A 72089-nucleotide genomic window follows, 5' to 3' on the forward strand; every position below is an offset into this window, starting at 1 on the left:
AATTCTCAGCTGGCTTTGGAGATGGAATTGGCTCACTCCTTCTCTAAACCAAAGCACATTGTTAAAAGAAAAGGTTAAGAGATTCTTGTGTCCCAAATCAGAAGAGCCCTCTGGTGTGGGACAGAGAAAAAACACTATTTTATTTAAAACAGGTTGATTATAAATGCAATCTCTTTCTAAAGAAGAAAGGGGGATATGATATAGATATAATAGGATGAAAGGGTACATTAGGGAACTTACTTCTAAAGAGCAACAACTTGTTTAAAATGTTTTACATTGGTTTAGATTTTAGTCTATTGATACAAACTTAGTTAATTTTGTTATATTGTGTGTATATTTCTAATCGTGTTTAAGGTATTATGTTCATATAGCTCATTTAAAATTGTAATGGATAATTAAAAATAGATTAATAACTGGTCATCTATGATAATCATACTCATAGCCATGTTAGTTAAGTCTTCTAGGTATACACAGAGATATTTCAGATAGACAGGTAATCTTCAAACACTTCAAAGGTCTACAGAATATGGCATTTAAAATATTTTTAAAATTTAGACTTTCTGGACAGTGAGACATGTCTGCTCCTGGCAACACCGATTTACTTCAGAAAGGAGAATGGGCATTGAAAACACTTCATATCTTATCTTCACCTTGGCAAAAACAGCCATTTGGGCAAGAAACTGTTCTTGCCTGGACTGCTTGATCAACTGGACATGCAGGACCCATAGAAAGGTGACCACTAAACTTTGTTTGACAAAATGGTCCTTCAGGTTCCTGCTTCACAGAGGAAACTGCCAGACATTCTACAGGACACTTAGAGAAGTGACCAAGAGACTCTAGCCCTGTGGGCTGAAGACAAATGCCCCAACTTTACAAAGGAACATTAGGTGACTGTTCAGGCTGCCAGCTGTCTCTGTCTACTCTTGCAAGACTCCTGAAAAATGTTTACATCCTTCTCCCGGTTCTCAGGTAATATTATATCCTTCTGAGGTCTTTGATGTGGTTGAAGACTAGATAGTTATAATTTCCTCAGTTATGACACAAGATAAGTTAGATATAAAACCTTAGACTCACAAATATAAGATAGATAGGATATCTTTTTTAATATTGTAACTGTAATTCTTGCTAGATAATTGTTTTGTTATATGTAATTGTACTATGTTAAAGTTAAAACCTTCCTTTAAAAAAAAAGAAAAGGGGAAGTGCTGTGGATATCGCTCTGTGTAAATAAAGTTCTGATTGGCCAGTGGCCAGGCAGGAAGTATAGGCGGGACAAGAGAGAAGAGAATTCTGGGAAGTAGAAGGTTGGAGAGAGACACTGCCGCCCGCCGCCATGAAAAGCAACATGTAAAGACACTGGTAACCCACAAGCCATGTGGCAAAGTATAGACTAACAGAAATGGGTTAATTTAAGATAGAAAAGGTAGATAACAAGCAGCCTGCCACAGCCATACAGTTTATAAGCAATATAAGTTTCTGTGTACTTTCTTGGTTGGGTCTGAACGACTGTGGGACTGGCAGGTAAGAGAGATTTGTCCTGACTGGGCCAGGCAGGAAAACTCTAACTACAGTTTTTCTTTTATTTTTTAGATTGTAATTACATAATTTCTCTCTCTTCTTTTCTCACTACAAACCCTCCTATATACCCCTTCTTACCGTCTTTCAAATTCATGGTCTCTTTTTCCATTAAATGTTGTTACGTTCATGTGTGTGCGTGTGTGCATGTGTGCATGTGTGCAGGTGTTGGGAATTTGGGGAATTGAGTATAGGTCTTCACAAAGTGTTATGCAAGCAAACTACCACTTTTATGTTCACCAACTTTGTGCACCTACAGATGACATCAGAAAAACATATAAGAAAAGAATATAGAAAAACAGACACAATCTATAAATAGAAGCCCACCATGTTGAACAATTTCCTAATTATATCTGTGTATATGTTTATACATGTTTAATTATGCTTTGAGTAAGAGAACATTTTTACTTTCATTTCATTTTTTTTCTTAACTTTTTTTCCCCTCTGAGACAAGGTTTTTCAAGACAGGATTTCTCTGTGTTGCCCAGGCTGTTTGGAACTCACTCTGTAGACCAGGCTGGCTCGAACTCACAGAGATCTTTCAGGCTCTACCTCCTGATTGTCGTGATTAAAGACAGGCACCACCACTGTCCAGCTACTTTTTATATTTGAAAATATATTCTCCTCTCATACAATACATTCCAACCACAGCCCTTTCCCCAACTCCTCCTAGATACGTGCCCTCCCAAGATACATTTCCTCTCCAGAAAAGAGCTGGTCTCCACGTGATGACAGCAAGACTGAACCAAACAAGATACAATAAGACAAAGCAAAAGCTCTCAAGGCAACCTTTGAAGAAGAGTCTCAAGAGCAGGTAAAAAAAAATAAGAGATACACCTACCCCACTGTTAGGAGTCTACCAAGAACACCAAGCTGACAGCTACAACACATACATAGAGGACCTTGTGCAGACACTTGCAGGGCCTGTGCTTGCTGCTTCAGTCTCTGTGAGCTCATGTGAGTCCTGCTTAGTTGATTTGGTGGGCCATATTCTCCTGGTGTCCTCCATCCTCTCTGACTCCTATAATCTTTTCTCTTCCTCTTCTGTGGAGTTCCCTGATCTCTGAGAGAACATGATGGAGACCTCCAAATTAGACCCTCTCTTCATATAATGTCTGGCTGTGGGTCTCTGCACCTGCTCTCATCTGCTACCAGAGGAAGTCTCTCTGGTGATCACTGGACAAGGCACCAATCTATGAATATAGTAGAATATCATTAGGAATCATTTCATTGGTTGGATGATTGATTGATTTCTTCCTTCCTTTCTCTCTCTCTCTCTCTCTCTCTCTCTCTCTCTCTCTCTCTCTTTCCCCCCTCTTTCTTTTTTGCCAGTCATGTTTGGTTCTACCCTAAGTCTTTGTACTATCTAGTCTGTGGTTTCTGTCCATCTAAGCAGTATCAGGTACTGACCTCAATTTAAACCAAAGAGTGGTTGGCCACTCCCACATGTTCAATTTCTTCACCACCTAATTTTCCATCTCCCAGGACCTTCAAGCTTCTCCCATGGATTGGATTGCTTTTTTCACCTCCTTAAGAGCAAATTAATTACCTCTCTCTCTCTCTCTCTCTCTCTCTCTCTCTCTCTCTCTCTCTCTCTCTCTTTTCAGACCTGCTCCAAAATGAGGTAGAAATCACATTTTCAAATCATACTTCCTTATGTGATAGTTATAACTACCACATGATATAATCAATAGTAAATAGTGATTGTTTTAGTCTAAAAGTAATTTTATAATTCATAAGGACAGGGAGATGCCTGACATTTTTTCAATATTTTATTTCTAAGTGAAGACTATAAATAGGATTCATTTCACAAACATTGACTTAAAATCTAAGTTAATACTTATACTTTCATGCTGTGGAATAACTCTTTTGTGTACTGTGAAGATGTGTTTCTCTCATTGGCTTAATAAAGAGCCCAATGGCCAATAGTTAGGCAGGAAGAGGTTAGGTGGGAGAGCCAGACTGAGGCAATGCTGGCAAGAAGAAGGGTGGAGTTGCTAAAATATACAGAAAAGCAGGAGATGAACTTGCTATGCTTAAAAAGGTACCGAGCCATGTGGTAGTACATAAATAAAAGCATGGGTTAATTTAAGTTGTAAGAGCTAGTTAATAGCAAGCCTAAGCTATTGGTCAAGCATCTATAGTTAATAAGTCTCCATGTTGTTTAATGCAGAGCTGGTAGTCCTGAAGAAAAATTCTGTCTACAGTTTTATGCTTTGCAGTATTTTGACATTTTTCCTTTTTGCTATAACTTGGAAAGTAAACATATTTTTATTCATAAGTTTTATAACAAGTGAAACAACAGAATGTATCTATATTAATTTGTTAACTGTACTTGAATAATATGTTTATGCAGAGAATATATGTTTATTCTTAAACATATTTTATTATTTTTTCAAGTGTCCATAGGTGGGTCTGTGATGTGTGCACACATATACATATTCAAATTCATACACCCATGCATATACTTGCACATGTATATGCATGCCCATGTGCACACAATTTCATGTGAGTTCACACTCACGTAAATATACATGCATTCATGTGCAGACAGATTCATACACCCAGCTTTTTGTGTACATGCATACATAGAATCCAGATCTCTCCAGTCTTCATATGGTGGAGACATTGTATATTAACATACAATTGGATTGTCATATTGTTGGTACATAATAAAATAGGTTCATGCTTCTTTGCTCTGAAGTTACTTAGAGATTCCCCTACTTGAGTTAGTTTTGTTTCAATGCTTGATAGTTTGAGGAATGATGCAGAACTATTTATTTAAAATGTGAAGCCTCTACTTCTGATGCCCATCTGATTGCTACAAGGCAAAAGTCCAGGAGTCACATGTGAACCAAAGCCTCCTTTCTATGAAGGTCATAAATTATTAACAATTGTTATTAGAATAAAACAAAAACTTCTCAGCATAGCTGCATGTGGTCTGATCCCTACTGGACTCTTCTGCTTAGGTTTGCCAGGAGCAAATGTTATCACCTCCATCTCAGTTGGTTAACCATAAGACATGTTTATTTTATTCAGAAGATTTCTCTAACAGGTATGATATTTTCCTATCAAACTAGGGTCAACAGAGTTCAATAAAGCAGGTTGCCATTTCTCTCAGTCCAACTTTTCAACAGTAATATTTTCTCCATGGTTGTGCTGTAGAGGGGACCTATAAATCCAATCTTCATACAAGAGGTTGCAAAACAGCTTTCTCCTCCCCCATTAATTTTATACTTTTTAAAAATCAGAATCTGATTTCAAAATGATCTTTTTTGCCTCCCTCTTGTGAACCTTAGAGTATTCTTGAAGTCTCTTAATTTGGCAAGCATCTTAGTCAACTGTTCTATTGCTGTGAAGAGACATCATGACCCCAAGTGACATACTTCCTCTTACAAGGCCATACCTCTTAATCCTTTCAAATAGTGCTACTCCCTGGTGACCAATTATTCAAATCTATTATTATTATTCAAATAGGGGAGCCATTTCTATTCAAACCATCATGGCAAAAAAAAAAAAAAAAAAGGAAAGAGTGATGCTATCTAGGAATGGGGTTCTAGGGAGCTTAGGAAGCTTGAGTTTGGTTCCTATATATTTCAAGGGTACTTAATGTCACCATTTGCAACTCAGTCTAGAAACATTTCAGTGTGTGTGTGTGTGTGTGTGTGTGTGTGTGTGTGTGTGTATGCATATATGCACACTCACTTGCTCTGAGTACAGCTGTGTAGGTGCAGAGGGCAAAGGAGGACAACTTCTGTCCTCCTCTATCATTCAATTTATTCCCCTGAGTCAGAATCTCTCACTGAACATGGGCCAAGGCTACTCAACCAGTTTGACATTACATTCTAGCAGAAATATTGATATTTATAGCTTTTCTATTAAATCACATTGTAATTTAATTTCACTGTTGCTGATTCCATCTCTTTAATATCATTACACATTATTGTTTACTCCCTGTTGTTATCACATCCTCAGCTCAGATAAAGTGGTGCAATGTTGGATTTTAGCAGCTTTTGTCATACAATTGTAAAATTGCTTCTTTACAGTGAAAGTAAAGGGTTGCTTGGATAATATTTAATGTTTTTGTCGAATGTTTACTAATTCCAGAATTATTCATAATATATCAGGACTATTCAGAAAAAAATAACAGAAGACTTACTGACAAATAGCAACCTGAATAATTGTGTTTTGTGGCTTCTAGTTAAATAATGGTTCAGAAGAAGGAAGGCTGGTTCTTCTGTTGAATGAGGTCATAAATGGCATGCCTTCATTTTCTTACCTCTCTTCATTTTTAGAGGCTAGCATAGCTTCAAGACAAAATTAGAGTATTTTCCCATGAAATAAAATGGCTCAAGAGAAGTGGTCCAGGGATACTGAATTTCTCAGGACTGCTGAGAAGTCACAATCCAAAGTAAAACAATGAATAAAGTCAGTGTGTACATGAAGAACCCTCTAATACATTACTTGTAGAAATAAATACATTTCAATGATAGCAAAAAATCTACAGTTATGAGAAAAATGAAGATGAAAGAGGAAGGTGACAGATTTTAGCAGCTATATGAGATCCTGTTAATATTTTTACTTGTGTATTGATAATACATTTATGTGCATCTATTACATATTTTCCATTGAAAAACCTGTTTAGGAAGAAACAAAATTTGAAAGCAGGAAGCAGGAGGAAGCTGAGCACCAGTGCACTTCTGCTTCTATGCTGCTAGCACAGTGTTAGATGACCTCACTAACCAGGCAGTAAGGTTGTAGGGGACAAATGTCCATTCCATATTCTGGGCTGAAGACGGAAGAGACGCAGAGAGGGACATGAGTCCAGTGATGCTGGCATTGGTGTCACCTGAGAAGGAAGTTGCTATGTGGTGCTGTCTGTGCCTTGCAGTCTGAGACATTTCCCTGGGGACTTTCCCTCTGGTGAACCCTGGCTTTTGACTGAGTCCCAGACAAGAATTTCAGTACAAGTGTAAAGAATGAAAAATGAGAGTTTAATAGGTAAAGAAAAGTATCCATTCAGAGATTCTGGTGTGAATATTCACAAGAATACACACGTAGTTGTTTTATGATAGTTACATGCCTGTTACCATTTTTTTAAACATAAAGTTAAACTTGTTAATAGAAATAATTTATAGCCAGATTCAAATGTCAAGGAGTGCTTAAAAATTAAGTTTAAAGAAAATTTGGATTATTTTCTTGCCTTAAAGTATTTCTTTTTGTACATGAGCTTATATAGTGGCTTATGAGGCACATGTTACAGTTTACAGATAGATTAGAATGCTGTAAGACTATATAAGTATTAAGGTGTGTGTGTGTGTGTGTGTGTGTGTGTGTGTCTGTGTGTCTGTGTTAGTTGTGCTATTGCTCTTGAGATAACTCTCAGGAAACACGAGAGTCAGTGTGCACACAGTCGTTATAGTATTTGGGGCAGTTCTGTCAAAATCCTTGATTCTCAGTCTTCAAGCAAAACAATCCATATCCTAGGGAACAGGACTCTTTCCTGTCTCATTTCCCTCTTCCTTGTCCTATCTCACTAGAAACTGCCACCAGGACCCAGATAATTCATCGCAAGTCTTTTCATCTCAGGTTTGAAGTCTGCACACATTGGTGTGTGCACACACACAAGCACACACACACACAGGGAGGGGGGGAGAAATCAGAATGATTAAAAACTCCCAAATCCCAGCCAATTTCACACCAGACTGTTTCCATCCTAATTATGTTCTCTTTACTTAGATTTTCTGGCATTCTAACAATTATCTTAGATAATCAACTTAGGAGGAAGAAAGACTTGTTTGGTTCACAATTTTAGAGAGTTCAGCATGTGGTTGGTCCTGTGTTTCTGCTGCGGTGAAGAGGAAGCACACTGTGCTGGGTGCCAACACATTCACATCATAGTAAGAATAGAAGAAAGAAAAGGAGACGTTGTTTGGGCTACTCCTGTCCCATTAAGGAAGGGCTCTTTTCCCCAATGAGCAGATGGCCATCACTAGGTCTCACCTTGAACATTTCTCCTACTTGCAATAGCACCAAGCAGGGATGGAGTGCATGGGACTTTGGGAGACATTTAAGATGCAAAGGATAGTAGGTAACCTTCATAGCTGTCTCTACCTGTGGAAAATGGGAGTTTTCAAGCCTAGCTGAACCTTCAAGCTATCCACAAACCCTTCCAAATTTTTCCTATTGTTAAAGGACTGAATTTTTTTTTTTTTTTTTTTTTTTTTTTTTTTTTTTTGCCAGATCTGATTTCTGAACCCAGGGCCTCGAGCTTGCTAAGCAAGCACTCTACCACTGAGCTAAACCCCCAACCCCAAGGACTGAATTTTTATTCTGCCTTTTATTCATTATCATGGCAATTTTTAGGAGTGCCTCTTAGAATGTTTCATGTTCTAATACATTTTAAGGTGGTTTTCTACATTAATATAAATTTTACTAGATTTTGAGAGCTCTAAAGAACATGCGATTTTCTGCTCATCTCTTCTGAAGCAAGTTGCAATGTGCTTGGTGCACATTGAATTCCTTTTACTATTGCTTAATTTGTTTCTTTCAAAAATTCAATTAAATAGGATGAATCTTGTGAAAATTTAATATATATTTGAGGAACATTGTTTTGGAAGGAAATGGAAATAGTAAAAATGTGTTTTATTATGTGGAGCACCTCAGTGAACAGCCAGGTTAGATATTTCCATTGAAATACTTTTTGTTTGCATGTTTTTCCTTTAAAACTCTGGCAGGATTCCATGCACTCTGGTTACCAAGGAGGATCTTCAAGAGTGGATGATTCACAGAGGACATGTCACTGTGATTCATCCTTTGCTGGGTCTCCGGGTAGCCATGCTCTGTCAGGTTGGTACCTGCAGAACAGAATTCCATGAAGTTCTCCCCTGACTTAGAAGTCAGTGACATTATGTAGTAACTCCATCTATAGATGATAAATAATGCCAGATGCCATGCTGCCTTCCTGTGTCTTTTCTGAACAGACTAACCTTTATGACTATCAGTTACAATTTCCTACTGTCTCCTTAGCAGCTAACAATAGAAAGGGTCCCCTGTGTTCAGCTGAGCTAACCAAAACTCTAAAGTTCAGAGAAAATAGATGGGCTTTCCTGCTTTAGTGCTACCTTTGACTGCCCTGCTTTTCTTCTCTTTAAATCTCCTCCATGTTACATCTTAGAGCTCAGGGGCTGGTTCCACAGTGCTGAGCAGTCAGTGCTCAGGTTAAGGTAAACACAATCCTTTATAATCTTTTCCCAATCCTGTCTGGTTAAATCCTGTTCCAGGAGTCTGCCAAAGTGAGAGCAGAGGCCCGGAGAGCAGCTGCAGCTTAATTGTTGTTGGCATTCTTTTTCACTCTGGGCCTGGATAGGATGTTTCTCTTGGTCTTTTTTTTTTTTTTTTTTTCCCACTCTGGGCCTGGATAGGATGTTTCTCTTGGTTTTTTTTTTTTTTTTTTTTTTTTTTTTTTTTTTTTTCCCACTCTGGGCCTGGATAGGATGTTTTTCTTGGTCTTTTTTTTTTTTTTAACTGACTTGATTTACTGTAGGAATGTGTCCTTTAGTTTGAAAATCCATACCCCAGACACACTGACACACACTTAAAGGGAAATGAGAATCAGGAGTCAGTATTGGGTATTCAGCATTATCATTATGGTTTTTAAATATTGCATGATGCATCTGAGGAAAGAAGAGAAAAAAAGTAATCATTTTAATGATATAGAGATGGCCTATAGGAGAAAGCAAATGTTTAATATTTGAACTTAAATGTCAAGATTTCATTTGGTTTGTTTTATAACTTTGTATCTACTAGTATAATTTCTTTGTTAGCTTAAAGAAAATGCCTTCAGGAAAATACTGACAGAGACTTTAACCAAGTAAAACCCATGCATGTCACAAGAAGGAAGAATAAAACCGCCTCAGGCTTGGCAGAGACTAAAACCCTGCCGTACTGCCTTGTTGCTTTTGTTGTTGTTGTGGCAGGATATCACACTCTCTGTGTAGCTGAGGAGGCCTTTGACCTCCTAATCTGGCAGCTTCCACCTCCCTAGTGCAGGACGCAGGCCATGTACAACCATGCCTCATTCAAAATCAAACTATCTATGTCATACAGCTCATTCGGTTCTGCTCAACTCATCCTCAGTCTGCTCATTGGTCGGGATTTATGACCTTTCAAGGCAAGTGTGAAGACTTGCTGCTCTGCTCAACTGTAAATTGCCTAACTTCATAAAAATATGAGATCATTGCCTAGATATTCTAACACTTTCATCTCATCAGCTTTCTTGCAGTCTATGTATTAATGCTTTTGAAATTTTTAAACACCTACTCCTTTTAGAGGTGCAGTTTGACTCTTGAAATATTTAATTAACCAGTGACAGATACCAGACAGCAACTGTGTGCAATATTGCCTTGCACAATCAAGATCATCTACCTGTTGAACTGCTAAGGGACAACTTATATTGATATCTTCTAGTTAGGAGTCTCTATTACCAGAATACTTCAAAAATTGTGTTGTAAATTATTTTCCAACAAATATAGTTTACCTTTCAAATTCACACACACACACACACACACACACACACACACACTATAGTAATTGTGTAACTAAAGTTTTAGCCCTACTTAGATTTCTATTTATTCAAGAGGTTAATGGTTATATCATATTTTAAAACAATTATCCCTATAAATGGTCAGCATACTTCTTTTTCACTGGCCTGTCAAAACACACTGAGCAATATTTTGTTCAAGCCTCAAACTCAATATCTTCATCAACATAAGTTCATGTGGAACTCTGCTTTTTTTAATTTTTTATATTTATTTATTTATTTATTTGTTTGTTTGTTTGTTTTAACTCTTATCAGTTACCACTCATCCTATGCTCCAGTGTTGGCAGTAATACCAGGCAAAGAATTCAGATTCAGCCGTTTCCAGAGATCATGATCATTTTGTTTTGTTCTGGAATTCAGAAAAATCCATTTAACCTGACAGCCAGAAAGGCATCAGTATTTAGTGATAGAACATTTAATCTCTTTGTAAAAATCTAATCAACATCAAATCAACAACACACTGAAGAGTGCATATACACTTTGCCATGTCACAAAGACAAAACCTCATTCTTTTCACTCTCAACTCCCAGAGTTTATAATTCCCAGCAGCTAGATTAACTTTCCTTTTTAAGTTCCATCAAAAAATACTGATTTATTTTCTGTTTTGTTTTTGTTGACAACATACAGCTTGGGAAGGACCTAAAAATGCTTGATGCTGCAGTGAAACCCCTAAAATTCAAAGGCTGTTCAACATTTCCTCCTGAGGCAATGACAAAGAAAAATGTTTTCATTCAAGCTTTGACCTTGAGATTTATTTTTTCAGAATATCAGACCAGCCAGAATTCAACTAGTTCTGGGTATGACATTGTAATTATCAGGATACACTCAAATAGTGTTGTAATATAGACACTTACCTTTATAAAAGATATTTTATCCTGTACTTTAAATAGTACACTATGAATTATCTTTTCTCTTTGAATGATAATGCAGAGATTTCCTAAATATTACAAAGATTGCTTGAAAAAGTCAAAAGCTCAGTTGATTTGGCAGTGTCATTAGCAAACTGTAACTCCTTAAGTTCAAAGGTTAAGTTGAAAATACAAGTAAATATGATGGATGAGTGTCTTTGGGTCACATTGTCAAATAAGATTATTGATAGAATTACCTTGGTGTTTTTGACTCTTGCTATGTTTTAACATTCTACCTATAAGCGTGTTTTTGTTTTTGCCACATTAATTTAAGCTAAAATTGTAACATATTGAGTAGCAATTTATTTTGGAAAATTTACAATTTACCTCACCATCAGGAAAACTAATCTCTTTTGGTTATTGTTGTTATTGCTGGTGTGTGTGTGTGTGTGTGTGTGTGTGTGTGTGTGTGTGTGTGTGTGATTCACACCTCACAAATCCTAGTTAAGTTATCACACAGAAGTGACTTATAATTTTGCTTTTAAGCCATTGAAAATTTCAAGAATTGAAAGTACACAATACTTTTAACTATTTAGAATATTTTTCTTTCACTTACTAGCTGTTAAAAGTTTAATGAATTTACCTCATCAATGTCACACACCCTACCCCTCTTTATTACTAAATCTTCCTCTTATATATGTTATTGTTTTGCATTATTAAGAAGAGAGACTGGAGGAATAGGGTAAACTCTAGAGAGAGAAATGGAGGAGTTAGAACATGAAAGAGAGTGACATTCATTCTATGTGTTCTAGTGTATGTATTTGGTAAGAATAAGAATATGCCTTTGTATGATTACTGTAGGGATATACAAATGATCTGTTAAAGTTTTCCCAATCTGTCACAGTTAACTTCAGCTCTCAACATCCAGAAGAGGGATCCTCAACTAAAGAACTGCCCAGGTAAGATTAACCTCTGGCCCTGTTTGTGAGATGTTTTCTTATATGCAAATTGATGTAAGAGATGTACTTCACCTTGGGCTGTTCCTTCCCAAGGCAGGTGGACCTTGTTTACATAAGAACGGTAGAGAAAGTCAGAGGAAGCAAGGCAGTACACCACATTCTTCCTGGTCTTTACTTCAACTCATAACCTGCTAAGTCCTGCTCTGACTACCCTCAAAGATGGACTGTAACACGAACTAAACTTTTTCCTTTTCCAAGTTGGTTTTGGTCAACATTTTATAACACCAACAGAAAGTAAACTAGGACACAGATATTTTAATAATGCATTTCATCGACAAATAATAATTTTATTTCAGTGTAGAATCATGAAGTTTATTTCCCTGTCCTTCCTCTCAAGAATTTTCTAATTTGAAACAGGTAAGTCAATTTATAGAGTATTGAGTAATTTGAGTGTTTCTGTTGTTTCTCACTATTTGATTAATGACATTCTGTTTTAGTGAGAAACACCAACAAAATAATACAATGTCTCTCTTATACTTTGTAGCAGATGGCACATGATATGTAGTTTGATTTCTGCTTACGTAAATTTTGATTAGTCAAGGTGATTACAAAGCTTCTTTTGTAGACCTATTTGTTTACAAACTTTTTTATTTATATGTGTTTTTAATGATATTTTAAAAGTTGGTCTTTGAAATGGTCTCAATGCTTAAACATAACCAGATAAAACATTAAAGAGTTAAAAATCTCATTATTATAATTTTATGAAGATACACTATGTAACTCTTAATGAGCTATTTGTTAGGCAAAACAGCTCCTCCTAAATTATGTAATGTTATGAAGATAAGCTTGATAATTTAAATTTAGGTATAGGGTTATTTTATGGAATATAGCTTTCATCGAGTTGCTTATATCTGTCCAAAATTATCAAGTTGCTCGTATTTATCTATAATTCTAATTTTTATCACCATATACTGACAAGCACAAGCAGGAGGATAACAATACAAGCCAGTTTGTTGCTCGTGGCTTAACTTTTAGTATCTTTCTATTCTTTTGTATTTACTCCATGCAACCAGACTATCAGTCTCTATTTTAAACTATCATGGTAGCCCTTTGATAAAAATTAGAGTTTCACCCAAGGTTTTCTCTAGTTAATGTTAGACAGCACAACAGAAGTGTCTGTAATTATTTTTTTCAAATTTTATTTATTTATTTTATACAGATATTTCTGTTTCACTTTTACATATGAGCCATGGGTTCCCCTGTCCTCCCCCCTCCCGCCTTCTTACCCCCAGCCCCTCCCCCACTTTCCCATCTCCTCCAGGGCAAAGACTCCCCTTGGGATTCAGCTCAACCTGTTAGATTCAGTACAGGCAAGACCAGTCCCCTCCTTCCAGGCTGAGCAAAGTGTCCCCACATAAGCCCCAGGTTCCAAACAGCCAGCTCATGCACTAAGGACAGGTCCAGGTCCCACTGCCTGGGTGCCTCCCAAAGAGTTCAAGCTAATCAATTGTCTCACTTATCCAGAAGGCCTATTCCAGTTGGGGGCTCCACAGCTTTTGGTTCATAATACATGTGTTTCCACTAGTTTGGCTATTTGTCCCTGTGCTTTTTCCAATCTTGGTCTCAACAATTCTCACTCATATAATCCCTCCTCTGTCTCCACAACTGGACTCCTGGAGCTCCATCTGGGGCCTGGCCGAGGATCTCTGCCTCCACTTCCATCAGTTATTGGGTGAGAGTTCTAGCATGACAGTTAGGGTATTTGGCCATCCGATCACCAGACTATGTTGACATCATGAGGTTTGCAGGCAAATGGATGGATCTAGAAAAAAATCATCCTGAGTGAGGTAACCCAGACTCAAAGAGACAAACATGGTATGTACTCACTCATAGTAGGATACTAGATGTAAAACATAGATGACTAGACTGCTACTCACAATTCCAGGGAGGCTACCTAGAAAACAAGACCCTAAGAAAGACACAGGGATCACCCAATGACAGAGAAATGGATGAGATCTACATGAACAACCTGGACGTGAGTGGGGGTAATGAAGGGCAATGTTCAGTTGAAAGAGAGCTTAGGGGAACAGGAGATCTCAGCTGGATCAAGAACAGAAAGGGAGAAAAAGGAATAGCAGACCATGATAAATTAAGACCACATGAGAATAGGAAGAAGCAAATATTAGAGAGGCCCCCAGAAATGCACAATGATACCTCCACTGTAGACTACTGGCAATGGTTGAGAGGAAGCATCTATAATTATTTTAAGTGACATAATTATCACATTATGAAGATGATCAACCTCTGGTCCTGTGGCAGTACTCAGCACTATGGCAATGAGTTTAAGTGAGTGTTTATTCTCAAGGTCTTTCTCTTGGAATATCTCAACTAGAAATGGGAGCTGGTATCACTTCTATCACTTCTCCAGCAGAAGATTGACTTTGAGTGTTCTTTACTGCTAACTAGAGTGTTTAAATTTGCTGAACTTATATATTAGCTAGAGTTGGGATCCAGGTTTAAACAAGCTGTTGAGAGACCGAAAGAGGAAATCTTTGTTACTCAAGGGATATTTTGGTAGTAGCTGGCATCTGTATTTTCTGTTAGACAATGTCATTATTATATTAGACATTGGTGTGCAGAGATACCTTTGGAAACACCCATTATTGATGGTTTCCACTTGTACTTTATCATTTTAGCCACAGCTAATTCACATTTCTCCCCATATTTTCTAATATCTGTGTAATGAGAGCCTGGTCCTATTTCTTGGAAACATTTCATTCATCTTTATTTTCTGTGAGCCATTTGATTTTTGACAGTAGAAATGAAGATATTTTTAAATTACCACACAGCATGCATTTTGTTCTAGGGGGACTTTACTTTGGGTATCTGAGTTGGTCTAACAAAGAGTTGATCAACTGATAGTGGACTTATTTACAAACTGTAAACAACTAACACTTGATTCTTAAGAAAGATAGCATAATCCTATACATTTAACTTTCTGCATAATTCTTCCAAATGCAATATCCTTGATCATGAGAAGCCATCAAGTGATGAACAGTACCATATGAGTAATTAAAAGAACAAATTGTGAATATACAGAAGGATAACATAACATTTAAAAATACTCTCAAACTCACTTTGTTCACAAATGTAAAAGATAATCTGGATTTGAACACAGAATGGTTGACAGAAGGAGAACAATATTGGGGAGAAGAGATATTAAAATAAATGGGAAAGAATTTCTAAAAATAACTCAAATAAAATGTAAAACATTCTTTTCAGAGAAGACAGCTAGAGCCCTCAGTTTCTAATATTCTCCGATACAAGCAACCACATTACTTCCCCAGAAACATCTATTCTTGGAGTGTGGATAGAGAGATGCAGGATGAATCTGGACTACTGTGTAGTTCCAGAAAATGATGAAGTATAAAAACAAGCAAGCAACATGATGCAGGATATATCAAAACCACAAAAGAACCACTTGACATAGTACCAATAGCAAACCTGGAGAAATCTGAAAAATAAAAACAGTATCAAACTCATTTTAAAGAACAAATGCAAATTGTGTATTATATTGAAAATTAAATTCTGACTTTCTTGCTAAGAGAGCTCTTGCTTTTCTCCTACACTGGTTCTGTCTATATTTTAATTGTAACTACTTATCTTGATTTGAGTTATTAATAATTATTTAGTTACACAAGTGTGTTTTGTTGACCTACTACAGCGACATCTCTATGAATTTGGAAATCTTTGTTCACTATATATATGCAACACTTTTGTATTTTGTTTGCCTATTTTATCAGATTTACTCTTTTATGCCTAGCTACAATCAATTATTTAATCATTATTCAACTTGTACTTTATAGAAAGTATTTGTAGAATCCAATGATGAATTCAGGCAGCTATAATTTCAAATGTATCCTTTTTCCGAAAATTTTCTAAATGCAACATTTTAGTTGTTTTGCTTAAATGTGAAGGGAAATAGACTTAGAAAATTGTTACCAATATTAAATGGATTAAGTATGATGCACATATATATGTTCATAATATAACATATATATGTATGGATGCACATATACATGTGTCCATACATATAACATATATATGTGTGTATATATGCATTCGTATATGTATGCATATATATAAAACAAATAAAGAAAAATTGACCACAAATTTGAGAGAGAACAATGGGGGCATGAGAGGGGTTGAAGAGAGGAAAGAGAAGTGACAAATGATGGAATTATATTTTCAGAAATTAAAAAATCATAAAATTTTTAGGTCTTTGAGAATTTCATATTTTTTTGAATCATAGTAACCCTATTCCCCAACTCCTCTCAAATAAACTTAGTTTGGACATAGTACCTATGCTTGAAATTAAGCAGAGGGCAATTCACTGAAATAAATTAACAACTATGTTGAAATAGACACTAGATACATACACATATGTATATTTTTATGCAGAGAGACAGAGAGAGAAAGAAAAAAATAGTTTGATTTTAATTTTTGTGTTAAAGGTATGCCACTACTTGATAGGTATAACAAGTAGACTCAAGAAAGATAAAAAATTTAAATCCAAGCAGAAAAAAATCCATGTTCTGAAATTTAATGATATATATATATATATATATATATATATATATATATATATAATAAATAATATAATTTTTCTTTTTTATGTTTAGGTATGTACTTTCATAGGGAGTATGAAAGCTAAGTAAATGGACATGAGCCGCAGAAACAGATCTGCGTGTATACTTGTGTGTTCAGGTGACTATTTCCAATAAATTGGAAAAGTTTGAGTAATTGAGAGAAGTCACTTCATAGTAAAAACAATATATATTATTAAATATAATTATGCCAACTTAAAAATCTCTTTGTTCTTTAAATATTCTGCCTAGAGAGGATCTGGGATCTCGTCTCAGCTTCAACAATAGCTATACAGTACTGGTAACGGCTGTCTGTGTACCCACCCATAGGTAAGAAACTGTCAAAAGCATCAAACCTTGAAACTCTTTACTCCTACTCATCCTATTATTCTGGTTAATCTTTTGTTTTAGCTATTTTTATTCTTAAAAGAGTAATAAATGCACACAGTTTAAAAAGTCAACTAGTACTACAAGGCTATAATAAAGCACTCAGACACTATTATCTCAGCCATTGTCACCTGACTTCCCATGGACAATGTGTCGCCTTTACAAAGAGGCTTTGTTCTATGGATTTTCATATTTAAAACTTGTATCTTTAATGGCTATTTCTTGAGTTATAAACTTGTTTTGGGCTTCATGGAAAACAATGAATTATCACTTAAATATGAGTCTTGTTTCTTTCATATTTCTAAAGTAATTTTTAAATTAATACTATTTGTCCTAAAAGACATTTTGTTTTATTATGATATATTAATGAGTTTCTTATAGATTACCTGTGTTTCTGTTTTTCCTATTGATAAGGGTTGGAGGTAGAGTGATTTCCTAGAATGCTTAAGGAAGAGTAATTCTGAATGTGTCTATCAGATAATTAAGGGTGTGAATGCTTTCTATGATGTTATTTACCACATGATCAAATATTAGACGGAATGAATTAGTCACATTTATTCAAGTTCTCTCTGTTGGGTCCTGCTGTCTTCTTTCTTACTTCAGTTGGGTAGGTGGGTCCTGTTGTCTTCTTACTTCAGTGTGTAGGCAGATCTGCAAGATAGCTCTTGAACCAGAGTAACTGAGGCTTCCCTTCCCCCATACTGGATTTCTTTTCTGTCTTTTCTTTTTTCTTTTCTTTTCTTTAAAGCACACTGGATTTCTTAATAACCCTGTAGTAAATATACTGTTTGCTTAACATTGTGTCTTTTCTCTGTTTTAAATTTAATTTTCATACTTAGAAAACATGCTTCCTTGACTCTTGAGATAAAAATTGACAAGTAAATATTTTCATCCTCACTACTATTTTGAAAATAACTTTATTCTGTGCAGATGTTTTAGGTTTAATTTTTCCATATAATTGTGATTAATTAACTTCCAAGGGTAAAGAATTTATACACTGATATTTGTGGATAAAACTTGCTCCTATATTTAATTTGAACAAATTTAAGAATGTTTTTGTTCACTGGTTTCTCAAATTGCATTAAAATGTATCCTACATGTACTTGGTTCTTTTCAGTTCTTTTTCTAGGTGACTAGTGAATTATTCCACTGCATTTCTGAAAACATTTTTCTGTATTTGTAGGCTATCAAATTGACAACCAAAGCTGCTATCCCATTTCTTACTCCTACTAGAATAAATGAGAATTCTGACTGTTTCACACCCCCACCAGCACAGGATACAGTCAATGCTCTCTATTAGCCATTGGTCTATATTATAATTCTCTCACAATATCTGAGGAACAGTAGTCTCCTTTTGAGCACAGCGTTGCCCTCTGCATGACTTTGGGAATAAGCCTTCTTCCTGCTCCTTAGTGGAAACATTAATTTTTCTGATGTTGAGTTTTGAGAGTTTATATTTTGGATGCCATCACTTTCTGAGATATGTCTGTTATAAATGTTATCTTTCTGTCTGTGACTGTCTTCAGTTGCTTTGATGTGGCCTTTTGCAGTACAGTTTCACCCACTTTTCATCATCCAAAAAGGTGTTGACATTTTTCATTTTCTTTGTCACTGTGATGTAGGTATATAGATATAAAGCTATGATCTAATGCACAGAACATGCAACATCATATACTAAAAGTATACTTTTAAATTTATACATATATATGATTTAATATATTTATCTTATTGAATTTTTATACAAATAACCTATTCTACAATATGTTGATTCCTATTTCTTTTTTGTTTCCTCATGATTTATGCAATACAATATTTCTTGGTCTGTTTTCTTCAATATACTTAATACCATATGAGTCACCTTGTTACATATCAAGTCCCACAAAAGCAGGGAATTTGCCTTCCTAGCCTATGTAAGAGTAACTGTCACAGTGAATTTTTCAATCTTTATCTATCAGATTAATGAGTATAGAAACAGTTCTAAAGTCATTTATGGTTTGTAATTATTCTTTTTAGTTTATTATCTGAAATTGTTATTCATCATTTCATTTTCATTCAAATGTAAATAAATATCAGAAATTAATAAGTTTTGTGTACCTGGCATAGAAAATATCTCACAGACATTTACAGATTTGCCTCCAAAGTGATTCTAGATTTTGTGAAGTGGACAATGAACAAAACCATCACACATTTAGTCAATACATGTATATTATTCAAGGAAGTAAACTCATGGTTTAGCCAGAAAATATTTAAAGTAATGAGATAAGACAAGATGTAGCTTTTCTAAGTAAAAAACTACATGTAATTCTTATTTGCTAAATTCCACTGATATGTGTCTGCTACACAAAACATTGCACTTAACAATTCTGTGTTTCAATGTTTTAAATTTGTGTATAAATTTTACAAGTAGGCCCAGATTGATATAAGTGACTTGATTTTTTAATAATGTCTCTGCTATCATTTAGCATTTATATTAAGGAATATTAAAACCTGTTCCCAGAATGTTCATGTTACTTACACATGAATATTTCAAAATGAGCACATTTCTATGAGTTCATGTGTCCTGAATAAGAATATAATAGGAAGTTATTCAAAGCAACTTCTGTGAAGAAATGGTGTTCATTATAGAATAAGTGAAAACATGATGATTTGAAACATATATATGTTTATTTCAAATATATGTGTATATATATGTTTTCATATATATATGTATATATTTGAATATCAACTATAACTTTTATAATCATTTAGAAGCTAGATATACCATGACTTTTCACATAGATGACTTACTTCTGATATTATTTACAATTTCATGAGAAGGAGATAATAATTAGCCTGTTGATTACTACAGGGTTTGATTTTTATTTAATAACTTCCTATTTTCAACCTAACTTTCCTCCTCACCTCTATTTACTTCATCAAGAGAGATCTTTCTCCTGCATGGATCCTTGGGTGGTGAACAAGGAAATGATGGAACAATCACGGCCTGGAAACCTGGGAAATGGGGATGGAAACTGTGCTGCACAAACCGGAAACTCTGCTCCGGTGACAGATCACTCTTCATTTGCCTGGTTGCACAAATCCGCATGCAACACCACTACTGATTGGTGAGTTATCCCATTTTCGGCTAGCATAAATGGTTTCCTGAATCTGTGAGAACGACCGTTGACCATCCGGCACCTCACTGGTTATTCTTGAAACCGGGGGTAGCCCCCGGCCATGGTCTTCACTGGCTATGGTCGGCCCCTACCGCAGGCCCAAATTTCCAGCCACCTCCCATGTCTGCAGCATGAGATATTTTTCACTGTAGGACCACCACTGTCAGGTGCATCCTGGGGCTGTGTGAAGCCGGCACGTTCTTCACGCCCAACGGGGCGGCTGAGCATTAAGGGCTCCCAGGGAGTGATTGCCTCACATAGCGGTGGGCCCCCGCTTATCAGCTGATGAGCTGATAAGGCGGTTTGTGCCCAAGATCCATCTTTGATCTCTGGGGACGCCTGGGGTCTTAGCTCCAAATCATGTTTATTTTTTTTTTTAAGTTTTTATTTTTTTTTGCCTCTGTGCTGCAGACATGGGAAATAAGGCTTCCAACTCAATCAGTCCTAACTCTCCCTTAAGCTGCCTTCTTGAGGCTTTAAAACCTCTTACCTTAATGCCTTACTGAAAGATTCCTAAGCTTATCTGTCTCTGTACTGAGAGATGGCCCTAGTATGCTTTAAAAACATAACAAAAAATCCCAATCTTTTACGGGAGTTATCTAATTCTGGCCAGCAAACAGGCAAATGGAAAGAGTTGCTCTTTATCTTAGCTTTCTCTTTCTCAATAAAGCTCTAGAAATGTAACCATGGCTTGTAATTCTTCCACCAACAAGCACGCACCTCCAGCTGGCCGCCGCGGGTGGTGGCCAGCCATGAGAAGTGTGGCTTTCCACTATTGATACTGCCATGATTTTTCACAGTGAGTCTTCTGTTCTAATGGCTGAAATCTGAGCTATATGTTTGCGGCGGACAATCCCGGGGATTGTCCTTAGGCTGTGCTGGCAATGGCAGGCACATTTTTGCTCCCGATGAGAAGGAGCAAAAATGGCGTCTGGTGTCTACTGGGTGGACCAACGGCAGCACAGTTGCAGCTCTTCCCATCCCTTGACATGATCTTTGCTTTGTCCCTAATTAAAAAAAAATAAGTTCTCTTCCACTCTCAAGCTCCAGAGGAAACCAGGATCCACTGCCTTGTCACCAATTCCAGAGGAATAGGGTATCACCCCATTCCCAACTAGGGCCACACAGGGTCAGAGGCAAAAGGGACCATAAAAATATCCAGGTGGTAAGGATATAACAGTTTATCACTATTCAATACTCAGAAACTAATCACATGTATAAATGCTAGACTAACAAAACAAACAGGTGCCTTAAATAAACCACCTGGAATAATGCTTGTCTCAGGTAAAAATTAAGCAGCATACTAAAACATCACAGCCACCTTTTTAACATGTCTCCATCCAGACAGGCCAGATCTACCTCAGATAAATGTCAACTCCAAAACAAAATAATAATGAGTCTTTTCTCTAAGCGTTTTATGTCACCAGTGTCCTGTCAGACAGAAGGTTCCCAGGCACACCATGAAGGATGGACAGCTGCAGGACAAGGCATGACAGAACTTCATCCCAGGACCAGCCACACTATGAAGGATGGACACAGCTGCAGGACTTCATCTCAGGACTTCAGGAGCCAGTTTCCCCATTTCCCCCCAACTGATGCCCGCCATTCAGCCTGAAGCAGTCTTTGAGAGAAATGGCGCCCCATACCCATCCATCTACATTTTTTTCTTTTTTTAAGAACAAATGAGTCGGGAATGATAGAAAATTACAACATGTCCTCATGGTTGGGCTTGCCTGGCAGACTGCCTAATTATTTCTGGTTCAAAATAGCCTTTTCCAGGTCAGAACATCTTGCATGGCTAGGACTCCATGGCTTTACATGGTTGGGTAAAGTATGTGCATGCATGGAGTAGCCACATGCGGTCCTGTATGCATGCACGGCCCACTCTTTAAAAAGCCGGTCTCTCTCTCTTCTCTTCTCTCCTCTCCTCACTCACGTGTGTGCTTCACATAGGCCTGTCACCTCTATCCTCTATCCTCTTTTAATAAAAACTCTTCTGTGGTCTTATCTTGTTCAGGATGTGTTCCTCGTGGGTAAGAGTGCCGTCTAAATAACTAACACTTTTCACATAGATGACTTACTTCTGATATTATTTATAATTTCATGAGAAGGTGATAATAATTAGCCTGTTGATTACTACAGGGTTTGATTTTTATTTAATAACTTCCTATTTTCAACCTAACTTTCCTCCTCACCTCTATTTACTTCATCAAGAGAGATCTTTCTCCTGCATGGATCCTTGGGTGGTGAACAAGGAAATGATTGAACAATCATGGAAATATTTTAAGAACAATAAATCTAATATGTAGATAGTAAGGAATGAAACAAGGTAGTTCCAACACTCAAGGAGAGGTAATGAAACCTTAAAAACAGGCCAATATAAAATAAATGATTGTAAAGTTTGCTTCTTTTAGAAACTGGGACTGGGACAAAATAGAAAAAAGAAAATTTAACCTAAGGTTACTGCAGGTGTGGGCAGAGAGGAATTATCCACAGGAATAGATAAAACAACTGCAATTTTGATTAAAGGAATGTGTGGTTAGTATCAGGAAAAAGAGAAACAGTACATTAAAAAATCTATATATGTGCATTCTTGCTTGTCTGTCTGTCTGATTATATATATGTGTGTGTGTGTGTGTGTGTGTGTGTGTGCTCATAGAGGACAGAAGATGGTGCTAAAACCTTTGGTGTTACAGGTGGTTGTGAGCCATCAACATGGGTGCCAGGAACTGAATTCGGGTCTCTGGGAGAACAGCAAGAGCTTGTGTCCACTGAGCCATCTCTTCAGCTTGCCATATGTCATTTTATACAGCATTGCCTCCTTCTCTGTAGAGAAATGATTGACTGATGAGGCAGAAATGATTATTTTTGTATATGTAGATCCCAACAGACTGTGCTGTATTTCTTATAACACTTTTAAAATAAAACAGAAAGCTGGAACCAGGCTACTTCTCCTTTGAACTAATTTTTAATATGAAAAATAATTTCTTGCTGAATAAAACTATAATTTTGTTAAAAAACTGACAAGGAAATATTAGTATATTCATATTTTATTCTACATTTGAATATGATTTTTAAAACTAAATAGACTTAATGAATAACTTACAAAAACATAATATTTTCTGGTGTAAATTCATATATTTAATTGAGGAATAAAATATACAAATTTAGAGAGAAGTCCAAGCTTATTCAAATTCTCTAATGGGTTAACATTTTTTTTTTTTTTTTTTGAGCTGAGGATCGAACCCAGGGCCTTGTGCTTGCTAGACAAACGCTCCACCACTGATCTAAATCCCCAACCCCCTAACATTTTTTAAATATATGGGCTATTTCATAGTTAATCTTGATGGTCAACTTGGTTGGACCAGGAATCAACTAAGAGAATTACCTCTGGGCATATCTGAGAGGGTATTCGTAAAGAACTGACTGAGGAGAATAGATCGTTCAGCAGATGGCCACTGGCCTCTTGCAGTAGATCATATGCTATGAGGACTGAGGGAAAGCAATGGTACTTGCATGCCTGCCAGACACTTCCTGTTGGCTAGTTTTATGTCAACTTGAAATAAGCTTGGGTCAGTGGAGAGGAAGGAGCTTCAACTGAGAAAATGACTCCATAAGATTGGGATCTAGGCAAGCCTTTAGGACATTTCTTAATTAGTGATATATGATTGAATGCCCAGCCTATCATAGGTGGAGCCACTGCAGGCAGGTGGTCTTGGATATTATATGACAGCAGGCTGAGCAAGCTATGGGACATAAGCCAGTAAGCAGCATCCCTCTGTGGCCTTTGAATCAGCCCCTGCCTCTAAGTTCCTGCCCTGTTTGAATTTCTGCCCTGATTTCCTTTGAAGATCATCAGAGTTTTGAAAGTGTAATTCAAACAAATCCTTTCCTCCCCAAGTTGCTTTTGGTAATGGCATCTCATCACAGCAACAGTAATCCTAAGCCATTCTGCCTCTTTTTGGTATGTATGTATAGTTGATTCTACTGCACCTACTCTCCACTGACATAAGCACCTTGTTCCTTTGAACACTAGCACCAAATTGAGACTATTCAGACATCAGGACTTACGGACTAACCAGCTCCTTGGTTCTCAGTCTCCTTAGAGTATAGATAATAATTGTTGGAGTGTCACACTCCTGTTAGGTAATCTCCCCTTACATTATATATTCATCTTATTAATTCTATTCCTCTGGAGAACTCTGCTTCATACAGTATAGTGGAAATCAAGCTTAGACAATATGTGTGAAGATTAGTGTTATATCTGAAGCTCAAAATGAAGTGAGTCATGACAAAATGGGTAAGAAATAAATGTGGATATTTTGATTCTTCTCCCCTAATGACATACTCTAAGGTAAGAATTTTTTGGTTTATGTGTTTGATCAATAATGGTGTAATCACCATGGCTAAGAGAATTGATTCCTTACCAATGCATGAGCTTGTTCATGCCTCCTGTGAATTTCAGTGACTCCAGAGAACATTAGCTTTGGTTGTTATTTATATTATCATTGGTCACTTAGAAGTTGCTCAGCCTGAGTAGACAAACCAGTGACCTGTAATTTCCTTCAGTTCAAGCTTCTGTTGATCCACAGTGGCACCATTGTAGCATTCTATGTCTGCCACTGGGCTGACTGCTATCACTGGCAGATTTCAATCTCAGTAACTGTTACCTTCCGTTCAAAACTAATATATGTGGATTCAATATGTTTTCTTAAAACTTTCATGTGTAAAAATCATATTTTAGGTACATATCTTTTCTGTGAATTACTGAGTAAAAGTGTTTTATAATATGCAGATAGAATACAATGAATCCCACCCAAAGTGATATTGTGCATGTGTGTGTATGCATTTGAAAGGAAAAATAGAGAACACTGTAATTTCAGATTGACAGTGACATGAATAAGGGTTGATATCGGAATTCAGAAAGACAGTAAACAATCGGTGAGCTGGAATATGCAGCATTCAAGAAGTGAAAAACCTTTTATATTTTTAATCTAACTTTTAGGGAATATTAAAAACAAATTCAGGATTACTTCTTTGTCATTTTTAAACTTTTAAACAAAATGCTTCTATTCAGAGGTGGATATCCATATTGCTACTCCATTATACTATTTCACAATTTATTATCTGTTTCATACTTTTAAATTTTGATGACATCTTATTGTTTATTCAGATATACCAGTCATGTCAAATTTAATGTTTCTAAAAGAAACCCAAATTTTATACACTATAAATCTACTGCCATAAATTTCAGTTCCATGTTCAAACTATGTAATATTATCAATAGCCAGGTTTAGTAAACAGGATTTATTGGACAGCATCATGTTCACTTTCTCATAATTTTAATTGAAAGTTTCCTCCAAACATACTTTATATAAGTTCTGCCTTCTCTATATCTAGGGGCAGTACTGTTGTTTAATGACTGTAAGTTCTATGCCTTTGACTTAAATATGATTACCCTTAGTCTTCCTTTAAGGTTCGTACCCAAAAGATCCCCCAATATTATAAATCTAATGTCACACTCATACTCACACCTGGCCTAAAAACATTGTGATGAATATTATTAATTCCAACTGCCTAACATAAAGAGCTCTAGGATTGGGAACTGGGATATAACTTGTGACCTATGTCTTATCCATATTTCTATGGACTGTATTGTCTATGTAAGGCAAAAAATTGTTTCTGTGAGACAGTGTATTCTATTGCATTTTGTTGTGTTACTGGGCAATTCTTTTTGACTCACTGTGTTGATTTCATCTTGATTAACTATCAAACTATTCTGATGACAGAAGAATCAGTCCTTGAGCCCATCAGTCTTAATACTCCATTCAGAAATCCCCTTTGGTTGTCCCTTTTTGTGCTAGATGAATGGTGATATACAGAATTAAGTCCTGGAGTATTTAAGATAATAGATTCATAGCAGTTGCTTCCCAAAACTTATATAACACACCTTAGTTTCTGGGGTACAACAAGACCTCATTTACAGTTTTCATTCACATATGAACAAATAGTCCTATTCAGTCTCTACTTTATTATTTAAGTAAGCAAGCAAAACTCATTAGCCTTTAAGGTTTAGTTAGGATGATTTTCTTTTCTTTTCTTTTTTTCTTTCCTTGAGCTGAGGATTGAACCCAGGACCTTGCACTTGCTGTGCAAGTACTCTACCACTGAGCTAAATCCCCAACCCATAGGACAATTTTCTATGTGGTGAAAGCATGGGGTGATATCAGAAAAAGAAGCTAGCTATAGAACACAATAATTTTCTTGAAAGAGACAAAAAGGTGGTAGAGAGACTGATGAGAAATTAAACAGTCGTAAATGCCACAAAATTTTGGTGCCATGTTCTAAGTATATGACATTAAAATTATTAAAAAGGTAAACCATCACAGTACATACATACACATAAACATACATTTATACATACAAAATATATACTTGTTCACAAGACACTCAGTTGTACACACGTCTTTTAACAGTACTTTACAATGAATTATTCTGTATAAAACTCTTGTTTCTGTTCAAATTTATTTCAGCTGCTTCCATTGACTAGAGAAAATAGACTGTTAAATAAGGGGTATGTGGGGAAGAGGGAGGTAACAATATTTTCATAGTTGTGATTCAGTGATTGAGCCAGCTGATACTCAGTGATTTAGCAAGAGAACAACTCTTGAAGAGGGTTGTGAATTAGTCTGGCTGAAACTCAACAATTTTTAGGGGAAAACTACATTTATCCAAGAGGAAGTAAAGGATTGAGCACTGTTAAAGATTTAATTAAACAGATGGCCCATTGTTGTGCAATGGAACCACTACAATCAAGTCTGTTTTTAACCCATTTTAAAGACTTGCATATATTGATGTTTCAAAAAGTAGACACAGATCCTAGACAATCTATCCAGCAGTAGTATTTTTGTCTTCAACGGCTGAATGATAGTTTTGAACTTTTTTTTTTAAAGAATAGTATTATAAAGGATTCTGTATTTAAAAGAAAATAGCCAGGAATATTTATTTTCCATCATGCAGAAACTTCTTGATGAAAATAAGGGGAATAGTGGAGTGGGAAAATAGAACTAATCAGTGGCCACTAATTTCCATGTTGATAAAACCAAAATAACCACAAATTATAATATACTTAACAAATGAGAATAGGCAAAGCTATTCAGTGATGCTTGAATTCATTTTTTTATAACTCAACAATCATATAGAAAACAGCGAATGAGCAAATGTAGTGTGGCTAGACCAAATTCTCTTCTCAGTGAAGGAGTGTATTTATTTATTTAAAAATCAGGCCATTTGTTTGCAACAATTAGAAATATATTCAAATGCTACACTTGATCTGGGGTATTCAGTTATTAAACTGTCTTTGCACCCATCTTTCAATATTATTTTGGGAGAAAGGTAAGTAATTTTGTTGCTGGTCTTGACAATGTAATAAAGAATGTTTGAGAAAATCTGAGAGCCAAAGACCTCATCCCATCTGGGAAAATCCAGTCTGCTGAGTCAGTAAAATCAAAACTGAATTTATGATAAAAGCTTAATACTTAAGTTGCCTATAGTTGTAATTAAAATTGTATTAATTCACTAACTTATTCACTCGAGCATTTTTTTAAAATCTGATTTCTGAAATGAGTGGTAGCCAAGCTCCCCTTTTAAATTTTTTCCTTGAAGGGACATCACAAAGTTCTCTACCAAGGTATTTCTACAAAAGATCATTCAAATGTCACCTTTAACTACAAGAAACAGTGTCTTCAGGAAGAATGAGAGATACATTATATTCAACACAAATCAATTCTATAGTCACTACACCATCTTTATTCCCCTTTTCAGTATTTTCTAGAAATACTATTCTTTGCTTATTAGTCAGTTCTGTATCAGTTATTATCATGTTCTGTAGTTTACTCTGAACTGTACTCATTCTCTTTTTCTTAGTCCCTCTATTTACTTAATTGCCAGCAACAAACATCTCTTTTGAAGAGCCATAGTGTTTGAAAGCTCACCTTTTCTTTATCTCCCTGGATTTGTATTATAGTTTAATGATTCCATATGAAATGAATTAAGAACAGAACTTGGTATCACGGAAGTGGGGTCATTGCTGTAATGAACATGACCATGTGGATTTTGAACATTTTAAACCAGTTTTGTGAGACAAAGCATAGAAGAGCTTGAAAGTTTGGATTAGAAAAGCCATTGAGTGCTTTGGGCAGAAGTGATGGTCTATTCTTGAGGGAGAATGAAAGATGAGAATGTTGGGAAATATGAGACCAGTGAAGTCTCATGTCACCAGATTTCAGAGGGGAACAATGACTCAATCAAGAACAATGATGAGCACTATTTTTGTGATACCTTTGTTAAGAATCTGTCTTCACTTAGTCCTGAGAATTTTAGTGTTCACATTAAAGATGATGGGTTTGTTTGGTAAGGTAAATCTCAGTATTGAATGTTATTAAGGTTGGTGCTGAGGGAGTAACAATAATCAACACTGAAATCAACACTAATATTGAAGTTACTGCAATGTAGTGGGACAACAGGGAAGTAGTTCCTCCAGGCCAGCAGACAGAAGCTAATACCAATAGGACCAGGCTATGTTTGGCATTGGCAGCAGAAATTGACAATTTATGTGTCATATACAGAGTATTATTTTTAAAAGCATAAATTATATAAGGTTTGGGAGGTATTGGAGTTTAGCTAAGGCTAGGGACTGTGTAGTAGGGTGGCAGTTCATGTGCAGCCCTGAGAAGTTAATGTGTGGATCTGTGAAGGTGAAGCTTGAGTGTCAGAGGAGACTGCAGAATATTGGAAATGTTAGGACCATGAGACAACCACCAAAGAGAGCTACAGGTGTGGCGCAGATCTGATTTAAGCCAAAGGAACTGATGTACTGGAGTAGCTATGGTTTCCCAGTTTCTTTGGAACACAAAAGGCTATATCAAACCTCAGATGCTAGACACTGGAGTTACAAGATTTAGTTTCATGCCTGCTGGGTTTTGTTTTTGCTTTGGTGTGGTTGTTAATTTGCTGTGCTCCTATGCTTTCATTTAGGAATAAGAATGCTTACTGTTTCATTATTTGATGAAAGCACTTAACTCAGTTTTTATTTTATAGGAATTCACAGTTAGGAGACTTTGGCTTTTGAGAGTCTTTGAACTTTTAAAGATTATAAGGACTTTAAGATTGTATTTATTTGTTTTTTTTTTTTTTTTCAGTTTTTTTGAGACAGGGTTTCTCTGTAGCTTTAGAGCCTGTCCTGTAACTCACTCTGTAGCCTAGGCTGGCCTTGAACTCACAGAGATCTGCCTGCCTCTGCCTTCCAAGTGCTGCAATTAAATGTGTGCCACTACCACCTGGCAAGATTGTATTATTTTATTAAGTAAGAAGTGGGACTTTGGGTACAAGAGGTGAAGGGTTATGCTTTAGAGTGATGTCTTTGTGTGTCATGTTGATGAGGGATAGAGTTGTGATGGTGATTTTTAATTATCAACTGTCTGTTTTGAGCTTTGAACTGTGTGGAATTGCCTTCATTTACTTCCTTCTCAACTATTCTCAAGTTTTAGGTTTTTGACTGTATCAAAGCCAGTTGGAAACTAACCATGTATACATTTGTTTCTCTCTATTTTTGATTGTAGGTTTCATGTAAAAAGCTTCAAATCCCTGCTGTTATGACTTCCCTGCAATGATAGAATATACCCTTGAATTGTAGGTTAAAATAAACCATTCCCCCATTCCCCAGATTTATTTTTGTCAACTTTTATTTATTTATTTATTTATTTATATTATTATTATTTTTTATACAGGGTTTCTCTGTGTAGTTTTGTGCTTTTCCTGGAACTTGCTTTGTAGACCAGGATGGCCTCGAACTCACAGAGATCTGCCTGGCTCTGCCTCCTGAGTGCTGGGATTAAAGGTATGTGCCACCACCGCCTGGCATTTTGTCCAAGTTTTTAATCACAGCAGCAGAAATGAAACTATAGCACTATGTATCTACTGCCAATTTCGATTCTCATGAGAAATCTAATTCAATCAATATTGCCACATAGATCATGTGCCAGTGTTACTTACATAGAAAATCTTTTTGAGTTTAATGATTGTTCATTCTTAATACTTCCTGCTGAAACTTTTTATTTGTATACATAATCAACTTTATTCCCTAGTTCTCTTCCCACACATTTCATTGATTCATATCTATTAATAATTTAATACCTGTGGTAGATTTTTAAATGCTTGAGTCTCAGTCCTCTTTTCTTTCTAGTTTGACACATGCTAGGAATTTAATTTTATTACATTATTGAAATGCTAAATTATAGAGATTATTCCACAATCTGTTATATTAGCTTTAATTTCTCTTCCTTGTTTCTGCTTATTATTTATACCAATTGTATTCCCTTCTCAAATTTATCCAAAGTTATTACTCGAGTCTATTTTTTGAATCTGAGTTAACATCATAACAGCCAACTTTCATGTATTATTGCCTCACAAACTCATGGTCTTGTTAGTCTCACTCTAATGGGAATAAATTTTGGTTGATTTGAGTCTACAATGTACTCAACTACAACTGGGCATTTTTGCCACAACTGTCCCTGTTCCAAGTTCAGGGACTATCATGGTAGAGGTGGCAAGAATATTATAAATGCCAGTCATTGGGGAGCACAAGAGTAAAACAATGTCTTCTAAAAACAGTGGGATTGTTCTGTGAATTAATGAACTCAGAGCAACTGTGATTTCTTCCATAAGACCTGCACAAGAGTAAGCCAGTAATATTCTAACATGGAGGTGGAAAGGACTTATGTGTCTCCATGTCTAGCTGCAATGTAGTGCTATGGACAGTTAATTGTTTCTGGTGGAGGTGGAATCAGTTCATTTTAAGGCTATGACTTCTGGAAGGTTGCCCATGCTCCAGAGGATGGCCCCACACCAATCAATACATTGAGTATCACAAGTTAGACTTGATGGATTTTTATAAAAACAAAAAGGAATACAAAAAATTGGGAAGAGATGAAATGATGGTGGACCAGGGAGAACTAAGGGAAGAGGCTGGAAGGAATATGCTCAAAATCCATTGTATGAAATTCTCAAAGAATTAATAGAAACATTGGACTATTAAAAAACCTTACCATCAATACTTTAATCTAAGAGACACAGATTTTATTCTACTTTCTTCACTATCACATTTCTAATACTTAGTATAATAGCTAATACAATACTTAGTATAATAGCTAATACACAAGAAAGCACTTAGTAAATATTTGTTGAGCAAGTGATTGATTGACTAAATTCTATACAAACAATGTTAAAAGTTGGGAAAGAGAAAAAAGCAAAGGGAATATTTTGTGAATTCATGTTCAAGTACAGATGTTATTCTTTATACAACATCTGTAAGGTCACCTGCCATTAAAATACGTGGTTCCTTAACCAGATAACAATAAATAAAATGCAAAATACCTTTGTATTTTCCCATTGAAAGATCCATTAAACATTTATTTTGGGTGGGTTGAATATGTAAATTTCTGAATCTTGGTAATATATACACAAATACGATTAATTTATTCATTTGTTTATATATATATATATATAATATGCAGTGGTATGTTCATTTTAAATATTATTTTACTTCTCTCATGATATATGAATTCTTTGTATTGGCTAGTCATATTCCTCATCAATATTAAGTTAATTAAATACAATAACCTAGCTACTATTTCTTTTATAGAAATGAGTCATATATGATGTAAGAGACTAGAACTAAAACCGCCAGTTTCTACAGTACTGAAGTTACGAGAATAACTTCTCTTCCTTATAAAATTTTTTTTCTTAAAATTGTCTCGAAAGTGATTCATATCTATAGTCTAATACTTTACAATATAGAATAAAATAGACCCTTGAAAAGTTACCTTCATTCTTTATTTCTCAATATCAAAAAATATCAGTTCCCTAGGGGTAATAAAAAAATCATGATTTTTCTTTTGTTTTTTTCTCATCTGTCAGGTCACCTCTGTAAGTATCTTGAGCTAAACATTCCATTTATTCAAATGTATAGTTTATCCATATTAAAACATGTACTGTAAATAAAATGTTAAAAGATGTCACAAAGTGCCCATATTTATAAGGATTAATTAAAAAACCTTATATAATAGTTGAAGATCATAATAATTTAATTTAATAATCATATAATCTGAATTAGCTGTTATGGATCCCATATATAAAAAGGTAGAGATGGTAGATTACTTCTGTGCTAAAGTAGTACCTAGAGATACTTTTTAAAAAAATATTTTCATTTCATGTGTATGCATGCTTACCTAAACATAGGTCTTTGCATCACATGTCTGCTGTGTCCAAAAGTCCAAAAGAGGAGGTGGATCTTCTAGAACTGGAGTTACATATAATTGTGAGCTGCCATGTTATGCTGGGAATGAAAACTTGGTTTTCTGGAAGAGCAGCTAGTGTTCTTAAGCACTGAGCTATTTCTTCAGCCCCTGGAGATACTTTATATGTCAAAGAATGTTGAAGACTAGTTGCAGATATGATATACAGCAATCAAATAATGGATTGGGTTATTCTAGGTGGAATTATCACTCATCTAATACTGTGTCCTTAAAAACAGGTACAAAGTGAAAAACTTCAGTACTTCTTCGCTCTCTTACTTCTTGTTTGGCCAGTAAACTGAAAGTGGGATTATAATTTGTTGAAATACTAGACTTTCTTAGTAAGAAAAGTGGTGCTTATTTTGTAAGTAGTGATTAGTACAATGTGCTAAGCATTATGGGAGTACTATGTGTTCCTGTTGATTGTCAACACAGTGTATCACTGAGTTGTTATAATAATTCTTACATATTAGCACTATGGAGTAAACCAGTGTCAATGAATAAAGTAACATTTTCAAGTCACTGTGAGACAAACCTGATAGAGTCCATGTTTTACATATTAGATGATTTTTTAAAATATTTTTCAGAAATAAAACACTGTGCAAAATGCTGTGCATAAGGAAAGATTCAGAGAACAGGAGGGGCAGTTGGGAAGGTAATGAGTGGATCTTGACTTAATGGAGGGGTAGTTTTGGTAAAATACATGGACAGAGAAGCATTTTGAATTTGTGATTATCAGAGCTGAAATTGTGTGCTGTCAATTTTATTATGAAATACACAATTTTGTGACAAGATATTCTTTAAAACTGGCAAAAATGTATAAATTAACTGTATTTGAGGTTTCTAAATGAGCATTGTGGGAGTTTGAATAAGAATGGCCTTTATAGCCGCATAGATTCGAAAGCTTGGTCTTCAGGAAGTGGTATTACTTGACAGAGATTAGGAGGTGTGTGTGGCTTTGTTGGAGGGAATGTGTCACTAGAGGTGGACTTTGAGGTTTCAAATGCCCCAGCCAGGCCCAGCATCTTACTCTGCCTGCTTCCTGTGGATCTGGATGTAGAACTCTCAGCTCCTTCTCTACATACTGCCATGCTTCTCATCATGATGATAATGGACTAAACATCAGTCCCTTTAAATGTTTTCCTTATAAGAGTTGCCATGGTCATGGTGCCTCTTCACAGCAATGGAACATTGATTAAGACAAGCATGGTATTTCTTTTAGTCACATACAAGCAATTTCAGATTGATTAAATTACAAAGCATGGTATAATTACATATAAATAAACAATACTTATCAGTGGTTTCTTTTATATTATATTCATGCTTAGAACTGTATTACCTGTTTTCATGTGAATAATATTCTCAGATGTGTTTTCTTATTATTATCCATTTAATAGCACTGATTAGCAGTTTGCTTGAAAAGCTCCTTTTATCCAAAGAGCTCTTATCATTTGAGCATTAATTACATCTAAAAGTTCCCCCAGGGTTAGATTCATTTATATAAGCTTCTTTGATAAAAGATATTATCAGTGACTGTGCTAAAAAAAAATACCTACTAACCACATACTTTTAAGTAGAAGATTTTCTTTTCTTTTCTGTTATTCCTTTTCTTTTGAAAAGAAATTTCATCATGTAGCCTATTCTGCCTTCAAGTTTGCAATAGACCTCAAGGCAGCCTTGAGCTGTTGATATTTCTGTCTGAGCCTCCAGAGAGTTAGGATTACAAACATGTAACCCTATTTGTAAACACAGGATTAGCACAACCTCAGCAGGTTGAGGGGCTGGGAGGGATAATTATTTATTTATTTATTTATTTATTTATTTATTTATTTATTTATTATTTATTTATCTATCTATCTATCATCTATCTATAGGTATCTATTTTTCCTTATTCATATCTTTACCACCTTGTATTTAGTGTTAAAATAAGGCTCTCAAGTGGTAGAAAATAAAATAAAAATAAAATGGTTTAGATTCCCATTTGAGCTTCCTTCAGGGATGCGGTATTTTGATCCCTGTGTTTGAAGGGGAGGGTTCCCAGACCATGCACTATGGTGAGATGATGAATTGGTGGAGACTTTTGGAGGTGGGGCCTAGTAGAAGGATGTCAGATAATTGGAGAAGTGTTCTTAAAGAGGAAATATGAACACTAACCCCTTTCTGTTTCACCCTTTCAGTCCCATAGACTATGAGGTGGCTCCTCTCTGATCTCCCTGTTAGACATTCTGTCTCCTCACAGGCCCCAAAGCAGGAAACCCAAACCTTAGCTGAAAATATTAAAGACATGAGGCAACAGACAACATAAACACTTCCACTTCTTAAGCTGATCAGTTTATATAACCGAACACTCACTAATGCAGTGGCCCTAGGAACTGTTCTGGAAATATGTATTCCCTTCGGCTGACAGCATAACTCATGTGTGCTGTACTGGGAAAGTCTGTTAATATGAGTTTCATCTCAAGGACCCATGCAGATGTGGAAGGAGGGGACAGATTCCTCCAAGTTGTCTTCTGACCTCTATGCATATGCAGTGGAATGCACCTTCACACATAGATATCATGCATATACTCACATTCATAAGCACACACACACACACACACACACACACACACACACACACATGACTAACATCTAAGACAATATTGTGGGTTTTACCTAACAACTACATGTGTACTAATTAGCTATTTCTAACCTGATACAAACTTAGAAGAATAAAATGAATCAAATTTATTAAAAATTGAAGTCTGTGGAGGAAAATTGAGTAATACTAGACAGATGATAATCTTGTAAACATGCACATAATAAATGAGAATTGTGTAGAGATCTGAAACCTTACTGCCCAGCCCATAAGCCCTGCTAAACAGACAATGATATTTTAAATCTCATCTTAAAAATCATCAGACCAAGGATCAATAATCAATAATCAGTTCTGTCAAAGAGCTAGAACAGTTTATATCCAATGTACCAAATGAGTTGATAATTAAAACCAGGAGACACAGAAATGACAAACAATCCATGGGAAGTGAAGAAGGGGTGAGACACTTAAATATTTGTTCAGTGGAAATTTCTTTAGGGGTACTTGCTATCTGTTGTAGTTGTATCCTATATTGGCTAAACCCTAGGTTTGATCCTGAGCATAGGAATAAAATGATATAGAGAAGGAGGGAGAGACAAATTTGAGAAACAGAGAGAGAGAGAGAGAGAGAGAGAGAGAGAGAGAGAGAGAGAGAGAGAGAGAGAATTTGTGGTGATTGAACACTTCTAATAATTTAAATTTAATTAATCATATAGTGACTTCCTTAGTAGGTTGCAAAGACCCACAAGCTCAAGATGGAACTTGGGAGTTGGGATTAGTAGTTCTGCTGGATTATATATGCAAGAAAAAAGGTATAAGCAGTGGGAGAATACAGCTGATGCATAGACCAAAATTAGAGAAGAGAGAGATCATGTGCTTCTAGAGAGGAAGAGACAATTTTTGTTTACTTAGATTTTTCCTTGTCCAGATTGCATATACCTCTGTTCTGTTTTGCCTTTTTAAAAGCTTGAGAAGAAATTCATTCTTTCCAAATAAGCCCCAGGATGCTTTGCATTAATTCATGTGGATTACTTTGCAAGGAAGGAAGGAACAAAGGGAGAAGAGAGAAAACCACATCTGACCAATGACACAATGTCTTCAGCATCTCAAGAAAATTATGGAAACAAGACCAGCCAAGTATCTCCTGCATCGATCCTTCCAATCACTTGTCTACTGTCAGGAACATGGAGTAGATGAAATTGAAATTAGTCTGATGTACAGACCTGGGCTAGCATCTTAGCTCATCAGTAAATGGGGTAAGTGCGGAAAAATTATGTTTTCTCACTTTACTATCAACATCAGCAAACAGTAACAGCAACTTCACATGGGCGTAAGTGTTTGGAGCCTGTCCACAGAGATGTATTTGTGAGAGAGGCTGGTACATTACAGCTAGTCTTTATCTTTCCTCTCACCACTGCACATGCTCAGAGCCTGCTGTGCTTGGTTAAATTATTGTCACAATTCATTTCACACACAATCACACACAATGCTTGCCTTATAAGGAAAACATGGAAGGGATGGAATAACTTAATCTTTGTGCTGTAGAGAGGTAACTAAAGTTTGGAAGTCTATGAAAACTCCACACAGACAATGTTTTGATGCCTGATTAATAGTGAAAGACAACATCAATGAAACATTGTGAAAATAATTATATTTTGAATTAACTGTAAGGTTCCATGCAATCACAAAGTATGTTTGTTTCTTATGTATTTCAATTTCCTTACCTAAACTTTAATGAAACAAAATAAATAAATTCATGAAAAAGAAATATCCATGAGAAGGAACATATCTTCCTTGGGCAAGATACAATCTTTCTGGAAATGAAAAGAATCACATTAGAAATTATAATGTGTCCCATTTGTTCCAGTAGTAAACATGTTTGAAACAGCCACAGAATTTCCAATTTCTGCAAAAATGTTCTCCAGGCTATCATTTGCATACAATTGCAATATATATGTGATATGTATAGGAAGTAAACATTTGGCTCTCAAGACTGTAGATAAAAAGTAAATATATTATTTTATTACTACATATTGGTAACATTATTGAGTAGATGAATGAATCACAGCATATGCAAGTTTCAGGTTGGTAGCCTACATAGCCATAGTTCATTACTTTAAAAACATTAGCAATACTGTACCTACTTAATTCCGTTACTTTCCCGGGAGGCTTTGCTATCACCTCTTGGTTCAGAACATTGAGTAGAATTTTTAAATATTTGTCCATTTTAACAGTAACCAATTTCACATTTATTTGTTAAATGGATTTTGATATTTGTTTAGGTCTAAGGGGGATTGACCTAAAACTAAAAATTTAGGCTATCATTTTTTTTTTGCGCGAGTGTGTGTGTGTGTGTGTGTGTGTGTGTGTGTGTGTTTGTGCATGAGTGCAGGTGCCTGTGGAGGCAATTGTTTGTATACATATGTGGGGTAGGGTGCTCATGTGCGAAAGTGCCTGTGGAAGCCAAAGGCATCAGTTCTTCCTGGAACCAGAGCTGGAAACACAGACAGTTGTGAGCTGCCTAACATTGGTACTAAGAACTGAACTTGGGTTCTTGAGTGAACAGTATGTGTTTTTAAGTCACCTTTCTGTCACTGGAAAGTAATTTTTCTTAGACAGATGAGACAAGTTTCTCATTCATGTTGGAAAGGCTTTTGATTGGACATTTGATTTTCAAAGCATTCTAATGCTCTAAGCTGTCTCCAGTGACAAACTCAGGAAGCTATCATGGTAAACTTTATTTAGAATACAATTCCTAGGGTGATAGTTTTGACAGACCTCCATGAAGAAGAAAATTAGAGTAATGAAGAAAGCATCCATTATACTTTGGACAAACAGATAATCCAAAAATATGTTAGTCAAAGCTCCTGCACATGCTGAAAACACCAAGCTTGATGCCTTCCCAGCACATGACAATGTAGATGTCTAATACATTGCTCTCTTCTTTGATCCTATCTGGAGGTGTGGCTTTAGTCACTTTTGTGGGACAGAAACATAGGCACTTCTAAAGACTCACTCTTGTTCTGCTCCTACCTACCTCCCAGCATCTCTCAGAACTGTTCCCTTTCTTCATTGTGCTGGTTTTTATCCTGAGGTGAAGATAAATATCCATATCCACATTAACATTATTTTGCTGAGCACATGCAACATTCCTCAATGGTTTCACTTCACAAAATGGTGTCATAATTTCCTTAACAAACACTAATCTAAGTGATGTGTTTAAAATGTTTATCTGGCAAGAAGAGTCATATGATGCTCAAAGGAAAAATGAATGACATTAGCTTTGCTACAAGTCGGTAGTATTCTAAAGTATGTCAACTAAATTTTGGAAATATAAATTGTGACTCTGTTACTAAGAATGCAATTATTAAGAACTGAATAAAAAGTCAAAGCCTAAAAGAAAATAATATAATACTACTAGATCAAGACAAACAAAAGTCTTTATATTGAAATGTTTATCATTATTTGCATAATAGTTTCAGAATCAGTAACTTTAATGATAGTTTGTTAAATTTTTTACTCCATCAGTACCTGTATTTCTCCTATTTAAGCTATTGTTCTTATATATTTGACTTTAATACAATTCTTTAAAGAAAATTATTTTACTATTTTTAAACATTTTTACTTTTAGCTTATTTGCCTCACAATATTGGAATATGTAGTGAAAATCTGAAGTTTTGCACAGCAGAGGGACTTTAAGAAAAATAGTTCAAATTTGTTTTCTCCAGCACTGTTAGTTGAATTGTCTGTCAATTTCTAGAAGGGTATTCAGGATCTCATTCAATTAATAAAGCAATAAAACTGAACTGATAAACATTTTATTCATCAGCATCTGCCAAAATTTTCCTAATAGGTTTAGCTGTGAGAAGGCAATTTCACTAATACGTTGACTATTCTACACAGCCATGCCATTGACTCCATGTACAATTCTTCATGACTTTTAGACTCAAGTGCTCTTAACAGTTTAACAGTTTAACTGATTCACTTGGTGTGCCCTGATCACAAATTGTGAAGATGACTCAATACAGTGTCTTTTTTATTATATTTGTGTTTTAATTTTACATATCAGCCATGGGTTCCCCATCCTCCCCCTCCCTAACCACCCGCAACTTCCCCCCAGCCCCTCCCCTCCATTCCCATCTCCTCCAGGGCCAAGACTCCCCTGGGGATTCCGCTCAATACAGTATCTTTAGCCCATGAATTAATTCAATGAAGCTACAATGTCCGTCCAGGTCCAGTCTTCAAAGGACTGGGTGTTATAGTCTTGTAATGGGATCATAGTGATCATATTTTCTTTTTCTCAGTGATATTGGACAAGTAATTTTAGTAACATATTGGGTCATGTCAGATCAAGAAGAAAGAATGAAAATAGCTAGTAAGGCCAAGGAGAAAAATAAAATCTTCCTTAGGGCATCAACTTTCTAGGGAGTGCTTGGAACTTCCCTCTGGTATACCAATGTGCAGATGCTCTGGGAAAAACAAGACCATCAGATGACCAGGTCTATGTTTCTACATATACTTGGTACAAATTATGACTCAGATTGTATAAGAAATTGTCTTAGCGAACACATAGGAATACACAGCTGATGAACTCATTTAAAATATAAATTCGTTTATTTTCCCTCATCCACTATAGTACTAAATTCATATTTAACATCTTACTATCCTTCTTTAAATGTTCCCTAGATTGAGATATTATTATTTCCATGCTTTTGATATGGCATAGCAATCATTTATGAGCCAGGCAATTCCAGAAGCTAAACTGTCATCTCTACAGGAGCATAAAAACACTCTTATTTTCAAAAAGGAGTTAATTTACAAAAGCACATTTAATTGACAAAAGTGCCTATTTATGGAATTCCATGTATTGTATCAATAATATGAATATGTAATGCGTATTTGTATTCAAATATTAATGATTCCTTTAATGTGAGAACATTCAAACTCTTGTCTTTTTGGTATTTTGCAATATGCAGTAGTTATTATTCACTGTAGTGACTCTACTGTGCCATAGAAATCAGGATTTACCTAATTATGATCTAATAACCAACAATCTATTATTAGGATTTAGCTGTCATAGACAGACTTGCCTGCTGCTCATCAGTCAAGAATCTTCCACAATGACTCTTATATAGAATTCCATTTCACATCCTTTCTCTGACTAATTACATCTTTGCAAACAAGGATGTCTTAGAGACTTTCAAATTTACCAGTAGTAAGACTTGAATGACCAACTGTCTTAGTTACAAAATTTACAAAATTTAAGGGACACCAAAATTCTGAATCATTGGGATTACTAATATTTATTTTGTTCCATAAATTGCATGCTAAACCTAGTGTTGGAGTGTTTAATAAAGAATAGTTCAATATAACTATTTTTCCCTTTTGTGATAGGCTGCAACAACACTGCTGGTTACTTTACTCTAAATTGATAAAAGATTCCTCACAACACAGATTTGAAACCTAAAGACTCTTAAAATTCTCAGGATGACCCACATGTGAAAATGTCTGCTATCAAACATCAATGATTTGGTAGAAACTTGATTCCTAACATTTTGTGGACAGGACTACCGCTAAGTGCTTTTGCTGTAAGTATCAATGGTGGATTTGAGGACACAATAGCTTTGGGATAGATTTCGCTCCATGTGCGCATGGACAGAATGTGTTAGTTCTGAATTCCGCTTACAAGACAAAGCGGGCTGGCCTGTAGTTTTCCATTGGTCTGCTGGGGTGAGTCTCCTTATGTACCCCATCATCACTCTCCTAGCATCTCTTGTAGTAAGTTTCAGTATGATGTTATGATGGGTAAGTTTCCAAACCTGGAACAATCTGGCTCCTCAAGACTCCATAAAATTATTACAGCTTTTCAAACTATTTGGAATCACATCCAAATTATGTCATCAATCAAACTGATGATTACTCAGACACTTCCCTGTCCTGCAGCATCGTGTGAATGGTTATGTTTTCACTTATAAACAAATGATACCCACCTGCTAAACTGAATTAGAACAAAGACAAAACTGAAGATATTTACTAACCCAGTGTTCTTTTTCTTGGATTATGTTTGTTTTTGTCTCCTTGTCACTGAGCACTGACGTTGGCCGAAATAACTCAGTACCTTGTTTTTTGAAATATGACTGAGAGACCAGCAGTTTCAGGATTACCTATTATCCAGGTAAACTCACATTTAACAGGAGTGCCAGTGACTTATATACATCAACATCTGAAGAAAGCTGATGAAAATTCCATTCCTTTCCCCATTTCTTATCCTCAAGTTTGTATTTATGTTGATCTATACTCTTGGTGTGTACTTTAATGCCTAGTTCAATTCTTATTTACTTTGTTATTCTTGTTCTATAATTTTTCTTTGCTTTTCAAAATGTGGAACATTTTTATTCCATCTTAACACTTTATATACATATATATAAAGGAATTCTATTTCTGCTCTTTGAAAACCTCTCCCTATGGTCCCTTAGTAATTTCGTGACCTTTATGTCTCTTCAGAAAAAAACATATATTCTAAAGATTCAAAACTAACACAAACAGATGAGAGAAAATGTGATGCTTGTTAATAAATATTTATTTTCACATCATAGGAGAAGACAGCAAAATATATCAACTTTGACAAAGAATAAATTCCAAACATGAATTTATTACACAAAATGATAGGACTGAAATTTTTGTTACTTTGATACTTTTGTCAGTTTCATAGATGCATATATTACATTGTGATCATGTTCACCCCAAGATCCTCTAATCTCCCATTCCTACGGACTTTTTGTTTGACTAAGTCTCTGCCTGTTTTCATGTCTTGTGTGTATGAGGGGAGTGGCTTGTGTGGGTGTTACAACATAGATTTTCAGTCTTCAGGTTCTACAGAGTACTGTGTCCCTATTCCACCAAACTGCAAAGAACTTTCATGTAACTAGAACAAACCAGCCATTTCTTTTCTTTTCCTCCTCCTCCTGCTCTTCCTCCTCCTCCTCTTCTTTTTCTTTTTCTTCTCAACAGAGTTTCTCTGTGTATCATCCCTATCTGTCCTGGAACTAACTCTGTAGACCAGGCTGGTCTAGAACTCACAGAGGTCAGCCTGCCTCTGCCTCTGAAGTTCTGGGATTAAAGGTATGTGTCACCACCACCAAACCAAACCAGTCATTACTATACCTATCTTTAGGTGTGTGCAGTTTCTTCATAAGATTGGGAGTTTTTCTATGGATGTTGCAATGGAGGAATACACACACACACACACACACACACACACACACACACACACACTAGTAGTTTTGAATCTTTAGAAATATTCTCGTGCTGCTTGTGTATGTGTATCTATAGCCATCTATCTATCTAATGCATTTATTTTTATGAATCAAAATATAATAAAAATATTCCCATATAAAGACAGAGATGTGATGAATCGAATTCATACTGGCTAAAAAGGTGTTTTTCAGGGGCCATGTACATTGACACGATTATTTTGCCTTGAAACTCATTCATAGTGGAAGTTCAATGCTACACATTGGGGCCTTTTAAAAGTTGCATTTACAGAAGTGTATGAAGATTATAAGTTATTATTTGTTGAACTAATATATGGTCCATACAAAAGCAGTTTAGTCTATTAATTTGATTTGTTCTATTATTATGATAGCTGTAATTAGTTACAAGTATGAGGGTAGATTATAAAATTTTAATATAAAATGATATTACAAAGTAAGTAGCTATAGTTAAAGAAATTGAGCCTTGAGTATGATCACTAGAGTGCTTAAACTTATATAATTAACATAGAGTTAAACATGAAAAGCCATATGTCTCCATATTTCCATTGTATATTTAAAAAAATCATCCTGTTGCTTTTCTAATACAGTGTAGGTTTTGGATATAGCATGCTATCATTCACCAATTTGTAACTGTAGGGTAATTTTCTACTGAAAGTAATTTTCCACCTCTCATCGTCTTTTCTTTAGTTCCCAGGCACCTGCTCTCCTCACTCCCATCTAGTACACACAGAGAATAATCTAGAATCAAAGATATGCATATCTGAACCTTGGTTACTTCACACACAGAATTATTTATTTCAATTAATTTTCCTGCCAACTGTATGATTCCAGTTTTTATGACTGAATAAAAATGTATATAACACTGTATTAATATCTTTTCAACTATTAATGGCCCTGTAGGCTGATTTTACTTCCAATATTTCATGAATAGAGCAGCAGTAAGCACACATTACCCAATTATTTGAAGTTGTACGTAGATTCCCTTGGGTAGACGCCCAGGGTTGTATGGCTGGCTAATGTAAACCCTTTCTGTTTTTTATACCAATGTAGATATTTTGTGACATTGGCTCAGAAGGGCTATGACATCCATGAGTGTTTTTCCAAACTTTTACTCAGTAGAACAAGTTTCTGAGTGATAAAAATAAATGAGTCAGTTACATTTTAAATTGCCATAGTTATTAACTCATTTATCTGAATTAACATTGATAACAAATTTAAAAATATCATTATGAAATTTTGACTAAGACTTGGCAAAAGGCAAGGAGTTATTTGAAATGTAAACAAAAATCACATTCTATTACTGCCTTTAAAAATGGATCCTGGAGAAACCACTGGTCTGAACTTGGTCTCTTATTAAGAGAAGTACACTTCTTCTAAACATAAGGTTTTAAGAGGTGATTTAAAAAAAATACTTAGATAGGTTCATGTTGTGAAATGTAAGGTTTAATAATTACTTAGTTTTCTGGAAATATTTATCTCTTTTCCTGTTTTAAAATATAAAATCCATCCACTTCATAACTCAAACATCCCTTTATTCCTTAATCTGTCTTCTGAAATGGTCTTTAAATGTTTTGATTTTAAAATGTGAATATGCCAATGATTCACAAAATTATTCATCATAATTTAAAAAGTCTTAAATTTTGATTTATGGGGCAAAATCTACTATAATTTTTTTCTTCCAAGACTTTATCCAGTAAGACATTTATCTTGAGAAATAGAGGCACACCTCTATACACAGCTGTATGCTACAGAAATACATTCTGATGAAAGAAAGACAATACACATAAATTATTTGGCAAGAAAACATTCCATTAACTGTAGACAGCTGACCTTCACTGTGTACAGAATGATTTATAATGGAGGCTGCTTTTGCAAAATAAATTGTGGGAGAGGCAACAGTTGTCTGGATCCTGGCAGTGGTTTGGAGTCATTCAGTAATTGAGCATTAGATTTATGAAGTCAATAACATCAACAATGCATTCTGATTTTATCTTAATTGTATGCAATTAGACCTAGGTGTGCTTTTCATAAAATTAAAGATCTGAAGCATGGCAACATCAAAGATATCAGTGTACTTTGCTTTGCTAGATGAAACAAATTGAGCTTTTATATGCTTTGGGGATTTCTACATATTTATGGAGATAAATGCTGTGAGGTGTTTATGTTCTCTTTACAGATTGACAAGTAAAAAAAATGCTGCCTTAAAGTTCAGTTTCATATGCTTATTCATTTAACAGTGTATTTTGAGGACACCTAAGTGCCAAACACCAGTTTAGGCTATGAGGATAACTATGGTAAATACAACACACAAATATGTAGTAACATAAAGTTTATGGGCATTGATGGAGGACAGAATAATATTTAAATTCATATACTTAATAGAATGCAAAATGTCATTCTACAGTGGTTAGTTTTATCTATCAACTGTATGAAATATGTAATCTGGGAAGAAAGTCTCAATTAGGGTTGGGCTGCCATGTCTTTGGGGGACGTTCTTGATTTCATTAATTGAGGAAAGAAGACCCATCTATTGTAGGTGATATGATTTCCCCAGCATGCGATCTCAGATTGTATAGGTAGAGAAAGTAAGATGAGCCAAACATGCATGCATTAATTTAGTTTTCTCTGCTGATGACATGGATGTGGTATGACCAATTGCTTCAGATCCTGCTGCTTTGGCTTCCTTGCAGACAGACTGGAGTCTGGAATTATGAGCTAAAATAAATCCTTTCTTTCCTAAGTTCCTTTGGATAGAACATTTTATCACATTAACAGGAAAGAAGCTAGACAACGTATACAATTACACACACACACACACACACACACACACACACACACACATATATATACAAAATTTCATATATATGTAAATTTACATACAGTGTTGCTTTGAAATGTCATGGCAATGAGAAATGAAAAAAGGAGGATACCAAATTGCTGTATGCAGGAGGGGAATCAGATGTCTAATGGAAGTAGGAGATTTGATGAATATGTTTGTAAGAGGGAAGCATAATTAATGTATCTTTTTTTGAATGAAATTTCCATGGAAAGCAACGAGAGCATTTTGGAGAAAAAGCAGCAAAGTTTTACTGTGAGCAAAAAGGATCTTCTGTTCTATGGAGAGTAAAACCATGACCAAGAATGTAGGACAAGATGGTGGCACTTTCAGAAAAATGCTAGGACTCCTGTTTTTAAGTAGCTTACCTCAGATGGCATAGGTCCTGGATTTGATTAAACTGCCTGTGTAATTGAATCTAAATTGGTGCTTTGCACTTATGGCCTTCAAAGTCTAATTGTTACATGGATGAGCAAATAAATGAAAACAGAACTTTAAAGCATTTTATTTTTTTTTCTTTTCTCAATCCTAAAAAGAGAATTAGGAGAACATGAATACTTTAAAGTATTTATCTCTAAAAAGTACACAACTGCTTGAATTTTTTAGAGGTGACTTTAGATTTAAATTAAATTTCAGTTTCTTCACTTGATCAAGTTTTTAAACGAAATATCTGTTAGTATAGATATTAGGGATGGCAACAGGTACAGTGGAAATGAAATTGACTATTTGCTGAGAAGATGCCTAGAACAACAAAGTTTTTTTTTTTAATTTGATTGATGGTCTTCCTACTCAACATTTATTGACCCTACTTATAGCTTTCTAGAGCAAGAACAAAGGATTTATGCTATAGATAAAAGTCACTCCTGATAACTATGCAGAGGATATTGAAGATGACTTTATCTAGAAGTAGTAGTGAAATGTGTATTGGAAGAGGAATCCATAGAATATTCTATCAAAGTCTATTTGTTCCACAGTTACTATTAGGCAACATTATTTGTGAGTAAGTATACTTGTGATTGAAGAAGACCTTGTTGAATATTTACCTTTCCCTAGGTAGACCTGTAGTGTGGAATGCCCAGAGTTTACTCTCTATTTACTGTCTCCTCTGTACTAATAGGATTAAGCCTCCTTATGTGATACCATTTTGTTCACTACTCATTCTCTACTTCATACTGTTTTCTTCTATGATCATATGCTGAGATCAGACAGTCTAGGCTCAAGCTCGGGTCAACCTCAGGGGAACATGGATGCTGTATCTAGCCATGAGCTTGGAGCCTTACTGCAGTTGAGCCTTGGTTCAGCAACTGGTTGTGAAGAAACGCTGAAATTGGAGTTAATGCTCTTCTCTGCATGCTGAGTATATGCAGAAGCTCCGTGTGATGGGGGTGGGGGAGGTCTCACCTAATGTCCTCAGACTCTCCCTCAGTTTATTAAATGTACTTCTGTTGGCTGATCCTGCAATCTGGGATCCATTCTGTCACTGTGTTTATGTGAATTTCATTTTTTCTCCTTTCTGAGTCCCTAAAGTAAATAAAGAGATTACTATTTAAAGAAAAAAAAGTTGTTCAGAAACATGTACTTTAATATTTTAAAGTTATAAACTTCCACTAAAATAAAATAGTTTAAAATAAATTCTCTTTTTATATATTTTAAAATGACAAACAGATTTTTATTTGTGTTATATAGTAACATAGAGGCAAGTAACATTGATTTTTTAAATAAGTCTAATATTAAAAATTAAAAATTTTAACATTTTAAAGTAATTTCTTAACATTATGCAACGATTTTATTTTGCCTAATATGAAAAAAGTATACAGTATCAGTCCTTCTGTTTTAGCATTATGATTTAACTTTCATACAGAATGTGTCCTTTTTTCAAAAGTATTTAAAAAATGTTTTGCAAAATAAATGTGATCTGAGAGTTAGATTTGTCTCTACTGAAGTTTTCTTGATTTTCTTTTGTCTATTCAAGTTTAAAATACAAAGACCGTTTTATGAGTCATCTTCACAAACAGACCTATTATTATCATTAGCAATTGCATTTAAGACAATCTACAGATCCCACTCTTCACTATTTGTAACACGAATTCTATGCATACCTTCCAAAACACCACCCTCCAGAGAATCTTCTGCATCTCTGTCTGCCTCAGAGCCCTGTTCATTCCGCAGAAGCACTTATGCTAACCAAACTATTAGCACCTGCCGAAATACCTCTCCATCAGTCATCAATCATCAGCAATCAGGCAGCTACTTGATAATTAGTCAAGAGGGGGGAAAAACACTTCAAAGAACTAAAAATATTTTGCACAGTGACTTTGTGCATAAAATAATTATTTTCCCTCTATTAATCTCCTTCACATCACTGAACAACGCAGAATCTTAAGAAATATTGTGAACAAGTGCTGGTGCCATTCAGTATGTGCTATGCTAGTTTATTCATGGCTGCCATGAAAGATATGCATGACTCAAGCAGGCAAACCTAGAATTGATACATCTAATGTCTTCTTCATTATGTATATGCAAGTGCACATATTAATATGCTTTACTATTGTGATATTTTATTTGTACTAAAATGTGATTTTATTTGTATGTTAAAGTTGCCTTGGGGTCAGAGCAAGCTGTAGCAGAAGCTGGGCGGTGGTGGTGCATGCCTTTAATCACAGCACTTGGGAAGCAGAGCTAGGCACGATCTCTGTGTGTTCAAGTAACAGCCAGCATGGCAACACACACCTTTAATCTCAATACCAACCATAGAAGACCTAGAGGTCTGTACAGACAGGCAGTGGCAAGGAGGTCATGTGGTTGGGTTTACAACCAATGAGAAAGCAGAACAGAAAGTCTATAAAACACACACACACACACACACACACACACACACAGAAGTAGCTCTCTTGTGGAGAGGAAAGACAGCAGCAGCAGTGAAGGGTAAGGTTTTCAGCTCTCAGCTATTGCTCTGACCTTTTGGCTATTAACTCTGTATTTGGCTCTGTGTTTCTTATTTAACAAGACGGTTACATCTACACTTTATTAATATATATTTTCTTTATCACCATTTTTGATAAAAGATGTTCATAAAAAAATACAGACAACACAAAAGGCCTATTTTTTTCAGGGCCATGAAGCTCCCTAATTTGGTGGCATATATTCATCCAATAAATCCTTACACAAATTTTAGGAAGAAGGAAGAGAATACTGCTTGTCCCACCACATAATACATAAAATCAATGCAGAGAGTGACTAAGATAAAGCAACTGAAAAGATGGATGGCTGCGATTCTAGGGCAATCTAGCTTTAGATTCCAAGTTCTTGAGCATGGGGATAGGCAAGATGCAAAATATGTGATACTATGATGACCAGTAAGTAAACTGATGGGAAACCCAGTGAGTTTTGTGGATATTCATGTAAATAAGAGCCTTGCTCAAACCTCTCTAAGGCATCAAATTGGAGATGTCTTGCCCTTAATAAGGTAGCAATAACAAAATAAAAAGTAGCCATCATAAGGGTACAGTAATTATTTTGTATTACTCTATAAAGTTGCTACATTTCTTTACAGGTCCAGCAGGATCATGTTAAAGTCTCAGCTGAGATGTCATGGCAGTGTTCTTCACTTGTAAGAACAACACACTTAGTACCTCTAAATCAACTTCAGAAACTCTCAAAAACTAGGAGAAATATTTTCAGTATGGTGGCGGGGAAATTATTCTTGATTACACACGCTTGTGCTTAAGTTTGTGTGTTTGTAATTGGAAGTTTTCCTCCCTACACAATAAATTACACACAGGCCTATTTGCAGATAATGAGAAATTCAGACAGTTGGCATGAAGACCATTATGCTTGAATTTTGTTTCTGTTTCACTTGCAGTTTTAATTGCTAATGTATACTATGTATATGAGATCTGCCCATTCTGGATTTAGCAAATGTTGAATCCATTGAACACATATAAAAACACACACACCCATACAAACACACACACACACACACACACACACACACACACACACACACACACACACATATTCATTGCCTTGGTCAAATGTGTTTTAAATGGCTAACCCAAGGTGTTAATCACTTGCCCAGCAGATGTGCTGGCATGTCTTCTATGATTATTTGTTTCTTTCTCACAGTATCTTACACAAAAAAGACAACAGAAAGTTTGAAAATATATTCATGTGTTTCACATACATACAGTTAGGGCTTCATTGACTAATGATTCCTTATCTATCTATCTATCTATCTATCTATTTGTTTGTTTATTGTAAATATATATGGTCTTTGACATACTATTTTGTGCCCGGTAACCATTCTCTTATTGATAAACAATCAAAAATGTTTTAATAAAATAAAACAAATAAAGTAAAATACTGTGGTATAAGTATTAAGAAAGTAGCAAGCCTAATGATACTATGCCACACAGACACTTTTTTCTTGAATTAGTATTTATTTTTAGAAGAAACTTTTGAAAATAAGAGCTTTTTAAATATTTAGACTTGCAAGAGTTTTAAGTAGAAACTGTTTCCAAAAGCAAATCTGCAAAATGGAAAGTATTGATTTTTTTTTTTATTATTTTGTGTTCTGAGATAGGAATCATTATATATTTTTATCCTGAATTTGTCTGCAATTACACTGGTGCAGATGCTAAATCTTTTCCCTGATATGCTTACACAGAGAGAAGATGCCAATTCGGATCTCAATGAGACATTGAAGAAAGGGCAGTGTTGAGGGAAAAGAAGAAGGAAAAGGAGAGAATTGGAAAGTACAACACGCTCACTGACACTTCATTTAGTGTCTTCCTGAATTCTGTAAAAAACAACAGAAGACAAAAGACAACTGACTTGCTTTATAAATGGTAACAAGATATGTCAAATTTAATTCATTGAGCATCCAAATCCCTTCCTGATTTATTTTGAAACTTGCTTAGAGATCCAAGATGGTTGATAAGCTGAACAAAATAGAAAACTTAGGAAGCAACAGTAAAAGAAGAAAACACAACTAAATAGCCATAAAAAGTGAGCAAAGAAAAGCTAAGATTGAGGTAGAAAACAGGCACAAAATACTTCAAGGCACAGATGGTCCCAGGAAAACAAAAAGTTGTCAAATATTATTGTAAGGATCCCATGTATATACACTTGAGCCTGCAGGGCTATGTTCATGCATGCATTGTAAGAATCATGTGGTAGGAACAAGCAAATGTGCCGAGGACAGTGAATACATTAAAGATCACACTTCATGTAATTGTTTAAAAGAAACTGGAAAATAATCTAGAGAGCCATATTTTCAGTTAGGGACTTGAGACTGTCATGAAAACTAAAAGATAAAAACACAAAATATCCCTTAGATGTATATAAAAAAGAAACAGACAGGACATTAATTTCAACCCAGTGGATATATCCTTCTAACAACAGAAAATCTGCCTCGTGTAACTTAATGGGTTCTGTCCCAGAAGGTGCAAATCAGCCTGAGTGAATTTGGTGAACACACAATCTTGATGTTTCTCAAAACACAAATGGTCACGTTCAAAGTCCTTGCTAATTAGTGAAAGGAAACTGTCCCTGGGAGAAGAAGTAGAAGCCAGCTTTGCAGGTTGATCATTAATAACCTCGTTCTTACAAGCAGAGCCAAGGCCAGCTAAAAAGTGTGGAAACTTGTCTTTTTCTTCTCAACAGCAAAATACTGGTGTTCTCTAAACTGAGATTTAGAAATTGTGGTTTATGTTTGCTGTAAAAAAAACAAAAAAATAAACCAAACAAAGGAAAACAACCAATGCATTCAAAGACAAGATTTCAAGACACTCCCATAAAAAGTTCTTTGAGTTATGTTCTTTTGCACAATTATAAAATAGATCCTATAATTTTTAATTTAAAAAAATTTGAGATTGTAGTCTAATTACACTTATTCCTACTCTTTCCTTCTCCAAATATTCTCACCATGCTACCTTCTCTTCTTCAAATTCATTGCCATTTTTCCCACTAATAGCCATTACATGCATATTTGTAAGTGCACATATGTTCCTAAGTGTAAACTTCTCAGTGTGTATAATGTTACTTGTATATATGTTTTCAGGGCTGACCATTTGATACTGTACAATAAATTTGGATGCTTCTCTCCTTACAGAAGACTTCCTCTCCAGCCCCCAGGTTCACTCAGTTGCCTGTGGTTCTCTGTGTTGTATTGAGGCCTCCTGGGCTTCCCCCAGTCCACTTTGGCATGTTCATTGATTTTGTCATTGTTTAGTTCACATTTGAGCAGTCATGTTGGTGGATCCTTACAGGTGTAGCTTCTGAAATTACTAGGAGACACAATCTCCCAGAAAAATCCCTGGTCCTCTCTGACTCTTACAATCTTTCCATGCCCTCCTCAGCAAAGTTACCCGACCCTTAGGCTAGCTGAGTCTCTTAGGTGAGACTAGTCTCTAACACTCTGCATTTTGATTGGTTATAATTTTCTTTAATAGTCTCCATGTGTTGCAAAGAGAAACTTCCTTGATGAGGGATGAAGACTACACTTACCTGTGGGAGTAGGACAAATGTTTATAGATTGTCATGGGGATTATGCAGGTTTAAGAAGTCTGTGGAGAGCGACATCCATGGGCTCCGAAAGGTAGTGGATGACACTAACATCACGAGGCTGCAGCTGGAGACAGAAATTGAAGCCCTCAAGGAGGAGCTGCTGTTCATGAAGAAGAATCACGAGGAGGAAGTCAAAGGACTGGAAGCCCAGATTGCCCGTTCTGGATTGACCGTGGAAGTGGATGCCCCCAAATCTCAGGACCTCAGCAAGATCATGGCTGACATCCGGGCCCAGTATGAGGAGCTGGCTCAGAAGAATCGTGAGGAACTGGACAAGTACTGGTCCCAGCAGATTGAGGAGAGCACCACGGTAGTCACCACCCAGTCTGCTGAAATCAGAGATGCCGAGACTACACTCACAGACCTGAGGCGCACCTTCCAGGCCTTGGAGATTGACCTGGAAGCCATGAAAAATCAGAAGATCAGCTTGGAGAACAGCCTTAGGGATGTGGAGGCCCGATACAACATACAGATGGAGCAGCTCAATGGGGTCCTTCTGCACCTGGAGTCAGAGCTGGCCCAAACCCGGGCAGAGGGGCAGCGCCAGACCCAGGAATATGAAGCCCTGCTGAACATCAAGGTCAAGCTTGAGGCTGAGATTGCCACCTACCGCCGCTTGCTGGAAGATGGGGAAGACTTCCGTCTCAACGATGCCCTGGACTCCAGGACAACCAGCCGCAAGGTCGTGGATGGCAAAGTGGTGTCTGAGACCAACGACACCAGAGTTCTGAGGCACTGAGGCTGACAAGGAGGCTACCCCTGGGGACCAAGGGACCAATAAAAGTTGAGAAATCTCTGGGAAAAAAAAGAAGTTAGCAGTTGTAGATTCTCCATCAATAGTCATGACTACCATTGAGACGTCAGCTAGATATTTATTACCAGGCTTAGCTTCCCTCCTATTGAGCAAATCTTAAGTCTAAACATAGATCTCATGTTTTAACTTTTATCTTGCATAGAGGATGAAGTAGAGAGATGAACTTCATCTAGTATTACAATTGCTTTCCATTCTATACTCAATAATGTTAACTTTAGCTTGCAGTTTTAGAATAAGGCATTAGTTCTAATATAGTTTCCAGATGTCAGGTGAGAGATATGCAAATAAATATGTTTGAGGGCAAAGAATATTTGTGAATGATGTTATGTACTGAATAAGTGATTAGTAAACTCACTTGATGATATCTGTTTACATCTCATAAATGTGGAGGCTCGGGCATTTCAAACAATTGATGTCTGCATTTAAAGGAAGAAAACATGGGATCTAACTGGCTAATTTCACTAAAAAATATAAACTTTTATTAATAGGCATTTGATTTAGCTATTAAATTGTAAACTAGACTTGCACTTTTCCTAGAAATCCCATGTCACATAAATACAAATGTGTTGGAAGTGGGCAAATTTTGTATTTATCTAGCTTAAGCATGCAAATAAAACCTGTATTAAATTGAATAACATATCAGGATTATTTAAGATTAGCCTAGAATTGAATATACCCACTCACTTTTTCTCTTCAATGTTTATAAAATTTTAGAAATGGTTTACTTGTACTTCCTGGTTTGGCGTCATGTCATCCAATCATCATTTGTATCCTAAAAGGCTCATTTATGTATGTGGGAATTGGCTCCACATAAATATTTTAAATAGCCCAATCTTGTAACTAAAATCTGTGTTATAACTTGTTCTAAATTGGCTTTACATACATTATTCATATATTCACTCCAGAAAAAAAAATATATATATATATAGTCTTTTCACATTAGATGCTAAAACATTCTATCAGAATGATTTTAAGGGACCTTCTCATTATTAGGTAGAGGGACAAAGGCTTGTCATGATATTATGTAAGATTAAGCCTCATGTAATTTCCACTATATTATGCTGTTTTATAGTGTGATTTTCTTTTCCTAAAATTTCTGACACCTTCATAGCTTTAAAGAGTTGGTTCACGTAATAGCAGATTTATACTAAACAAGTTAGTTAATCTTGTTCAATCTTAGTTTCACCATATATGATGCAAAATTGTTATGAATAGTAATATATTCCTAAAGGGTTACATGCATACTTTGCAGATTCCCTCATAAAATAAAAATGCAAGTCCCTTTAAGAAAGAAAAAGTGAAATTAAAATAGTTGGAATATTATAATGGTCTCTCTTGATTTTAGGATGTTTTTAATCTCTCACTTTTTAAGCATTTTAAGTAAAAATCGAATAATTTGCCTTTATATTTAAAATAGCAGCTTTAGGCATGAATCTGAACATTTAGCTTGCATATAGAATCATTGGTATTACCTACTTGCTTGTAACTCATATAAACATGTTTTGCTGACCTAAATAGTCAAAATGTTGTCTAAAACCAACTCAACTGTTTACATTTTTCCTCTTGGCAAACATAGTCTCCCAAAACTCTCTACATGCTAGTGATGAATGAAAGACCTAAACAAGGGACATCTGGCTTGTTCTACCTTTCCCTTTCTTCTTTTGTCATGTGTGTAGTGGACATATTTGATAAATACAGAATTAATATGAAGACGAAGGGAAGGAGAGGCTTCTCTCACCATTCATGAGTCTTAACCTGTCACTGCCTTCTTTCTCTATTGGAAACAGTTTTTGGCTTTTAAGAAAGTATAGCCTTTTTAGCTACCAGCACTACCACATGGTTGTCAGTAGATGCAATGCAATGTACTTTGTAACTGCTCTAAGTCTTCTAGGATGCAGTATTCTTGGGCATTGGGAATGCTGAATGAATATAGGTGGTAAGGACTGGAGCAAGCACACTGCATGCAGACTTCTCTGTGCAAGTGCTTGCATCATGGGCTCATTAAATTACACTGATAGCATTACACAGACAATGGAAATCATTAATGTGAGTACTACCCTCCTAAGCTGGAAGCCTTGGTCAACTACAAAGGCCACAATTTCACAAGGCTGACCTTGTCTGCCCTGAATTTGGAAAGGAATCACATACACAAAAATATCTGTAAGAGTCCTTTCTTCATTCTTAGTTGGCACTTAAAAATGCTAACCCATTACTGTATAAGCAAGTGTATGCTTTTATTCTATTGTATAAAATGACTTTAAGTTAGTGAATTTATGTTACTGGAGGATCTCAAGTACCAGAAGAGTTGTGTGAATTATTTAAGTCAAGAATCCAGACAAAACTTGTGAAGCTTAGAAGGACTCTAAGAGAAGCACAGCCTCTTTTAAGAAGACCTTTTCGGGCTGTAATCCCAGTATTCAGGAGGAGGAGGCAGGAAATCATAATTTTGAGGTGAACTTTGGCTATGAAACAAGGTCAAGAGAAACCTTGGTTACTGGAAAACCCCATTCAAAAATACAACAAAGCAAAACCAAAAAGATATTCTAAAAGCAGTGCAGTGTGGAGTTAGACAAACCTACGATTTTTGCTGTAGTCTGCATAAAATTGCAACTGTTTCTGTGCATCCTAATTATTTATCATAATTATACATGAGCAAGGTTTGTTCTGTGCTACCCTTGACATCATTGTGATTATATTTAAAGTTTATGAGCAATTTAATCAGCACACTGTAGAATGAGCTGGAGGAAAGTGAGGGCAATTTAAAACAAATTTAAAGAACAAAAGGATATCAGTATCTAATTTATTTTTACCTATATTAGATAATAGTGTAGTAGGTATGGAGAGACAAACAGTAAGTTGATCCCATTTTGTTCCCAATAGTCTATAGAGTGCTGCTGTCCTGGACAGACAGACAGCCTTGGTGCTGTCCGCCAGGCTTCTACTCCACAAAGCAGTTTAGGGAAAAAAACCTGACACAGTGAAATGCTTATTTATATACCACAGATAGTATCAACTTTTAGGAAAATACAGTCATGAAAACTTGATTGCCTGTGTGTTTTTTTTTTATTAGTCTTTTAACTATTCCTCCAGTAAGAGAAAGAAAAACATTAATGCATAGGAAGATATGATTTTTTTATGCTTATTCTGAAATTTGGAGGATTTTTATGATGTTTATTCCCTGACATCCACCTGAGCTGTTGTTTTATTTTAAACACATATCTCTGTTTTGGTATTCTGTGCAGGGAACTTCCATCTGATTTGATTTCTCTGGCTCTCACACAATCAGGTAATGTTCTCATTTTCAAATGCTAATGTGCAGCTTTATATAGCAGTTAGTTGAAAACCTGTGACAATTACATTTCTTGTATGGTAAATATTTTAGTATTCTTAAAAAGCTTTTATCTTGCCATTAAATAAACCATCTTATCAGATGCAGAAACACAGTAATTTAAACCCATTTTGATTCTCTGTATTTCTTATTTTATTTTATATTGTTTATGGGCTATTCTGCAGCTTACCCACTCAAAAATTCTAAATAAATTTACCAATGTCCCTAAATATGTTTGAATTCAAGGAATAAAATAATGTATGTTTTAAGTACTTAATATTTTCACACACATGTTTAAAGTTGAAAATCCTCACAATGTTTTCCTCTTGTGATAAGAATTATCTTCTGAAGGAGTGGTTTAAAGGTTGAATACATCTCTTAGATTGCTTCTCCATATCACAACATTCTGAAGGGAAATGTAGTAGCTATTGATCTATTAGAAGCTGCTTCCTCTATGCATTTAAATCTTCTTTGTAATATGTGTGTTAGTAAAAATTAGGTAATTAGCAGTGGATATGTTTTAAGATTTCTTAAATTATTTATTTTATTACTAATTTGTTTATAATTTATATGTGAGTGTTTTGCTTGCATGTATGTCTGTATATCATATGTGTGCCTGTGGAGGTCAGAAAAAGACATTGGTTTCCCTGGAACTAGAGTTATGGAACATTGTGAGCCACCTTGAGGTGCCTGGAATCATATCCTGATCTCCTTTAAGAACAGTAAGTACTCTTAACCGCTGAGCCATCTATCCAGCTCAGCAGTGAAAATTTGAAAACTTGAAACATTTTCCTTTGAAATATGTATATATAAATGAATAAATATATATGAGTAATATAAAACAGGTTAATGATATTCACACACACATATATGCAAATAAATATATGCTTTCTAAAAAAATAGTCAATACTTTACTAAGAAAAAATAATTTTCCTTGCAAGTAAAAGAAAATGGTTAACAGGGGAACCCATGGCTGATGTGTAAAATTAAAACACAAATATAATAAATAACAAAAAAAGAAATAGTTAAAATAGTAATCATCTCTATAAGAATAAAGCAAACAATTCTGTATGTTAAAACATGAGGTTTTAAATTGAATAATTATCCTATATCTTATGGATTGGTTTTAAATTATATTCATTATGGACATAAAGTTAAATACAAGGAAGATATTTTGGGATATTAAATTAGTTTTCAAGTTCTAATTACATAAGTCAGTTTTACAGATTCATACACTGTGCCAGTATTCTCTTAAACTAATGATAATGAGGATGCTGGTAGACCAGTCGTACTTAATTAGGCTTACAGCCCTGATGGCCTATTTGGGAGTTTGCATACTGGCATGTTTGTTTGGCATAAAGAGATATGGGATACAGCCAAGACTTTTTCATGCACATGAAAAGTGCCATCCGTATTCACAATCTCTATGCAGTCCATGGCATATTGCTGGGACAGAAAAAGGAACAAGGTTAAATGTTTTTATTTCATATTAAAATAACATTAAGCAAAACAAAAGGTCTAATTATATGTTGCAACAACATCATTAGAACAATTTATCAAGAATACCAGCTACTGCATTTTGAATAAACTGTTTACTTATATACCTGATTGTAAATGTATGTTGGTGTTTGAACTTTAGAAATGTTATCAGTAACTTAAACTCTTGATTATCCTACCTTTACTATATTTCTGTATTTCATTGATTTTAAGTCTATCTTCCTGGCAAGGCTTAGTGTGATCAGGGCAGTGAGAAGGACTTCACCCCAGAACACAGTCGTTGTAAACACATAGGAAGTCAGCAAGCGAAGAGGCAGAAACCCACTACAGAGTAGTTCCTCGAATATTTATCTATGCTTCTCTCCTTTTGTCCATGGATGTGACTAGGTATGTTATTTTATAAAGATGACAGACATTTGTTTTTTCTTTTTTGTTCAGGTATTCTTTATTATTATTATTATTATTATTATTATTATTATTATTATATTTGTGTTTTAATTGATTTAATCCACTTTCATCACTTCTCCTCACAAAATCTGAGCTGCTCCTGGCTCTCTAGGAATGAGAACAATAGTTAATTAACTCTCACATATTTAGGCTCTTTGGGGTTGGGAGTGACTTCAGAGATTTACTAACTGGGCAGTTCTGTTGGAATCTGTAAAAGAAGAAAAGAAAAATTCCCCCATCTTCCATAAAGATTTGTTGAAATGTGCACCTGTAACAAAAGATTAACAAGAGAACGGGAAAAGTAAGGCTAATAATTCATGTGTCACATCTATAACACAGGTAATGATTAGTTTTCAAAGACATGGCATCAAATTTTAGTGTGGAGAGCATCTTCAGTGAAGAAAAGTAAAATATGAGACCAAACCGAGAAGAAGGAAAGGACCCCAGTCTCTAGGGATAATAAATTGTAGAAATGCAAGTGAGTGACAGATGGAGACACAAATGCTAGCTAGTAAAACTTTTTAATCTAATGCCAACTCTAAACCTATATATTAATATTAAAATATATTTAAAATTATCCTTTGAAAATTGTATACATTTATACAATGAATTATGATAGCAATCATACCTCCATTTATTCTCAATTCTTTACCCACCACATTTCCCCTCCAAATTTAAAGTACTTTTAAACCAGGCTGAGCAGAGTGTCCCTGTGTGGGCCCAGGGTTCGGGGAAGCCGGCTCATGCACTAGGGAAGGGTCCAGATTCCACTGCCTGGGTGTTTCCCAGGCAGTTTAAGCTATTCAGTTGTCTCACTTGTCTGGGGGGCCTGATCCAGTTGGGGGCTCCACAGCTTTTGGTTCATTGTTCATGTGTTTCCATTGATTTGGCTGTTTGTCCCTGTGCTTTTCTGATCTTGGTCTCAGAGATTCACACTCTTACAGTCCCTCCTCTTTCTTGACAGTTGGACACCTGGAACTCCAGCTGGGGCGTGGCCGAGGATCTCTGCAATTCTACAGTTAAGATAGCGTTTTTCTCCCTAAGGCCTGGTATTTAGTGGCTGCTTACACAGTAATGGAGGCATTGTATTGACTCACTCTTCATGATTATCTGGCCCATGTGTCATTTAAAATCTGTACCTACCAATAAACAGTCTGCCGGGTGTGAGGCCTTGTGAATGAGGCCTTGTGAACCCTTTATGCTGGAATATTGATAGGTTTAATTTATGTAGGTCTTGTGTGGGTTACCAAAGTTGCTATGTGTTTATGAGCAATCAACATGTCATATCCAGAAAACAGCATTACACATATCTCTTTTAAATTTTCAGGCTCTTACATCTTTTCTGTTTCTGCTTCCTACCTTTCAAAAAATTCTCTGAACCTTGGCAATGGCTTAATATAGATGTACCATTCCAGGCTGAGCATTGGAACACACACACACACACACACACACACACACACACACACACACACATATGTCATATATGTATATGAGACACTTTAACTAGTAGTGTCTCTCCAGGAACTACTACTAGCTAATCTTAAGTGGTAAACTGTTATGTCTGGTAGAAATGTGTAAGAAACATTATACCTTTTTCCCTTGCCAATTTATTTCCAGTTTTTAGGCAACTAGTTTGTGGACAAAAAGATTCCTTTAAGCATTCATCTTTACTGCCACCAGACTAACAATTCTCATTTCAATGACATATTTGGGGTACCGTTTCTTTTCACACACTCTCATTAACTCACTTTCCATCTCTAACAACTTGACCATGTTGCCATTGTGCTTAATTATCTCATGATTCTGACTCTCACTGTTCTGTTATGGTTATTTGTGTATAAGGAGTTTTTGCTTAGTAGATTTTAAGTTCCCAAGAGCACATTTTGTTTCTTATATCTGTATAAAATTCTAAAGTGCATTTAAATGAAAAATAGATGGCTAGATGAAACATGAAATGACCTACATTTGCAGTGATGATGTCATTGAGACTACCTTGTCATTCAAGCTAATGACACTTGCTCTGATACACTTAGGTAATTAATTATTCTTTGACCATCTGGCAAAAGGGAAGAGCATACTGTTAACTGTTTTAAAGATGTGCAAACAAATGCATGTAAGTCAAAACAAGGTTAAAATCTTTGCTTTTTAAGGGAAGGAATGAAGTTCTTTATTTTATTAATGTATATGTGTTTGTCTGTTTGTACATGCATGCGCATGAAATAGCACGTATGTAGATATCAGAGGACAATGTTTAGGATTCATTTCTTTCCACCCTACATGTGAGTTACTGGAAATGAACTCAAGCCATTAGACTTGGTGTAAGTAGTCCTTATCTGCTCAGCCATCTTGCCAAGAATTCTTCTACCATAGGGTCAGTGAAGACTAGTTGACAGTTCTACTCTCCAATGGCCAAGGTGGCACACTTATAAACCAGCCCTCTTCCCTGTAGGTTCTGAGTACGGAATGGCCATGTTTTCACTGAAGAAAAATTCCTGGACCTCAGGACCCTCAACAATGGCTAGAGTTCCTAATTTGCTGTTCTGTTATGATATTAAAAATATCACCTCAGAATGGGATGGCTCTTTCAACGATCCATTGATCCATTGCATGCTTTTGTCCTACAACAAAACCTGAGTAAACACCAGACTGTAGGCTAACAGACTGTAAGGTAACACACATTGTAGGGTAACAGGGAATGCTCGTATCCTGATTCTGAAAACATTACTCCATTTCTACATCATCACTACCATCAAGTCCTTTGAACATGTGTTACTAGAAAGCTTTCTATGAGATGCACATTTGCTCCTTAGCTGAGAAAAGTTCTTATCAAATTCTTTAGGATAGATACAGTTATAAACAAACATTGTTACGCTGTAAATCAACTGAATACTGTTTGAAAGAGTCTAGGATTTGCTAGGAGAAAAGATTAAAGAGGAATGGAAGAGTTTTTGTTAGATTTAAAATGCAGTACAGTGATCTAAGGACAAAATTACTCAAGCTCCTACTGGAAATTGTGAGTCAGCATGGCTTGGAAGATAATTTCACTAGAGGTTAAGAAAATTGAAAGAGAGGCACCAATGTAGTAAAAACACTGTTTTGAAACAATAAAATCTATACTACAGACATGGATTATTTTCATTTTATGATTTTATGGTTACAAAACATGGTAGCATTGTAAAATGAGAAGAAAATCAAACGTTCTCTCTCTGATAGGCTTCTGCCATCCCCTTTTAATGTGAATTGTTATATTATGGGGAAGTAGTTTATGAATTTATTGTTCTTATTTCAACTCAATCCCTTGTTCTTCCTCTTGCTAGATATATAAACTTAACTCTTAATTTCTTTTCAAAGAATGCATCATACATCAAATGAGCACAAAAATACTACCTAAGTTTTCAGTATAGGATGGAATAATATGAAAGTTTTATTTGTAAAAGTTACCTGCTTGAAATGTCTTTATTATTTTTTAACATTTTCTAAATACTTTTTGTTTTTCTCCTGTTGTTTCCACCTATTTTTCTGAGAGTTTATTAAATGAAGTGTTAACCACCATTCACACTAATTATTGCTCTTTCCATCACTTGCCAAAATGACCAAAATTCTTAAGCAGAAAGTCACTACAGCAATTAGCAAATTCTATGTTGAAAATATTCACTGATGGTCTGACACAAACTAAAATTTCCTGCAAATAAAAATGACAAAACCAAATGCAGATCAAGATTTGGAGAAATTGAATAACTCATACACCAATTGAAGATGATAAAATTGACAAATAATCTGTAAAACACTTAAATAATGAAATCATCTCAGGCAACATCAGATTCACTTGGTCATTTATTCCAGAAAAATGAAACATAAGATTCTCTTAAAACCTTATCCATGAATGATATCAATAATATGGACAATATATATGTTTATTTTTAATAGTAAATAATTATAACCTACCCATTTATTTTGTAATAGATGGATTGTGTAAACTATGCATGTTTACAGATATGTAAACATACATATCATAAAATACTATAGAGCAATTAAAACAAATGAGGTCTTTATCTGTGCATCAACTTGGATAACCATGCAAGGAAATATTCTGAAGAACAAGTTTTTCCCTAACAGGTATACATCATTTATTCTTCTTTATCTAAGATGCTAGGAAATAACAAAATTTTGCAAAAAGATCATTTGTTTTTAATGGTTGTGTATGAAGTGACTCCAAAGTTGTTATAACTTTGGTGAGATCTAGGGATAAATCGTCATTAGGGCACATGAGTACAGTTTGGTGAGTAGATACTGTAGTGGATATCATCAGTATGGATGCTGCATATTTCCTTGTATTTTGCACAGTTTTATGAATGCATGAAATTTAATATAATGTGAATGAGATCTCTCTGTACTACTTTAATAATTATGAGTGAATCACATAGTTTTATGTCAACTTACAAATACTTTAATATCTATCTTAATAAGAATAATAACCACAGTAAACAGTAGATTACAATGGCAGAATTTTCTACATTCCATGAGTATCCTGATTTAGATTAAATCCAATTTGCTGTAGAATTTTATTTTCATGACTTCAATAATCAGCACACAGAAAGTTTACAAATATATCAATTGGTAAAATTATTTGAGGTCATCACGGATTTCCTATAAGCAATGATAAAAGGAGGGTGTAAGATGAGAGAGGAGAGAAGAAGAGGGAGGAGAGAATTAGACATTAGAGAGAAGCAAAAGATTTGAATTCCATTGGCTCCTTAAAATTGCTTTGGGAAACCCTGAGCCCTTGTCAAGTAACATTATTTTGTAAATTTTAAGTTCTGAGGTAATTAATGTACTGTTTATAAATAATATTAAGCACCAAATTATATAATGTAAAATTACCCATGTTAGTTATTATATTTGAAAAAAATCTATAATCTGAATTTTCTTTTTTTTGTTGTTTGTTTTGTTTTTGTTTTTTGAGACAGAGTTACTCTGTGTAGTTCTGGCTGTCCTAGAACTCACTCTATAGACCAGGCTGACCTCGAACTCATAGAGATCTACCTACCTCTACCTCCCAGGTGATGGAATTAAAGGCCACCAAATTTCCTAATAAAATAATCACTCTGGCAGTCTTAGTGGCACTTAATAATAATTAGTCCATGCATGGGTACACATGTATCAAGCATGTACATTTTCCCATTACTTTGGAAAACTGTTTGAATAAGCATACCTAAGCTGCAGATTGGTTTTTGAGAGTTTATAAATAAATATTCTTTCTCAGGTGCTTCCTTTTTTTTTTCTTATTGAAAAATAAATTCTTCTCTCATCCAGTGTGTTCCAAGTACAGCTTTCCCACGCTTTGCTCCACCCACTCACCCCCACACTCGGCTCTTCCCTTGATCTACCCCCTGTCCATTTCCTCTTCAGAAAAGAGCAAGCCTCCAAGACACAACAGCCAAACAGGACAAAAGACATTATGAGGAGAGAGGGGGAATCTAAATTGGAGGAGGTCCCTCTCCTCAGAGATCAGGTAACCTGAGGAAGAGGGGGAGGAAGGATTGTAGGAGTCAGAGGGAATGAGGACAACAGGAGGACATGGCCCATAGAATAAAGAGAGCAGGCCTCACAGGGCTCACAAAGGCTGAAGAGGCACTTTTAGTTTCTATTCATTTCCCATGGACTTAAATTTGGGGCTTCAGTAATTTTGTGTGTCTCTACTCAAGAAATGTAATTAATATCAATTTTTAATAATTTAATACCATAATGAGATTTTACTTAGGCCCTCAATGGGTTCACAGGAACTGCGGGTGAGTAATTATTATTATTCTTTTGTTTTCTTTTTCTTTATTTAAGAAAATTTAACACTCACTCTACCTATCAACCAGAGATCCCCCTTTCATATTTCCTTAAACTCCCCTCCAGCTCCACCCTCCCACTCCAGCCAATCCCCCATCTCCTCCTCCAGAAGGGTAAGGATTCCCATGAAGAGCTGGCAAAACCTGCTACATTCAGCTGAAGCCAGACCAAGCCCCTCTCCCCTGCATCAAGGCTGAGCAAGGCATCCCACCATAGGGAATAGCCTGCAGAAAGCCAGCTCATGCACCAGGGGCATATCCTGATTCCACTACCAGGGGCCCCTCAAGGAGGACCCTAAGAGGGATGCATGAATCAACCTGGGAAGGGGAAATAGATGAGATCTCTATGAATAAACAGGCGAGTAATTATAGTGCAATGCACTGAAATAGAAAAGAAAGTCATTTGTTGCATATGCTCTGGTTTGGGGGTGTTTGTCCTGCCTACAAGGAGCAACTTTATATAACTTTAACTCTCCTTGAAGCATTTGAATGCAGATTCTCCTCTGTAGTTCTATATTCAGCTGTAGAAGACTAAATAAATGTGAAGAGTCAAACACAGGAAAACAGCTATGCCTAAAGGGAGCCAGTTCTGTCTCATGCAGACTTAAATGTCCTGTGACTTTTCATACAGTTTACTTAGAACAGGTCAAGTTGTGGCATCAGCACAGTACCTAATGCTACTGCTTTTTACACAAGTATTACATCTCAATTTTGACAAGGGTGAGTATTCCATTCTTGCTTAGGATGTCTTTAGTCAACATTTGTCATGTGAAGACATAAATACATTTTCTATGAGCCAGGGAGAGAAATAGTTCAATGACTATAAACTTTTAAGAATTCACATTTGATCAATGTAAAAAGAAGGACAGGAGAGATAGTTCAATGTTTAAGCTTGCTTGCTCCTCTCACCTGGGACCCAGCTTTGATTCCCAGCATCCACATGGTAGCTTAGAACTCCAGATACAGGGGATCCGATGCCCTCTTCTGGCCTTCATGGCATCTGTCCATGTGTGGTGCACATGTTGAAAAGTACATATGTGAGTGCATGTGTGCACAGATGTACACACACACACACACACATACACACACTATAATAAATAAACCATTTACAAAGAAGAACAGCTAAAATTCGTATATTATCTCTTTTCAACTGAAGTGAAAATGTTGCCATTAGAGCTATGTTAATGCAAAACAGCTTGTCAGGCCTTACAAAGAGATGCCAGATTTGGAAAAATGAGCATACTAAAAAACTATTGAGTGCTCACTAAAACCAATGTCTCTACTACATAATATTTGCATTTTCTTCTTCAAAATCCTCTATCAGTGAGGACTCTCCTGTATGTAGGTGATGAAATCTCATTAAATATGATGGGAAATAGCAAACTGTACAGTTTTAAAAAGCAAGGATGTTTATCGCTGTTGTTGGCCTGAAACAATTGAATCAGAATGCTTCATCAAGATAGCCACAAGTCTATATTTCTCTTCTGAGATCTCAGCTCCATTTACTCTGTACTGGCTTAATTCACAGGGAGGCTTTGTGTGTGGTTGAATACCTTGGACTGTTGTTGGTTTATGCCATCCTCACATCCCACAGTATCAGGAAAGGACACAGACTGCCATATGTAGTTAATCCTGGACAATAGCTGTGGGCAAATGTGTGGCCCCATGGAGTGACTGGTTAAGAAAGGTGTCTTCCTCTCCCTGACCTTTCCTATCTCTAGTGTCCTCTATTCCATCATAAACATCTACAATGTTAATTATTAGTTTCCATTCATGTGTGAGATAGTTGTTGTTGTCATCTTTTATACTTAGCTTGTTTCATTCACCACAGTTTTCCCAATTCCATTCATGTTGTTGCAAATACCAGAATTTTATTCAATTTCAGTGTAAGCTTATTCTATTGTGTGAATATGTCTATTTTTTAAAATTCACTTGTTTACTGAAGGCCTTTTGGGTGATTGTAAATTGTACTGTAATAATCATGGTGTTGCCAGGATCTTATGAGGTCTGATTCCAATGCTTTTTGGGTATATATCTAGTCATCAGTTTGCTGAATTATATAGTAGTTCCACTTACAAGTTTTATTTTATGAATCTTCACACTTTTTTCCATAACTTCTGAAATGTGTTCCCTATATAACATATAAAATTCTTATTTTTCTGTATTCTTGCTAGCAGTTTGTAACTTTTCACAGGTAGGTATTTTATCAGAGATAAGTGGATGTTTTACTCTAATTTCCTTGTATATGTTTCTTAGGATTAACAAAGTCCAGCTTTTTAAAAATGTATTTATTGGTTAATTTGAAAGACACCTGTATAGCAGTTTTTGGCCTATTTTTAATTGGAAATTATATACATTCATTTTCAGCACTTCATATATTCTAAAGATTAGTCTCTTCTTAGAAGTGATTTAAACAAAATGTTTACAATATAAATAATCTCAATTCTTCTTAAAATGTTCAAGAACTGAAATAGATGAAACTGTTAACTGTTGCCGTGAGGCTATCACAATGCTAAGATCAAAGGCAGAGCGAGAGTGGGGAGGGAGGGAGAGAGAGAGAGAGAGAGAGAGAGAGAGAGAGAGAGAGAGAGAGAAGGAAAACTACTATTCTATCATCTCTGATGAATGTTGATATGAAAGTTCTCAATGTTTGTTCTTAGTAAGCTCAGGATTGTGGTGATATTTTATTTGTACACCCCAATAAAGTTTATATGGAGATGAGAGGAAAAAGCCTGCCACTATATTAAACATAGAGGTCAGGCATGGGTAGCACATGCTTTTAATCCTAGCATTCAGGAGGCAGAGATCCATCTAGATTTCTGTGAGTTCAAGGCCACACTGGAAACAGATCTAGCCATGGTGGCTCATACCTTTAATCCCAGTGCTAGTTAACCATAGAGGTCTGGAGATCTGGACAGACAGACAGACAGGAAGTGATAGAGCTGGGTGGAAACAGGAAGTGATAAAGCTGGGCAGAGAAAGGAAGTAAGATGGCAGAGCACAGAAAGGCATACAGGTGTGAGTATACAGGAAGTAGTTCCCCTGGGCTGAGGATTCCCTAGCGGTAAGAATGTGACTGGCTTCGTTCTGCCTTTCTGATATTTCAGCTTTCACCCCAATATCTGGCTCTGTTTTTTGTTTTTTGTTTTTTGTTTTTCTGAGACAGGGTTTCTCTGTGTAGCTTTGCGTCTTTCCTGGAACTCACATGGTAGCACAGGCTGGCCTCGAATTCACAGAGATCTGCCTGGTTCTGCCTCCCGAGTGATGGGATTAAAGGCGTGTGCCACCACTGCCTGGCAAAATTTCCTACATGTTCACTATATACACCCATGTATTGCTGTTTCTCAGAAATCAGGTATGGCACATAATGACAGTATTACCAAATTCATACAACCTAAGTCTTGCTTCAGTGAAGTTGGGTTGTACCTACACCCCCTCAGCTGAGGACCAAGTGCTCTACCTCTGAGCTAAATCCCCAACCTCTCTGGGTTTTTTATTAATAAGATCATTTAGCAGTTTGTGTTACATAGGATACTGAGTTAATTCCCTAACACTGATTATTACAAAAAGTAGATAAAATACTAGCAAACCAAATTTAATAGCATGTCTAAAAGATTATTAGCTATGATCAATACTTTAGAAGTGCCCATTGTTTACACATCCATGCATTTCCCATTTATGTTCTTTACCTCCTCAGACATTTGTAGTTCCTCTTTAAAAATAAATATTTACATCTTGTTTCTGCTTTTGTCAAGAAAATATCACTTTTGATTCTAATTTACTTTTGAAAATCCTATGAAATGATCCATGTCTCTGTTAATAAAATATAAAGAGAACTATTTGTTTGAAAAAGGGAGATTCATTTGTGAAAAATGATGAATTCCTTATAAGAAATCCATTTCCTTCTCATTCTGTAAGGGAAAGGGATGTTTGCTGTGCTTCTGATGTTTTCTACAATGTCGAAGCAAAAGGAGGACTGTAAATTTGGAGACAGAGAACTCTATGCACAGAATTATGGATGGAGGTTCTCAGGTTATTATCCCATGAAAAGGACAAGGGGTATCATGACTTTTTTATATTTCTCCAAGAAAAACCCAAGGAAGATAGTGATAATCTTTGCCTAATTATCCTTGCTATAACCAGTCAAATAATTGATAAAGAAGGAGTAATGAGTGAGAAACTTGTAAATTAAAATGAGGGAAGTAAAGCAAATGTGCTAAAATTAACAGAAAAAAGTTTCTTGTACTTTTAAAGTCATCCATTTTTCAAAATATGTTACATACATATTGACTGACTTTGAAGTGACTTTTATTGGGATGCCTGGTGGTAATTGATCTATTTATCTTCCTTATGGATAAAATGCTTAAATATATATATGGATTGAAGAGATCTCTCTGGACTATTATGTATCTAAAGAAAAAATACTTCAATGGTAAATCTTTAAACACAGATAATTTGATTCAAGCATCATGGATTTACCATCAGACATGTTTTTTTTTCTTATAATTTAATTAATTTCCTATTGACAAGATACTTCAGTTGCATGAGAGCTAAAACCAGTTATTTTTCTTCTGAAAATAGGTGATTTAGCAACCTACTGATTTTTCAAATATGGTTTTTATTCATCCTAATTTTTAGCTGGGTGGAATATGATTGTACAATGTATAGGGTTCACAAGTAATGCCCAATGCCTTGAATGGTTTTTCAGTGTCTGTGATTTTGTAAATCTGGTTTTATGTTTGGTCTATGATACTTTGCTCTCCACGAAATGTTCAGAATCCATAGTTTACTTGTGCCAGAGGAGAAGTACTGGGTGGGTTATAGGCTCAACTAAAGCAGACAAAATAAATAGGAGAGTAGGATGAGTGGTAGATAGATACAGACGATACACTAGTTGAGGCCTTTTCAACTACAAAACAAAAGTGTTTTGCAAATCCCTCATTGGGTTTCTATGATATGTGGCAATCTCCATTATAAATGTTTGGTTTGGTTTATTCATTCTTACATACTCATCATGGCATCGGGATGGATGTTCCTGCATTCCACCGATTTGCACAGTTGCTCTCTGTGTGGGCATGTAACACCAGCCTCTGTGAAAGATCACATCTTTACATATGCTCTTAAACCTCTTCTTAGCTGCTTCCTTCTACAGATAACATTTAATCTTGAACTCATGCTAAATGCTGTATTTCACTTGTATCTGTGTCTTCAGTAACCTCCCTAAATTTATTTCTATGACATTTCTGAGTTAATAATAATACTTTAGCCTATTTTCTTTTACTTTGCACAAAACTATCCAACTTACTTCTTTAAAGAAAACATTTGCAGGGGTATTCATTACTCCACCAAAATAGATATGATATTTTAGTACCCATAATTCTCCATCTGTATGCCAGATGCTAGCAGACACGTGGCACTGCTCATATTTTAAACAAACAAATGTGAAATGTACAAGATGGGTAAAGGGCAGTGTTAATGCTTTACACATGTGCCACCATTATTTGGTGCTATATTAATCTTTTCTGAAGTCTTAAATATCATGTGAAAAATAAATGCTGCAATTCTGAAGAACAGAGATGGAAAATGAACCAACATATTTAGCTGCTCACTATTAGCTTCATATCAACAACTTATAAAAACCCCTTCAATGCAAAGAACAAGAACTTGAATGGAGTCCATATGGAACACAAATGCAAAAAGGTCATTGAACTGTGCATACATTTTGTGACAAGTATTGATTTCTTTATCTCTGTGAGACATTGATTTTATTGCTATTTACTGGAAAATGATTGATTATATGAAAGAGATGTTTTAATAAATTTAATGACTTGTTATCAAAACAAAATCTGAGGTCAGATATATACACATATAAGTATATAGTCATTATGACTAGATTCAGTTGTATATTTCTTATCTTATTTTCTTCTATTTGAATGTGGACCATGCCTTGTCTTCTTTGTTGATGTACACTGTCAGGCAGATTTGTTGCTTTATCCTACCTGTGAAGTTCAGGAATTTATTTAATGTTCATATGGTTGATTTTATTATTATTACATGAAATGAATCCTGTTTAAATAAAAAAGTTATATAGAATTCCTGACCCTTATTTTTTCTATATAATCCTGCTTGGATATCTGCTTTTCCGAAATATGTAAATATAATATTTTCTTTACTTGATTCCTGTTTCACTGAAGCTTTAGTAGTTTCATGCTATCTTGAGACATAATGTTGGCATTTTACTCTGGGCATTATGAGGTTATATCTTATGGATATCATATTCTCATTTTTTTCTTTCATAAAATTCTATTTTAAAACAATTTTCTCAAAACACAAAATATGATACAATTAAGATTTTTTTCCTCTTTGTTTGACATTCAGGAGTGAAAACATAGAATACAGAAACCTGTCTTCTTGCATAAGAGTGATCCAGGCAAACACTCATTTCTGCCTAAAGTATTGGTAAGAGGCTGTGTTATTTTACATGAGAGACATTTTCTTTAATGGTTATATAACACAATCAGAAGGGAAAGAAACAGAAAAATTGTGAAAAGTTGTTTGAACATAGTTTACTACAGTTAATGCAATAGTTTAATATGTTAAATATTAAATATGTTTAATGTTTGGAATAATATTTCTTGGTAAATTTTTATTTTTTAATTATGTCAAACATGTACAATAAAACATGATCATTTCCACTCCTCATTTCTTTCATCCAATTCCCACCATAATCTCCTCCAACACAATCCCCTCCCAACCCAATGACTTTTTTTGCTTGTTTGTTTTGTTTGATAGCCAACTAAGTTCAATTAAGATTAGCCACATGTGTATGAGTGTGAGGCCAGGCACTGAAGCATCAGAAACCTACCAGTGAGCATACCTTCAACAAATGATTCTTCCTCTCATAACAGAGCTCAACTGCCAATACACACTCCTTAAGGAATGGGGCCTGGAAAGTATCTTCCCCATCTATACTGGAATCTTGGCTGGCTTGCTCTGTGTAGGTATTATGTAATTAAAGAAAGCTGCTATTGGTTCCTTATTATGATAGCCATGTTATGTCCACTGAAAAACACTTCATTAGATTCTGTCCCATCTTCCTGCTCTTACATTCTTTCCAAAATGTTTTTTGTTTGTTTGTTTGTTTTAGCCTTAGATGGGTGTTCTGTTCACAGGGAAAGAAAGCACCCTGTTTATTTTTAATGTACATATTTGGTATTCAAAAGTATAGTGTTAGTTCCTAGGGAAGGTGACACCTTCATTGATTATTATGAACAAAAACATCAACAAAAATCTCATAGAAAACCAGGTATGGTAGCACATTTACTATAATCTCAGAATGTAGGAGTTGTAGGCAGAAGGTTTTATATCCAATGTCATTCTCTGCTACATAGCAAGTTTGAGACCAGTCTTGGCTCTGAAACAAGCAAACAATAACTCTTATAATACCTACTCAACATAGACAGTACATGCACTTCATGCTTTTAAATTTACCTGGTTATTATTCTCCATGGAGATGGACATAATATATATTATTTTAATTGTCATTTGTGCCTAGGAGCATAGACACAAAACTTAACCTTGCTATTGTGTTTTAGTAGAGAAAATTGGTAATTATGGAATCATGATCTTAGAAATCATCTTCCCATGTCCAGAATCACCAGAAGTAGAAGCTCATGTCATCCATACTTCCTAACCAATGTTGTACACTTAACTCTGCAGTTTTTAAAAAGTTGTACAATAAATGTTTAATTATCATATTAATAAACACAAGTGGAACATCTTATCATGATGCCTAAGATTGAAGAATAGAAATGAAGAATTCTGTTATCTCTGTCCCTTTAGCATTTTTGAAACTCCCCACAGTAGTAAACTTGTCAATGCTTTCTTTGGAAAATTTTATCTATCAGCACAAGTTATAATATGGAAGCTTGTTAAAATCAAATAATAAATAAAGGGTGGAGATCAAATATAAATTTTGAATGCACTAACAGTGTAGACACAAAAAAAGCCAAGTGCTTTTTCCTTAATGGGAAATGTATATTATCTTATCTCCCAGGGTTCCAGTAGGTTGGTCATATTAATTTTCTAGGTCCATAGAATGGTATTTAGCTAATAGAAATACACAGATGCTTGTAGAAAGGGTAGAAACTTGTGAGCCTTACCTCAGATCTACAGGCTGGGAAGAGTCTTCTGTTTATTTCACAGAATGAGGTTGGACAGAAGCATGTAAGCCAGTTAACATTCTTATCCCTGAAGTCTGAGGAACTCAAAGAAAGATGGTAGGGAGGCATTATAAACAGCATGCACTTAGATTCCTGTCTGTTAGCAGTGTTTGCTCAATAGCCAAAGCACACAGAAATTCCATCTGAAGAGAAACATGGGGTTAATA

The 72089-nt window shown here is 35.5% G+C and overlaps 1 protein-coding gene across 1 annotated transcript; it reads left to right on the plus strand.

Annotated features, from left to right (window-relative positions):
* Positions 1-20233: 20233 nt before the first annotated feature.
* Positions 20234-52570, plus strand: Krt18 (keratin 18). The gene is made up of 3 exons (XM_036190273.1): positions 20234-20435; positions 22190-22205; positions 51766-52570. The coding sequence occupies exons 1-3, from the start codon at positions 20234-20236 to the stop codon at positions 52514-52516; spliced, it is 969 nt and encodes a 322-aa protein (XP_036046166.1). The 3' UTR covers positions 52517-52570.
* Positions 52571-72089: the final 19519 nt, after the last annotated feature.

The sequence above is a fragment of the Onychomys torridus genome, chromosome 6, assembly GCF_903995425.1.
Source record: "Onychomys torridus chromosome 6, mOncTor1.1, whole genome shotgun sequence".
Taxonomy (NCBI): Eukaryota; Metazoa; Chordata; class Mammalia; order Rodentia; family Cricetidae; genus Onychomys; species Onychomys torridus.

Excerpts from the sequence above, each read along its gene's own strand:
- Krt18 (XM_036190273.1), top strand. The coding sequence starts at position 20,234 with ATGGTCTTCACTGGCTATGGTCGGCCCCTACCGCAGGCCCAAATTTCC.